This window comes from Rhipicephalus sanguineus, chromosome 11 (assembly GCF_013339695.2).
Source record: "Rhipicephalus sanguineus isolate Rsan-2018 chromosome 11, BIME_Rsan_1.4, whole genome shotgun sequence".
Taxonomy (NCBI): domain Eukaryota; kingdom Metazoa; phylum Arthropoda; class Arachnida; order Ixodida; family Ixodidae; genus Rhipicephalus; species Rhipicephalus sanguineus.
The window spans coordinates 69880866-69952954 of NC_051186.1; the positions used below are offsets into that span (position 1 = coordinate 69880866).

The window sequence follows — 72089 nt, forward strand, 5'->3', positions numbered from 1 at the left end:
GACGTCGCGCTTCCAAGACCAACCCGTTTACTAGAACAAACTCAGTTTAAAAGCTCCGCCGGAGAGGCGGTCCGCGTGGCGGTCGTGAGAACTAGTGGCGCTGCAGTCACGTCTAGCTCCCGCGGCTGGCGCTTGTTGTGATCGGCGCCGCCGATGTACGAGCGCACGTGGTTACAGCGTCGTGTGCGCTTTGTTAGCTCGCCATTTTTGCGGCTGTTCTTGACCAGGCTCAGCGTCTTGTACGAAGACACGTGCATGATGTACGAAGCGTAACGAGGGTGAACAGATTCACAGTGCGGTATGCCGACTTGCTTTGCGCCGGGCTGCAAGAGCGGCTACCGCAACGACGACTCCGCTTCATGACACTTCTTCGGACCTCCAAAAGACCCTACGCCATTCAAGCTTCGCATCGCAAAGATAGAAAGCTTACTGCGAAATGCAAGGTCTGTGACGTTCATTTTGAGAGTGACGACATTGTAAAGCACTATCGTCGTGTCGTTGCGGGACAAGAAGTTTTGATCCCACGTGGAAAGTGGGGACTCGCGCCCGGAGCCGTGCTGCGCTTGGTCCCAGCACTTCCACCCCACACTTCAAAGCCAAAATGTTCGGGGTTTAGGCGCAAATCCCCCCCCCCCCCCCCCCAAAACGCACGGCGTCCCGCGAAGGCCCAGTGCCCAGTTTGGAGGAGCCGCTAGAAAGAGAACAGGAAAACGAAAGGCAGGCGATTACCTATATACGCTACCGAGACTGAGAGTTGCATCACACTGACATTCGATCAGTTGTCAGCTGTCGCTATGCCTTCAAAGCAGTGGATTTTCGAGAGATTTTACGACGAGGTATCGAACAAGATGTGCGGAATATTTTACACTCGCCGGCTCGGGAACGGGCTGCTATACGCAAAAATTTGACACGGTACACATAGAAAAGATGATGACCAGCGCTGGTCCTCGTCTTTTCTATGTGTACCGTGTCAAATTTTTGCGCTGAGCAGTTTAATAATGGAATACCAACTAGCCCAATCCCACACTTTGCTTCGGGAAGGGAGACTTACTTGAGCAAAAGATAATTGTAGTTGACGAGCAGTTTAACTGCGTAGTGAACGGCTACAGCACGAAACGCAAACGGCTGTCGTACAGTGTAAGAAGTGCTGCGGGCATGGAACGTCTTCTCGGTGAAGTTGAAAAACTGAAGTTGAATACTGACGACTCTTCTATAGCGACAAAGTACGCGCGAGTAGCTGCTCGGTGCTCACATCACGGCCGATCTGTTCGTATTGTTTAAGGCACCGGATGCGACGTAGAAAGATGAGACACCGAAAATACAACTATCCGCTGAAAAAAATTGCTCAGAGACGACACCTATTCGATGTAATCGCACACTCAGATTTCATTTACCGAGTTCTCGTAAAATTTTCCGATTTTGGGTCAGTATCCCTTTAACCATCGCGGAAACGTGCCTTGTAAACATTGCAAAGCATTGGTGATGTTTTTCGAGAAAGTGTCTTTCAATAAATTGTAGAAACATGAGTACTGTTTTTCTACAACGTTTCTGTATCTCGAGTAAGTACGCTTCTTTGTACACTATAAAGGCTTTCACAAACGTGTTGCGTTGTTCTTGGTCTAGATAAGACGGCAGCGGCTGAAATTGTGGTGGTAGTTATAAAAATTACGCTGAAAACCCTCATTCGCTTAGAAACGCCTATGTTTTGAAGTTAAGCGCAATGTAGACAGCTCAAATATTGTCACAGGGTCGTGACGTCGACGAAGGCAGCAGTCAGCAGGTCTGAGATGAAACTCTTTATTTGGCCGAACTTGTGGCCGGGAAACTGAAAGTCAAACTACAGCAATACACTGATAGCGACGAACAGAGCGTCGACCATCGATCAACTGACAAGCGGGCAAACGCGTCGGCTTTTATACAGGCGCTATCGAACTTTCCAGCGATATCGCTGGTGGCGGCGTTATCTCTCGACAAAGCTAGAACATTCAAGAGCGGCGCGCAATCTTAAACGATCTACTACAATCGCGAAGCTTCTCGAAAACTGCTTCGCGGACAGCGTCGAGCGTTGATAACCGTCCTTGCTGGTCAAACCCGAATACATCAAAATAAAACAAGTGGGCGTGGCAATATAGACCGAACGTCGATTGTTAGCCAGTCAATGAACAACGCACGCGGGCCAATGCATACAGACGACCTTATGCATATCCACCTAAGTATCCACCTAACTAGTACAATAAGAAAGTTGCCGCGAGCAACTGCGCGGCGGACCGCAGCGTTATACCGTGGCAGCAGACGACGCGCAGATAGTGGCGCAAGACGGAACTGCAGCGCCGCTAGTTCTCGCGACCGCCGTTCGGACCACCCTCCTCCGCTGGCGGAGATACGGAGCTTTGAAACTGAGTTTGTTCTAGTAACGTTGTCTACACCATACGTTGTCCAAGACGACGTCAGAGGCGAAAACGCGTTTGGCTAGAGTGACCTAGAATAGGGGGAGTGTCCAAAGCGCCGCGCGAATACATGGGATGAGCGAGGGCCTTTTGCGGTGAATTTCCGCGCCGCGGCGCTGCCGTGCCGGACCCGTGGGCTTTCTCCGCGGCGGAAGCCGCGTCAAAGCGGCGAGCGTCTGCTACGCGCGTGATATTTTGGCCGCTATTAGCTAAAATTGTAGAAATTTGGGCAAAATTTAATACTGCGTCACTGTAACATAGTACTGCAGCGACTCATCACACAGAGAACGCGTTTGTGTGTTTTGAAACGGGGTTTTTGTATATATCCTTGCAGCTGGTTTGTCACCGCATTGGTCCACACTTCCGCGGCTGTTTGAGGAACGCATCCTGCGCACACTTCATCGTGAGAGAAGGCGCTTAGCTTAATTTCGTGTGGAATGACGAACGTAAACTTGCTGCAGGAGAGAACAAACTGGAGATAACCAGGAGAACGTAGCACATATGCACGTAGTAACTAGCTCATGCATGCTAACGCGTTTGCACCCTTCATATCCTATCTTTTATTTCGTGCATTCGATTAGTTTTACAAGGCTGCCTACGGCGCTCTGCTGTTTCAAGCCGTTTCATGCGAAGCCGAATGTGTCAGTCGGCGTGGCCGCGGTACCAAAAGTAAAAAATTACTCGCGTAACTCGCGTCTCGTTCACTTGGTATACACGAAAATTGGCACGGAGGGGCACGGATGTACGTATGCCCAACACGACCGATAGGTCATGGCATCACTAACCTGACATGCTTGCCATTTGCTTAACGACTAACAAGAATAATATGGTGTATGGCGCGCAAACCCGCTTTCAGCCAGAAATAATTCTGACGATGTGTGGTCTGACGATTTGTTTCCGTCAGGTTATAAAAAACGTGGTGGTCACCAATATCGATGTCAACATGTTAGACTTACCCATACATATTGAAGAACTTACCGCGTAGGTAAAATGTATGCGAAAAAATTACACGAAAAAAAAAAACATGGTTCCTTATGCATTCGCCGGAGATGACTCGAAAACGAAAGCCATCTTTTTCGTCAGTCGATGCATTGATCCTCCCTCGCCCCTCTCTGAAAGCTTTCTTCTGTACATAACGTGGTTTCGGACTGCCGACAGGATCGAAGGCATTGCAAGCTTTCTGCTCCTCACCTGCTTTTACATTGTCTACATCGGGGGCCGATCACGGAGGCAATGGAAAGCGACCATGTCATGTGATGGCGTTATCATATTACGTCACGTTGAATGACGCCATAGTGACGTCACAAGTTCTGTCGACGTCATTGCGTGATGAGTTTGTGCATCACTTGTGTTAGCTACGGGGGACTCCGACGGTCAATTTTCGTGTTTGATGAGGCATCTAAGGCTTCAGCGTTAAAAAAAAGACACACCAAAGAAAATGTAACGATATCACAGTGCAACATCGTGTATGCCTCACTTCATGTTACGAGCGATCGCCCGAAAACAAACGTGATTCTCAGTTCAGAGCAGCTGATTGCACGCGTCTGCGAGACAAAAGAGGCTTGCTTTACCCGTCTGGTCATCTCTTTATATTTATTCAAGAGATGAGCAGACTCGCTATTTAATTAAGTACTCTCGGAGCTTCAGCACGAAATTGTGGCGGACGCTATATTGAGGTCATCAGGAAAAAGCGGGAAATTGCGGTCGGGTGCCCTGTTGGCGCGCACTCAACTGCCGCAGAACAATTGTATTTTATGTAACTACTCGTCCACATATTTTCGTAAAGTCTCTGAACCGGGTGAACGCTAACCTCCGAGAACCGTGAAAACATCTGAAGTTGAGAATGAGCTGTTTGAAACTGTTTTCACTTCGTATGGTGAAGGCTTGAAGCAATGCACGCATCTCGCGCGAACGTTTCATGCTGACGTTCAGCGATCCAATGCAACATGCGATAATATATATATATATATATATATATATATATATATATATATATATATATATATATATATATATATATATATATATATATATATATATATATATATATATATATATATATATATATATATATTACAGTATTTTCGTTCAGGCAGCTTGTACAGCAAGAATGGGGGCATTTAATTGCAACTTTGTTTCATGATATCTGGATATTTGTAAAGCATTTTCTATATTACGCCTATTATGCAAAAACTTGTGGAATAAGGTTATTTTACCTGGCATTGCTTTTCTTTCAAACGTTTGCGCACGGTGAGCCTTGTTGTACGCTACCTCAGAAGCAAAAATAAGCCAACAGCATTGCGGTCGTGTGGCCGTCTCTACTCCTTTTTTTTTTTTGTTTCCCTTGCGTCTTCCCGGTGTGCTCCGTCCATAATAAAGAGCTAGTGGAGGCTAATGAATTGTCGAATAAAGCTGTGTGCATATGGCTAGCAAACCAGTGGCGACCGTGAGTAAAGCTCGTAGTGTGAAGCTGTCACTGCGCCCAAGTATTTCAGCTGACTGCGCGTGCAATTTACTTTTTTTATTACTCTTAATTCTTGTATGTGTGATGCTATTGCCCGATTACTCGTGCGAATAAGTTTGTTTTCGTTCTTTGCTTGTGCGTGTCCGTTTTGCGCGTTTTTACGCACGCACCAACGTTCTCGAACTCTGTGACCGGAACTAGGCCACGCTGATGCCGCTTGACAAATGATTTTTTGCATTCTGTTGTTGCCCCAGCACTAACACAACGCTTAAAGATGGATAAGCTCCATTCCGCACCGCATTATGAAAGTTAAGTAGACTTCAAGTGCCCTGTGTGGAAACGCGGCGCAAGAAACTACAGCGCGTAGCAGACGCCCCTCGCTTTCCGCGCGCTTCCCGAGCGCGGAAAGCCCACGGGTCCGGCGCAGCAGCGGCGCGGCGCGGGAGTTCACGGCAAAAGGCCCACGCGGGAGCCGGCGCTTTGGACACTCCCCCTATTCTAGGTCACTCTAGTTTGGCTGAGCGCTGAGCCGCTGCGATCGGTGGCGATTCGCAGCTTGCAATAAATTACACAGTTTTACGCACAGAGCTTAGATCGGTCTGTAACTGATCCTTAGGACTTGCTCTACCGTCCCAATGTGTTTGTACAAAATCGTCAAAACCGTTTCACGGTCACTTTAGTCTCTCTTTGATATTGTGGCGCCATCTAGCACGTATTACGCGAACGAGTGCTGTTTCCTCCGAGATTACGGCGCGCACTTTTGCCTCGCTTACCGCCTTGCACCGCATTCTGCGCGCGTCATTAAAAAAAATACCAGAAGCAGAACAACTCAAACAAGAAGATGCGAACCAGTGATCTGGCGTAAGCCGCACAAGTCGGTGCCGCAAGTGTACTTTTGTACATGCTTTTGTGGCATCGCACATCTCGGACGACGCAATCAAAAACACACAAACAGGAGCGCCACAGAAAGCCCGCGCGGCGCGTCAAGAAAACAGCAGCGGCCCTGTCGTCGGGTCCCTGCCGAGACTGCGACTGCGCGACCTTCGAGCGTAGCGAAGGGTCGCGAAAAACTCCCGCTTTTCATTCGCGCCCGTAGCACTGCGATCAGCTGTTCAGCGCCGTCGAAAAAACACCGCAGCGCTGTCCCGTCCAGCCCAAAAAAAGAAAACTCAATTGCAGCGTCCAGCAAGGAGAAGCTAGCGACAAACCCGATGTCGTGCCCTACGACCGATCATGAGCGACGAAAGCAGATCAGTGTCCGAGGCATCGCTCAGGTCGAAAACGTTGCCAACGTGAAAAAGGCATTCAACCGGCACGTCCACTACACTCTGGTCAAGGATCGCAACGTGGCTACTCCGAGGGACTACTTCTTTGCCCTGGCCTACACCGTCAAAGACCATCTGGTTGGCCGATGGATCCGCACCCAGCAACACTACTACGAGAAGGACCCCAAGGTATGTAAACACCGGCTCTTCATCTCCAGTTCTTTCGAATTTTTCCGCATTCCGAAGTCTGTTGTTTTCGTAACCCCCATTGGTAATGACCATTTCTGTCCTCTCCACCTTGCACTGTAGCGTGTTTTGCTAGACTCGGTCGGGATAAACTGAACTGCACGTAATTAATGCGTCAAGTTGTCAGCGCGGGCGCGCGCTGCGGTGCTCGGAAGAAAAGGAGTGGCGCGCTAGGAGCGGGTTTCTGTGTCCGGTATTCGGGTCGTCGTTTTGCTTTCGCGGGGCGGCGCAGTGCACGCGTACTGCGAGCGCCTCCCGTTCCGATGCCATGAATATTTTCGCAAAGTGGTCGATACGTCGGCTAGCTCGCTATGGCACACAAACCGGATAGGCTGCGCGCGTAAATAGTACATCTATGCTACGCTGCCGGGCAGGTCACTCCAAAGCCAGCGCGCGCCGCACTGCGCAACAAATTAAAGCCGCTGCACGTATACATAATGATCCATGCGTCGTCTGCATTTGATTGGCGTGCAGATCGCTCTCTCGTGCTCGCATCTTTTTTGTTGTCGCGTGGTTTTCTGAGCGGCATCGGACGAGGAAAAAGAAGCGCTACGAGGGAACGTGGTAGGGGTGTTTCGTATCGGTTCCCGAATCGAAGCAAAGCAAGCCGCTAGCGACGCAGGATGCGCACGCTTTGTTTTCCGTTCCGGAGGAAATCCGTGGTGCTCCGCAATGCGCTCGATATCCTAGCAAAGCTCGTGCGCCTTCAATGGCGTCCTCCTGCACTCTGCAGCGCTAGCCGTGTATAAATGCCGCCCGGTCGATGTTATGAGCTTCGTACTCGCAAATGTGTTAACATAATAGAAAAAAAACGCACACTCGCTTTTGAGATTTCACCTATGGCGCGGCGGGGTAACGCCCCCGCCTGTGCGTACACGAGAAATTTCGTATTTAACGCGCCAAGATAAAGACGTGTCGATAAGATTACGCGGTCTGTGTCGTTGCGTGCTTTGAGTTGTGTACTACGCGTATGCCTTACATTTCCCTTTCCACGCCTGTAGAGTAAAGCGAACGTCGCGTTATCAGTGGGCGCGGTTTTGATTTTGACAGCCGATGCGCGTGAGCTGTCTGTGTGTCCTCGGCTGCTAAGCGCGCCTTGCAATTGTATTCGAATTGTGGTTTATGCGGTAGTGTACGACTTCAATGCGCGTCGAATAGCGACGTGTCGCGTTTGACCTCTGCATGACCTAGACGATTCTGACGCGCGCGCTTTGCTCCGGAGGGCGACTCGAGAGATCTTGACGTTTCCGTGACACAAAGTGATTTGTGAACGCGATTTTCGAGTGTGGCGCACGGAACTTTTATCTGCCCGTTTCGGACGTGTGAATGTGTAGGTGCCGCGTACTTCTTTCCGCAAGTCGTGCTATGTGACGCCGAAGATGATTGCGTGACACGCGAACATAAATTTTTCTTCGCTGGCATCATCCTGTTTCGAATGAATGCTATACGTTCTATATTGTCGGCCGAGACCGACAGATTGCGCCACGGTTTGCGTAAAGTCGTCTTTGCCGCCACGCTTACACGTCTTGCACGGAAGACGACGTAACGCCAAGGTGCGTTGGCGGTGACGATCATAATAAGTTTGAATAGCGCGACTGGATGCGCACATAGAGAACACACGCACGCACACAGCGTAAAGCATTTACTGTTTGTTTCCGTGATTTAGGCGTTCTGTGACTGTGAAAGCGTAGTTTACGTTTCAACTTTCAGATCTCAAAAGCACGCGCACGTGCATACGTTTAAATAGGTGCAAACTTCACTTCACTATTAACTGGGTGGCAGCAACTGCTCATTTCTTAACCGCCAGGAGTTAAGTGATCGATATTGTGAAAATATCTTACTTTCACTCAGCTTAAGATTCACTGTTCAGTACTTTTTTATACGTAATTGAAATGCCCCATGCAACTGTGGTGGCAACCGACAAAACCAAGCAAGCAGGCGGCAGTTTGCCACCACACAGTATTTATAAACAAAACCGCAATAATTACCATCACATTTATCAATGTGTCGGTATAGTAGATGGTAGTTAACTTGCAGATATTTTTTTTTCCATACGTGCACTTGTTATACAAATTTGTGATATGATTAGCGAGTAGGAAAGCTTCCAATGTGTTTAGTTTCCATTATCTAATATTGAAGAGCGACCTGGTATGTATCTAAAGAGTGCTTTAGTTTTTCTTGCTGTCGTTTGGCCTTGTAAAGCAAACCCCCTCATCATGTTGTTTTTCCGTTGTTTACATCCATCGCTGCATGCGTCCCCCCGTCCCCCCCAGGCCAACAACAACAAAAGAATAAACTCGAACAACACAATTTATGTCCTATAGCCCAGAAAGCTTGCACCATATACGCTTCTACCATGGCTGTTTTGCTTTTCTTTTTTTATTGGCCTTGTAGCTTGCTGTCACGAAGCCAACTTCCTGCCACAGCCGAGGCATTCTTTTTGGCGGCCAGCTAGCTTTTTATCTGGCCGTATAGCTGTGGTGTGTGTTTGTCGCGCCGACATCGGACCACTCCAGTGGTGTCGTGACGCGCCCGTCTCTTTCTTTAGTGGGGGCTTTCTTTAGTATCTGGCCTCCTGCCCACTTACAGTTGCTCAGCCTTTGTAACCTCTCTCGCCTGGCTGTTCGATTCCGTCGTGGTCTGTTTGATGAAGCAGTTTATTGTTCCACTGGCACAGACAGTTTACATAACTTTTGCATGTTTATACATACACGCACGCGTACAAACACAGGCGCAACATACATAATGAGTAATTGACACCTCCTCCCACACGCTCCTGTTGATTATTGGTTCTGACATCCAATACTCAGCTTTAGGTGCCTTAGGTACTCATAAGCTGACTCCTCCTGCAGAAAAGAAAAAAAAAATCTTTATCCGTCCTAATTGCGCTGGCATTATTTGCCATGTTCAAAAGACCACATAAAAAACCAACTACTCCAGAATACAATAGTTTTTAAAAGAAAAATTTGAAATCCGTGACGTCACCCTGACATTCAGGTGCAGCAGTTTCGGCGCGAAATTCAAGACATGAATTTTTTTAATGTTTTCTTCTTATATAATGAAGGCATAGTAGCGAGATTAACAAGGACAGTGTTCTCGGATAATACATTGATCAGTCTAAAGAGACTTACGCGCTTTGAGATGGCAAGAATGAATCTTAGTAAACCTTGAGTTAGTTCGGACGAGGAACAGCGTACGCGTGTGCGGTAGACAAGTGTCTGATTCCTCTGCCACCGGTCGACGCCTCCGTGGTGTCTATTTGGGACCGACTTGGCACGAACGAGAGCACTTCGTTGAGGTCGGTCTGATGAAGAAGCCTCCGCGGGGTGAGGGCCGGCCAGGAGCGGTAGCTTCAAGAAAGAAAAAAAAAAAAAAGATGAAAGCCTGAATGGGCTTTTGTTAGGAGGGGCACAGCTCAAGGCCGTTTAGCTTGTCAGGGGAGTATAGCCAGACATTTTTCGCAGCGAAAGCTGTTATGAGAACACAACGGCCGATTTTAGCGGCGTAGTTGTCCGCCGCCACCGCCGGTGTCTGTAACCGCTATCGCGCTAAATGAGAAAATATTCAGGTTAGAGCGCGATTTGAACCCAGGCCCTCTGCGTGGCAGTGGAGTGTTCTACCACAAAGCCACGCCGGTGCTTGAAACTCATTCGCAATAAAGACCTCGTGGGGACACCGACCACGAATGTTCACATAAAAGCACGATCACGTTTCGGCTCCCGCACGGGAGCCTTGTTCACAGTGAAAAATGAACGCGCAAACAGTCCGGTTATGTATGTACATCGTACACTTTACTGAAGGTTGCCTGTCTCGCCGGCGTAACTTTTACCACAGTCTGCCCACGAAATGCTGTAGACAATTAACGCCTGGAATTTTTTTACCTTTGCCAGAAGGAATGCCTCAACTTGTCTGATGGCACGACGCACTACTTGAACATCGTAGAGGCGTAGAACACGCGCAAAGTGCTCGCTGATCCCAGGTTCATCTACGGTACAGAAAGCACGTTTCCTAGGGCGCGAGTGTCGGGACGCGCAGAGCGTGCTAGCTGACGTTCCACGGAGTGCATGAACGAGTCAGGGTAGCATCCCCTTAAAGACACCCCCCCCCCCCTTGAAACTCCTTCGCAAGAAGGAGTGTACATCAATGCCGGAAGTATTTTCGATGTCACAGGCAAGCTTACGCGGCACACAGGACACCACGACGGGGGCTTCCCCCCCCCCCCCCCCCCCTCCTAGTGATGCAGAACTATCGGTAAATTGACAATCAATAGTATATCGATGTTTTTTGTTTTTTTCAAACTATCGATAGTGCTACTGTCGACAAACTATCGATAGTCCAGTCGGTAGTACCATCAGTAATATTACTAGCGATATTCCTGGCACGCGTGCTTATTGCTTTGTTTTGATGTATTCGGGTTTCACCAACAAAGACTGTTCGGTGCGTTTGACGCAGACCACGCCGCAATGTTTGAGAAGCTTCGCGATTGATTGAGATCATTTTGCTAAGCTTACGCGCTGGACGCGAATAGTCAAGTTTATTCGAGAGCTTACGTGAGCACCAGCGATAACGCTGGAAGGTTCGATGACTGATGTATAAAAGACGAAGCGTTCCACCGATCAGATTACGCGACGAATAAGGAGCTTCGTATTTCCCAGTCTTTCTGCAGCATTCTTCACCGTCACAACCATGTGACAAGCTATCCGTAGTGGTGCGAATACTGATGCTGTTGCTGGCCGGCCATATTGCCAAAATATTTGTGTCAGCCTACTATCAGCTTCGCTTAATTTATGAGCAATTTTTGGCGAGAGAAATAAATTATATTCGCAGTGAAAATGGCGGAATATGTCCATTAATAAATTCATATTCAAAAGCAACCAGTAACACCTTACGATTAACAAACTTAGTTCTTCATATTTTTTTTTTTATTTTAGAATCATAAAATGCGATATAAATTTGAAGCCGCGCAATTCCACCACTACCTTTCCGCTACAGCTGAACGGTTTGACTTTATGATCATGTGTCAGCGAAGCAATCTGGTGAAGAACACAAGCATGTCAACTTTCTTGCCCTTCAGCCGCTGCTCCTCCGGCTCCACTGTGTACCACGCGCGCGGGGAACCAAGTTTATGCTGCACTGAGTTCGAGCTGTTGATTTTATACTATCGATAGTACTTACTATCGATAGCGTGTATTTTTTACCATCGATAGTTCGATAGTGGCCCCACTATCGATAGTATTGATAGTACCATCGATAATTCTGCATCACTGCCCCCTCCCCCTTCCCCCCTCGCTCTGTTGGAGGGATGGGTTGGTGTTACTCCTTTCCGCACGCAGAGTCCCGTTTTAAAAAGCGCGCTCTGTACGTCATCGATGTTCGAGCGCACGTGATCTTGTGACTCCCCACCGCTGCGGGGCGCTAGCGTCCTGTACTTTTTGGCGGGCATTTTGAAGTGACGCTAACAATCATCACCATAAAGAACGACGCTAGCATGAATTATGCGCTGCTTTGGAGCACTTACGATTAAACTTCGTGATTATCAAACTCAGACCTATACTCGTTAAAGTGACGAACAAAAGTAGAGAAAGGGACAGCCACCGATCCGGGGAGGCGAAGGTCGTTTGGCGGATGGTCGTCCCTTTCAAGTAAACAGTTCCGCGTGCTCCCTTTGTTGAGGACTCCACAATGGACCAGGGCACTGTATCGAAGGGGGAAGGGGGGGTGGAGGTGTTAAAGTTACAAGAGGAAAAGAGAGGCCACCGTTGGCGATGAGCACCGACACACCACCGAGAGCCAGGTCAGGACACCTCTCTCCCTCATTACAAACAAAAACTGCAATCACTTTTGTAGAGAAGGACTTTGATAGCATCAGTGTACGCAAGGATATCCATTCATTAGGAAGGGGGGGTGCGAAATTCCATTGCAGCCCCCCCCCCCCACCTCTCACTGAAACCCTATGATCGCAGTGCAGTGCAGAGTTTTTTTTGGGGGGGGGGGGGGGAGGGAAGGGGGGGAGGGAGGGCGGGGGCTTGCCTGTGCTTGAAAGGAAACCACTGGGAATTCGAAACGCATCTAGCTTTTAAAGAGCAGTTGAAGCTGTGGTGAAATGGAAGACTATCTTCCTCCAGGTGCTGGCTTCCCAACCATAGATTCTCCTTAAGGGGAGAGAGAAGACTGAAATGGAAAAAAAAAGCCATATATATTACTTGTCCTATCATCTTTCAACACGCTGTTTAAGATATCTAATTTACTTGTTCGTTTTGTCATTTCAGCTTTAGTTTCTTCATTTATAGTTTGAGGAACAGCACAAAAAACGACAGGACATACAGAAGACAAGGCAAACAGCACCGTCATTTCTATGTCCTGTCATTTTTTCTGCTGTGTCTTGAAGAATGCACAGCCAACAAGCCCAACTATCCGCACGTTTGGAATTCATTTCTCTGTTTAGTTTGTTGACTGCACTTGAAGAATTGTGAACCCAGTAGTCCAACTTCAAATAACAATCAGTTCATTTCTGCACAGATATGGCTGTTCAAAAATTGAGCAGTGTACGAGTTCTTCATTCTTTTCGTGTTTTTGACATGCCAGGAATAGCTAGCTTTTTAGGTGACATTTCGTGCCTGAAGGACGGACGAGAGAAACCCTCTTCGAGCTTTGTAAAAGGGTCGTGGTGATTTTCTTTCGAGAATTTTGTTTCAAGTTTTTTTCTTTTTTCTGTCTCGCATAAGTGCTTGGTGATGGCAGTCATGTACGTAAACTCGAACCGTTTTTGGCTGAGCCGCCCGGAGAGACAAGCGACTGTGTTAGGAACGATGCCAGGAAAATGACAGATACAAGTTTTGCGAGTCCGTTGACTTGAGCACGTACCCTTTGCTTCCTGGTCCCAGTGCGGAAAAGAGCTTGGACGAAAAACCTTCCTTTTTGCAGCAATAACTGTTGCGAGCTCACTCCTGTCGCCTACATTAGTGCTCGCTTTGACAATCCTTAAATGCTTCGCAAGAAATGGATAAAATTAAAAAAGATGCACAATGTATTTGGACTTGCTTGAGCCCCTTCATATGACATGTACACGTTCGTGTATGTTTGTATATTTATAAAATCCGTGGAGATCAAGTCCAAGCTGGGTGAGCAACTCACAGAATAAAGAATAATTCGCAAAAGGCATACAACATAAACAAGGAAACAACAACAACAAATACAACTTTGCCACAGGCACTGGGGACATGATTGTGCTAGCCACATGGCTATCATTTGAGGAGGGCGGAAGCCTAAACCGAATGCTCCTCGCAAAAATTTGCCCCAAGAGATTAGATGATGTGATGCCGTGTATGATGAGGGATGCAGGATTAGCATGTTGTTAAGTGGTCATCAAAGAAACTGCAGTCTATTTTTGCTTTAAATTTTCTACAGGTGGGATATACTAGCTTTCAATAGTCAACTGCAAGATCGATAGCAGAGTGTTTGGTGTTGGAGTAGATAAATTGTACAGCCACCTTTCTTTGGACTTGGTTTTGCCAGCTGTGACCAGGGAATGCTGAATCAAAGCACAAGGTATTGATCCTTGGCCGAATTAAACCTAGTGGCATATTTTATTAGTATTTGTTTAACTTGTCCTGTGGCTCGTATTACATGATAGCGTTAGTGGAAATTACCATGTTTGATAGTATGTTCAGCGTGCCGCTGGCGATAGCATTAGTGAAAATTTTTTAAATTTGCTGTGATGCTTGCAGCCGACTTGTAACTTGAATGCACAAACAATTTTACGTCGATGGTTCAATTTTTTCTCTGTAAAAATGCAACATTGACACATTGCGCAATGAATTATCTATGCTGCGATTGTAATGGCTTGCTAGAATGTGTAGAAAGCAACATCCTACCCCCTTAACCATCTTGCATCAAAGTGTCTAGCTCCTTGTAAATAATAATGGTAAATTTGACACATTCGTCAACTGCCCATAATTTGCATCTGAAAGGGTTAAACATTGGTGCCATGGAGTAGCAGCTAATAGTTTTGGCTTTCTAGCCATTCAACTAGTGCTACAGCAGAGAAAGATACGAGGAGCTAGCTGCTAGAATAATAATCCCTCTAATACAAGGATTTATGGAAGGCCGAAGACTAAAAGCGAGAAACACTCGACAAAATGGTCTCTCACTTTTTACAGTCAGCGACATCATGCATTTGGGACTCGTATTAACAAATAACTTGTGAGCAGCAAGTCACCAGGATAGTTTCTGAGGTGCTTCATTTGGCCTCAGATTCTACAAACCCATCAAAATTCGCTAGACTCCAGCCACAGATAAGAAAGAAATAGGTGCAAAAAAGGATCACGCTTGAATGAATAAGCTCTTACAGTGATTGGCTATGATCTGTTACAGTGATTAGCTACGCTTGATTGGCTCATGCTCTGCAGCTTACCTGCGAACACGCATCAAGGTGAACGAACTTAAATGAGGCCAGTGGCAGAATGTCAAAGAAGGGACGGGAAAGGGGAGGAAGAAATAGCAGTCTTTTTATCCAATTCACTACCAGCCAGAAAGCACCACTGCCACAGTGTGTTTATTTTTTCTTGATTGTGTATTACTGTGCACACTTACAAATTGGATTCTGCGATGCCATGGTCGTAGCCCTTCAGTTCTGGACTCCACTGGCCTCATGGCCCACTGAAATTAACTGTTGGCCATAGTATGCTCAACACGCTATTTCTTATACAAAAACTGTGCGAGACCTTCATCATTGCCTAACCTTAACGTGGAAGTGCAATATTTCTTGCTTTAATGGGCCACCTTGAGGTAATGTAAGATCAACCTAGACCACAGGCCGGTGCACTTGCTCTCAAATTTGCACTCGTTTCTCAAGTTTGAAGGGTGGAAACTTGGGCAGTGGCGTAAATCTATAAAAATCACTAGGGGGACACAGATCTTGCTATGTTGGCGATGTTGCTTTTACAAACACAAGTTTTCTTTTTAATGATATGAAACTTCAAATCCTGCTTTGAAATTTAAAAAAAATGAGTAGGAGTCACACCTCACGTAATCATATTGTGTTAATGAGCCTTCTCGGAAACCGGTTGAACGGCAGTTGCAGTTTCAGTACAATCTTGCAGAGCTTAAGGTATTGAACGTAGTTACCACTACAAAATAGAAAGACGTTAAAGAAAGTTCAGTACGAAATGTTCTGTACATTATAAGTAACGACCACCTAGGCGATTAAAAGATGCATTCTGCTAGCACAGTCATCAGGCTAATGATGTCCTAAAGAATCATAAATCTCTTCTTGCAAGGGTGTCCCCCCAGCCTGAGCACAAGGAGTGTCATGATCCCCCCCCCCCCATACACACACCTGGTTGTTTTAGGATGCAACATTCATTCGTCTGATTTGACTTTGTGGTGTAAATCTGATGTGCGGCTCACTTGCACTCCTTTCAGAGGGTGTACTACCTCTCCCTGGAATACTACATGGGCCGTTCGCTCACCAACACCATGGTGAACCTGGGCCTCCAGAACGCCTGCGATGAGGCCCTCTATCAGGTGCGTGAAAAAAAAACAAGTCTCTCTGAAGCTTTTCCTTTTTTCATGGTATAGAGCAAACCGGCTTCGGCTATTTTACGTAGAGTTGTCCATATTCTATTTATTTCATCATTGGAGATTATGTATCTTTTATGCATGTTTGCATTTGCGTATTTGCATTTGCCAAACATGCTAAGTGAATTTGCAATGTACGAACTTGTTCTGTAGAAAGTGTGGCAGATCGATTTGTGGCAAAAAGCGCAAAGCGATACTTCTGCGTGCGCAGCGTATGCGCAGCTTTTTCAACATCACCTGTGAAGTAATAAATAGTGTTCATAAAAATTGATTTCTCAAAGACTCATTTGTCAGCATAAATGGGTTTAGTGCTTGACCTTAGCATTCCTTTAAATTCAACTGTTTTCTCTGGTGAGTGAGAACATGTTTTAAAGGGGTCATGAAGCACCCCTTGGGCTTGTTGGAAAAACACAACCTGCGGAAAGCTGACACGGCTATGAACTGCTCTGCATAATATTACAGTCATGCGCGCCGCGTAAAGGCCACAAGCGGAGCGCGAAGTTGCCGTTTCCTCAGGCGCCCTCTTTTCAAACAGAGGCCGGTTCCCACTCTCGTCGGTGGGTGCGGCGCCTGCACGCTGACGTCGCGGAGGCATAGCATGCTTATTGGCCGATAGTCGGATGAGACGCGCTTCTTGCCACGGGGTGCCGCCACTTGCCCGCGCCGCACTCCTCAGTCTGCTAACTTTACACGGTAGCCGCACTCGCGCATGCGAATCACAGTGGGAGAGCGATCGCGTTTCATGACGCGCGCTGACATAACTTCTTACCCCCGTGCCATCCCTCCCTGTCTAGCTTCCAGTGCGCTCGTCGGCACGAGAAAAGAGAGAAAGCGCTGAGAGCGTGCGCCAAACCCCTGTAACTCCGCTGATTCTTGACGGATTCGAGAAATTTTTGCGGCAATCGATTCGAGAGGCAGTAAACTCCGATACTAAAGTCAGTAGATCATTACTTGGAAAAGTGGTTCATGACCCCTTTAAAGGGACACTAAAGAGAAACAATGAATTGGTTTAGATTGATAAAGTGTGCTCGGAGAACTCTTGTGTAATTTATTTCACCACCATAGGTTTATTATTAGAGCAGAAAACCAAGTTCAAAGTTTCATTTTTAACTTTCGTGCCGAACTTTGTAATTCATGACGTAAAAGGTTTCAAAGAGCATTTAACATATTTTGGCGCCCCTGGCTCCACGAAATTTCCACAAACTCGTTATGTCAAGTCTCTGGGCCCCTCAGAGGACAATGTTCTTCGATTTAACCGATTAGGAAATACGTAGGCCCAAGCAGGCACCGTCAAAAATATGTGACGTCACTGCAAATGGTGCGGGAATTCTAAGGTGGCGTCGCCACCTGTATTTTCTTATTGCGTGTTTTCTCGCTTATTAAGCGTCTTCTCGCAGCAAGCGTGGTGTTTTTGGTATCGTGGAAGACTACTTTACTAATGCGAGAAAAATCGTTTTGCTCTTTAGTGTCCCTTTAAGGTGGGGTGAGACTTTGGAAATGAGTTTCAAAATTTGGCTGTACAGCAGTGGTGATAAAAGCTATGGCTATAAAATTTGCAAGGAATTTTAAAGAAATACGCAGAAAGCATTAGGGCTCAAAAATAGTTTTCAGTTGCATTTAATGTTTATTTTTGTTTTCTTAGTTTTTCTACATACGTACTTTTTTCTTAAGTACATATGTACTTATATATGCTACGGCTACCTTTGTACTAACTGCAAAGCATTGCAATTTTGTACAGAGGTAGCAATCAACACTTTACAGAAGTGGAACTAAAATTGTAAGCGTGCAACAAAAACTACATTTGTTATATTTTTTAAGTTTGGCGATGTATGAAAATTGCCACTTATGAATGTCTTTTTTTATACTAAAAAAATACAACTGCACCGAGGCTACTGATTTTAGTTCCATTTATGTAAATGCCACTAGTTAACACTTGTGAGAATTTTTGTTTGCTTATGCTCTTTAGTTCTCAAGAAAAAAAGGTACACAAACCTCAAAAAACGTTGTTTTGAGAAAAACTCTGAGACCACTTCGAGGTACACCCACATTTCCTGTCAACGCGTCGGAAGAAAAAAGACCAAAAATTATTTTTGAAACCGGGAGTACTTCAATGTGATACATTTTCTGAAAGATAAAGACATGCTCTATCAGATGATTGCGAAATCTCAAAATCGAATTTTTTTACCAAACAATCTCACCCCACCTTAATCTCAGTGAGACAACGAAAGTCGTTCATTGTACGTGAACACATGCTGGGCGCTTTTCTTTTGTTTTTGTTTGTGCACTTCGCACCTTCAAGGTTGCTGCTCATCGGCCTTGTTGATAAGGGATGCGCAGGAGAGCCTCTCGTACAAAAAAAAATACTGATAACAGGGCGGCCCGGACCTTCGGACCTTCGTACGCTCTCGAGGCATAAACAGGCCCTTACGCCAGCTTTCTTTGGACTCGAGAGCGTGGCACACTTTGGGAACCAGGCTGATAACATTCAGGGGCTCCCAGATAAGCTTTCCGGAAAGAGAGATTTTCCACAAGGGCATGTTACGCGTCGCTCGACATGCAAAGCAGCGCCAAGATTGATGACCTCCTGTGCTGCCAGGGAGACGACGGCAGCTAACGTAATCTAGATTACCAGAACGCCCGCTGACGTGGCGGGCACCGTGGTGTCATTAAGGTGAACAGGCAGTTTGAATAGGTGAATGTTCCCGAGGTAGAAACCTGTGACACTTGCGCGAAAAATTTCGCTGTGCATGCGTTTCAAGCAGTCCTTGAGTGCGCGAGGTTGACGGGAATGAAACGCTTAAATGCCCATGTAAGAGGGTTATTCAAAAAGTAAGAGCCATTTGGTCCCCTCAAAAATAAGCATTCGTTAGTAAAAGTTTTCATTGGCTATATTAGTTTAGCACAAGACTACTTCACTTTTCTACATAATCACCGTTAAATTCTAACCACTTTTTGTACTGCTGCACCACTTTCTTTAGCCCCTCTGCATAGAAGTTCACTGTGCTGCTGGGAATTTTTGGCTGTTTGAGTTGGTCGGTAAACATTTTTAGTACCCACCTTGCATACACTGGTATCTGGGCTTTTCAGTTACAATCGGGCAAATTGTAGTGTGGCTGACAAGAGCAAATTCATCCAACAGACGACTAATTGTCAGTCGTCGATCTAATCGCAATTCCCAGAACATTTGTTGAACAGTTTCATTAGTATGGATTCTGGCCCTTCCACTCTGCTCTTAGTCGTGCACATTTGTGGGATCATTTGTAAAGTCTCGACACAATTTTATGACCTTTCCTTGACTCATCACTTCATGTCCATAAACTAGGCACAATTCTGCATAAATTTGAGAAGCTGACGATCCTTTTGCAAGCAAAAATTGAATTACAGCTTGCACTTCACAACAGGCACGAGCAGCGATTTTCACAGACATTGACGTTTGCATTCCCCAACAAGCAGACAACTACTGAGTCAGAACAGTAGCTTCAGTGCCTTTGCGAAGAATTAACAGATGGTGCTGCGCAATTAAATCTTCATTTTATAATAAGGTGTAACTATTTAAATATTAGCAAATGGCCCTTACTTTTTGAATACCTCTTGTACTTAAATTTATGTGCACATTGAAGCTCCCTAGAAGGTTGCAATTAAGAGTTCACCACAATTTATTTATTTAGTAAGACAAAAGCCTTAGATGCCTCATCAAACTCTAAAAGTGACCATCATCGTCAACATGAGTGATGCAAAAAATCGGCATCGCATGAGATGTCACAGTTTGCCAAAATTTGGGATGTCATAGTGATGTTACTGTGACATCACATAATGCCACATTACCATGTGACGTCACATAACATCGTAGGTTGTTTCAACTACTCTCGATGCCTAATTGCGTTACAGATAGGAGTGGTTTACACATGTTTTATAAAATGTTATATAAGCCAGTTCAAAGATGAATGATCAGGGTAGATAGTGATGGATCAGAGAGCTGGTTCCATTCAAATGCTGTCTTGGGCAGGAATAAAAGTACGAAAAAGTTTGCCTGGCAACCTCGTACTTGCAGCTGGTGTTGGTGTCGATTTGCGGTGGTATATAAAAAGGCGATGTTAGGCGGCAATTTTTAAATTCGGGGCAAGTAAAATAAATTTCATGACAGCTTCCTTTTTGATGACAGGTCTGGAAGATCAAGGCTAGTTTCGATGGCGGATACACTTGACATGCCTCATAATGGTATCATGGTTTTGGCACATTTAAGAACCTTGCAGGCTAATTTATTGTGCAAGGTTCATGCTTCCCCTTGTTTACACTACATTGTGATTGGTTTAGCTTGTGCCTCTAGGAGCAATATGTTACGAAGTACCCGAATACGAAGTACCCAAATTGGAGAAAAACAACAAGTTTTGTCTTTTCACCCAGTGTTTTCTGGCTTGCCAAGCACAAGAGTTGCTTTTTGTATTGTGAAAGTAAAATATTTATGCTCCTTTCTTTCATACGACACAAAAGCCATAGCTTTTCTTTCAGTTATGTATCTTGCATACAAACACATACTGCTATCTGTGTGATCTTATGGTTTAAGCTACTACCCCACCTTCCTACACGGCACTTTGTGGTCTCTTAGGTAATAAATGTAGGTAAATGGACGAATATGTACAGTCATTTGAAAACAAGCTTTGCCCGGCTGCAAATTTATTGTTGCCTGCTTAGCACACTTCACGATAGCCATAGCAGCAGAGAATGAATGCCTGGTTTCATGGAAATGCTGCAAGAATGCACGCAGATACAAGACACAGGAAAAGGCTCTTGAACATACACTGCCGTTCATCTGCCGTTTTTGTGTTTGTATGCGCTACAGCAGCATTCCAAGGTGCCATATCGACGATCACTCATTGCAACACTACTAAAAAAAATTATTTGACTTTAGGTCGACCTTTCTTTCTCAGAAATGTTGGCTATAATTGGCTATTTGCCTATATTCGTGATAAAATCTTGATAAGTGGTGAGCTAATAGTAACTGTCGTGCCTACCATTCTTCAAGCAGCGCCAACTACACTGATGCATTACATATTTATATTTGCAGTAAACTTATTCAACACAAAAGAACAAAAACTGCATTAGGAACTCTAATCAAAATGTTAGATTACCGTGAATGCTGCAGACTACAGTTGCGATGTGGCCATCGTAGCTGCACACAATGGCTGCACACTCAGCCACGATATTTGGTTGACGGATAAAACCTGGGCGGAATATGAAAACGGCATCATTAGTAGAACTGTCATGTTCTTTGTCACTAACAGTTGAAGTAGAGATTTCAAAGGTCATGCTTTTTCTAGCGAGAATTTTTCAAGTCATGGATTTCGTGCGTGCTTACTGTTCGTAAGCAGTGTTTATTGTAAATAAAGGTGTGTAATGTTTTAATTTTTCAGTTTCTCAGAAAATATGGGTCGAACTACATTAGAATAATTTCTATTTCTCTTAGAGCTCAATATATAGAGCTAAGAAAGGGAAATAGACAACCACCTGTTTGTAGCATGAAGCCACAAGGAAATCCGTACGGATTTCAGAGAAAGAACTCTTCTTATTTGCTGAAAAATTCACCCTGTTTCGGGGGTCAAACCTGGGAACGCCTTTCTGGAGCGTTCGCTCTGCAAATTGAGCTAACCAGATATAGAGCTCAACCTTTATTTGTGTTCGGCCTATTGTTCAAGTATCCCGGCCGTGGCGGCTGCATTTTCGATGGAGGCGAAAATGTTTGAGGCTCGTGTACTTAGATTTAGGGGCAGGTTAAAGAACCCCAGGAGGACGAAATTTCCGGAGCCCTCCACTACGGCGTCTCTCATAATCATATTGTAGTTTTGGGACGTTAAAGGCCAACTCCGGCGATTTTTTGGCCATGTCAAAGTAATGGTGCTTTTATGTTCCTGAGACGCTCCTGTTATGGGCCCGATAGCAGAAATACTCGGCAAATTGGAGAATAATTTTAAATAAGCAAAAAAGCGCAACACCGAAACCGAAACCCAACCGAGTGTACTGTCTACGTATGACGTAGACGTTGTTACGAATGAACCGAAAGTCGTGCAAGGCATGCCGGTCACGCCGGCGCGGAGTATGAAAACTGTGACAGCCGGGATGACCAGCGAAGCGCCGGCCAAACCAACGCCGTCTGTCGCCTTGTGCACAGCAGACGCTCGCTGTAGCGGCCGAAGCGCCGAAGTTAGCGGTGCCCTCGGCTGCGTCACTTCCGCCGCCTTACCAATACTGACGTCACAGACGCAATGTTGCCAATAATTCTGGGAAGCCAGGAGGGCGTTTGCAGACAATCTTTAAAATTCATTTGCAAACAATCTGCGCATGTCTCAAGCCTGTAATTTGGCATAAATGACGGAAACGTGCCAAGGAACGTACCCAGCGAATTTCATTGAGATCCATCGACCTCGAAAAATCGCCGGAGTTGGCCTTTAAACCCCAGATATTATTATTATTATTGTTCAAGTAAATACGGTACTTGGATTCATGACCATCTTGGAGTTAACACGTGACCACAACCTCGGGAATTCTCTGTTGACTTGTACAGCTGGGTTTGGACATTGAAGAACTGGAGGAGCTCGAGGAGGATGCCGGTCTGGGCAACGGCGGCCTCGGTCGTCTGGCGGCCTGTTTCCTCGATTCCATGGCCACCCTGGGCCTGGCGGCCTACGGATACGGCATTCGCTACGAGTACGGCATCTTCACGCAGAAGATCACCAACGGAGAGCAGGTGGGTGCCTCGGTGACCTCAGTGAGCCGGGCTCAGTAATGTGACGCTGGTGTTAGAATGGCTGACTGGGTGTGTTAATCAGTGGCGCAAACTCATGAAAATCACAAGGGGGGACACACATCCTACCATGGCGGTCATTTTGTTTTTATAAAGACACGTTTTATTTTAGTGTTATAAAAATTATTATAATACCTTGAAACACAAAATTTAAACGAGCACGCTTACAAAGCTGGAGCCTACAGAGCTGGAGCATTTCGTATATGCTTGTGCTCATGTCACTTATTTAGTTCGAAGTGACGTCGAAGCAAATGGTAATTAGTATCGAATATTTTTTAACAAATTTGAATTATAGCCGGTTTTCGATAGCAGTGAGGTGCGAGGTATTAGTAGTAAAATATGCTGCATTTTAAACTTTTGCCATATTTAGCCCATATAAGCCCTTATGACATGCATTTCAACTTTAGAAAAAAAATTAATTGGGTTGCAGTTAATATGCGTACTTAGCCTTAAAGTGCAGCTTCACTGCAGTGTGGATTTTTCCCGAATTAGGTATTTTCACGGCATAATGGTCGCAAGCAGTAGGGAAGCCATCATGTTAGGCGGATCACAAGTGTCAAAATACGACTTAGTTTATTTTGAACGCTTTTGGAAATTTTTATTTTGTCGAAATGGATTTCAATATTACAATATTCATTTTAATATTCACGCAGGCCTACTTTTCATGGTATGTGTGCCACTAATGGATGTAGAATGTACGAATGAAAGAGTAGCATGAAAAACATGGACAAAAAAATTCAGGACACTGACTGGCAACTTCACTTTGTTTTCTCACATGTGCATATTGTCACGTGGTCGTGACGTTGACAAAGGCAGCAGTCGGCGTGTTCAAGACTAAACATATAATTTGGGCAAACTTGTGCCACATGGGGCACAAGATCACCCAAATAAGAAGTAGGGCACAAGTTGCCCAAGCGGGCACAATATGTCACTTGGGCAGCAACTGCGAACTTTGATCAAAAGGATGCAGTTGCATGCGCTATCTCTGCAGAGATCAGTAGACTGTCATATCTTTGTACGGCTCATAGCTTTGTTCGGGTTGCTCTCACTGCTTGCTTCACATTGAGGCGACAGACAGCATGACAGCCGCTTCGCTCACTGGAGCGGCCGTATTCCCTTACACTGGTGTTTTGCAGTGTTATACCAGATTGGACCTTAAAGGAGTGAGCTGCTAGCCTTATTTCGTATAACATTTCAATTTGTTGCTTAGAATAACAGAGAGCTGAGCTAGTTGGTAAGTATTCATTCAAACACCATGGCATTTGTGGTGTTCTGACTTTTTTCTTGTGTCCGTGTTTGCACGCTCCGTCTTTTTAGAATGAAGCATTAATTGCTTTGCTCTCACGACGACACCGATATTTTTTTGGTTGTGTGGTAGCTGATGTGCGTGTGTATGTGCATTGCAGACCGAAGTGCCAGACGACTGGCTTCGCTTCGGCAACCCATGGGAAAAGGCTCGGCCAGAGTACATGATTCCCGTCAACTTCTATGGTCGCGTTGAGAAGACTGACAAGGGCTTCAAGTGGGTTGATTCGCAGGTCAGTGGCAGCACATGGTAGACTGGAGGAAGTGGTAAAACTGATGACATTACTCTGAACTAGCTGCTCTAACATATCCCACGATAACTTATGTCTGGGACCTCTGCAAAACCCTTGATAACACTTTAACAATTTATACGTGCCAAAAGTTTGTACAACGTTTGACCGATTTAATTGTTCGTGGCAGAAACTGCAGCGTGTACAAATTTGTAAACTTGGGGCATAGACATGTCGGAAACTCGCCAATTTTTTCTTCATGAAATTGTCTTGGGTAATAAATAGCAGATTTATGTTGCCCACAACATAAATCTGCTAACTAATCACTATAATTGGGTCACTAGAGTCACTACTAGTTACTGGTCGCTACTAGAATCACTTCAGCTGCACTTCAACTATAGCAGCGCCTCCTCTATTTTTCTGTGCCTGTGGGAAGGAGCGGAGCGCAATGGGAACCGACCGTCAGCGTTAGTGCGGCTTTTAGCCGCCGAGCGCCGCCACCGTAGTAGACCAGCCGTCGCGTCGTCGCTCGCGGAAATGAATGCCGTGGCTGCATTCGAAGCTGCTATATCGTTCAGTTTTCGGCTGTATTCGCGTTGTTTAAAGTATAATGAAAACTTATAAACTGAAATCATGAAGCACTTGTCGTTCTGGGCAACCAGCCCATTTCGAAGGCATGTGTCTTTCGCGGCTATTTGATCGAGACGCTCGTGCGTCGTCTGCTAGCCCGATTCCAGAGAGCGTATGCCAGTGATGCGCGGAAAATTGTTTTGTCACCGTTACGTTCGCTTGACTGAGAGTCGGTTATTGACTGTCTGAAAGTCGATTTTCGAAAGCAGCATCTGCCAAGAGCTAATACTGAAAGCTTGGGCGCTTAAAGTTCCCCGATGCGTGCTACCGTCTACTGGTGTAGCACACTATACGCAAGCCATGAGTTCATGCGCTAAATAGCATGAAATGTCACTAAGCTGCTTCCAGTGACAATGTACATAATAATTGTTGGTTGTTTCGCCGGTAGCGCATGTTAGTGTCCACGGGCTCCGATTCTTCAACTTCGGGACCTAATGTCAGCACTGCATGCGCATGGCAGCGATCGCGAGGCAGCGTTGCTACTGGTACTACAAGCATTCGTTGGCTGTTCGGACACAACACGGTCACGTTTAGGGATACTTGCCATGCTTGATTCAGTTGTTACCTTGGGCTGCAAACGTGAAGGGTAGTCTGCAAAGAATGACGCTACTGAATCCTTCGTAAGCCACCGCTTCTTATATTCTATGAAATCTTCACGTTGTAAACGACGGCTGCATATTCTAGTGTAGTTTGAAGATGTATTAGGAGACCAATTATCCCGCCTAATTACTGCAAGCCACCTCTACCAAACACCAGCGGCAGCTGGAATTTCATGGAACAACAGCCGACCAGTGTATTAAGGCGAAAGCCTTAGATGCATCATTAAACGCGAAAATTGACCGTCGGCGGCGTCAGCACGAGTGATGCAAAAAATAATTACGTGATGACGTCATCATATGAAGTCACAGATCATGACGTCGTCATATTACATCTTCGTTTGGTCAAAATGGGCCGATCACGGAGGCAGTGCATGCCTCCGCTGATGTGCAGAAAGCTTGCACTGCCTCCGATCCTTGAGGCTGTAAGAAAACCACGTTAGGCACAGAAATATCTTGGAGGGAGGCAGGAAATGTTCAATACTTTGACTAGAAGAAAAAGAAGAAGATGGCTTTCGCCTTTCAGTCGTCTTAGATGAATGCGTAAAGGACCCTAACTGTGAGATTTTTTTTCTTTATCAATAAAGGGAAACAAAAAAAAGACAATCGTGATTTCTTTCAGTTCCATTTGCAGAGTGGAACACAACAGTATGACATACTAAGGCATTGGGGTGGTTGCAATAGACTGAAATAGAAAATAAAACGTGAATACTATCAAACTCGACTGCAAGTATCGAACCGGCAGCACGGTCTAACAGTCTGCCTGCGGAATACTTACAGCGGGGATGGAAAGACACGCGAACATGCGGCATCTGCATTCTTTGTTGTTTTGCATCTATTTTCAAGTGGTTATAGCATCGATGATTGATGAGAACACGACGTTATCCATAACACAATAAAAGACCATCTAGCATCTTTTTATTGCCACCACGTGATGAAAACAGCGCGCAGCTATGTTCGCGTTTCTTTCCATCCCCCTGTACCTGTGAAAGCCTGCAAGAAGCACAAATGCTATTAAACTCGGAAGCATACACGAATTCGTGAGCTTTGTGATACGCGCGGCCGTTCAGCGCCAGCTTCCCGTAGTCTACTTGCACAGCGCCACCACGTGGCAGCGGCGAGTGGACGCGGAGCGCGCGCTCGACGGCCCGAGGAGAGCGTTCGCCCAGGCACTGAAAAATAGAGGAGGCGCTCACTATAGTCAAACTTTCTCTCTCAAATGCAACAGTTTTCTTTTAAATTGGCCCAGTGCTTGTCACAAAAGGATTTTTTGCATTTTTTGCATATTACTATGTGTACTTGATTTTGGAAACATTTGTTTGGCCTTGATTAAACCTTCCTCTTAATGCTGTTGTGTCACAAAGCTACAGTGAATTGACAGAAATGTGTGGGCAATATTTTCAAAAAAATTGGCAGTCATACGGTGCATAAGATATGACTTCAATATATAGGGAAATACCATTGTGTTGACTCCGAGCGTATAATCCTGTACATTAAACATAACAGGTTTTGCTGTTATAAGGCTTTTACTGGCTGAAATCCTGCACACGTACCTGCCATCCATTGCTGTGCTTTTGTTATGCATTGCACACATTTTGCATGCTAAAGTAGTGCATCGAAACCGTAAGCGCTGATGACTGTATTTAAGATATCTCAAACTTCTTAAAATACCTCTGATCTAACGCAGGCTACAAACTTGAATATGCTTAATGCATTTTATTAAAATGGAGTTATTTGATCTTGGTACTGGTATTTCATCATGTGGCAGGTTCACCTCAGTCACTGTTTTTTGTAATTTTTTTAACATTCTTAATACTTTGGTCGACTACTAGGTAGGCACTTTCAAGTGTAGTTAGATGCGATTTTCATTGTTCCCATGCTAGCACTCGTACAAAAGTATTTTGCACACCTTGTTTGCGCTTGGGAAGCTTGACAAAGCTTACTGAAAATATACAAATGTTTATGTTTTGTAGTTGCATATCATTTTTTAAATTCTTGCAACACCCAAAACCTTCAGTTCTTCTCCTACTGCGAAGATTGAAGCCGGAAAAGCCGTGTTATGGGGGGGGGGGCTTTCTTTTGTGCATGACGTGCATTGTCTCATCAATGGCAGCCAACAGCTGTCTCAAAATGAAATCCTGTAGAACATAACAGGCCCCGTTGTCTTGAGAGTACAAAAACGGCATGAAGCTCATTTCTTATGTAGTAAGTGTTCTTGTCTCTGAGACAAAATTGTTCACGTCATTCTGCCATGTTGGCAAAATCGTACACCTTTATGTTTACTTTACGTCATGTCCATTTTTCTCGATGCAAGAACGCTGGATTAGTAGAGTTAATCGGTTCACCAAAAATTGTCGTTCTACGCGTCTTTTGTTCATGGATGCGATCTGCCAGAACCTAGCCATACTGTAAAAAGAACAAGCTAAGGTAAGTTTTCAGTGGCCGTAATTTCTACCTGAATGGGATATGGCGTTTTGTGCACTCTGGTCTTGTTCAGAGACGTCTGGAATGTAACGATGAAATGCACCTAGGTCTTTTTTTTCTTACAATTACAAGTATGCCCGACTTTTTTCAGGTCGTGTTTGCCATGCCCTACGACAACCCCATTCCTGGATTCCGCAACAACGTCGTCAACACCATGAGGCTCTGGTCTTGCAAGTCTCCTATAAACTTCAACCTTCGCTTCTGTAAGCGTGGCCTGCAGGATAAAATTATTGTTTCGTGGTTAGTGATACAGTTAAGCCTCTATATAACAAGCTTTAACATTACGAAATTCTCAAAATTCACTTTTTCCAACTTGATTGCCATAGAACACCATGCATTTTGAACCTCAGTATAAGGAATCGCGTTATCCTTGATTCAAGGGAGACCGAGACAATAAATTTAAACTTCTGCTGGGGCCTGTTTCATATGGTTGTGTTGAACATGGTGTTTACGAACGCTTGTCCTATATTACCACAGTGCAATGGACCTGCTTTTTTTTTTTTTTTTTCGGGTGCGCGCCTGATGTTTGGCCGCTGCGAAGAGGTCCTCACTGGCGCAGCATCAAACTGCGCTCACCAAATCTCTGGGTCAAGAAAATAGAACTTTTTTGCATTATTGTAATTATTTTTTTGCACTGCCATGTTAATCAACCATTTTTCTGGCACTACGTGTCTGAAAAAAAAAAAGGGCTTTGGCAACTATTCTTTGAATTTCAATTTAACGTAGGTCGAATTTAAATTTAACAAAGCTTCTACATAACCATGTAAATTGCCGATTTTACTGACTTCGTTATATCGAGGTTTAACTGTAATGAGAGTGACCATGGTTACTTTCATTGATATGAACTCAGTATGCATTCTACATGAATTCAATAGCTTGCATCCACAAGATACCTTAGCCTGAAAAACTTGAACCACTGGAGTTATTGGTGTTACGATCAGTCGATAATCTCTAACGTAGTTTTTTTTTATTGAATGAGTTCCGTTATTCTGCCAATAACTTGAAGCAATTCATGCGCTAATGCTTAATTATAAATACATATGCCTTCTTAACTACTCTGTAAAGCACAGAGTACTCGAGTGGGCACCAGCATGCAAGGTACTATGTCCTCAAAATTACATTCGTGCATGTAAGTTCAGTTTAGGGTTTAGTGTGCCAACGTTATAGGTCAGTGCAAACATACTACTTGGCAAGATCTAATGATATGTAGCCATAGTTGTAGTTGCTATGATTTACAGTTTCTGCCTTTTTTTTTTGGTTTGAGAGAAAAGGGAGATGTTGTCAGTCTTCTGAATAATATACAGTTTTTGTCGCTGAACGTAACACTGTTATTCTGAAAGGTTTGTGAAGGGGGGATCGCATTGGTTTTTGATTGCTTGATGTTTTATGTTGTCTGTTTTTTTATGTACAACTGGTGTTGCACCTAAATCTGTGCAGTCAACAACGGAGACTACATTCAGGCCGTCCTAGACCGGAACCTGGCAGAGAACATTTCCAGGGTGCTCTACCCGAACGACAACGTGAGTCTATCAAAGCTTGTTGGCTGATACGGTGCATCAATTAAACAAAACGAAATTGAAAGGAGGCGAGCACTAAAACACAGCGGGGCTCTCCCTGTCATCGTTTATTACTTTGAGGGTAGACACTGGTCTTCTGCACACCAAAGTATCACCAAGAAATAGACATTCTGAAACATTTCCTTTTTTAGAGTACTAAACATCCAAGAGAATAGATTGCTGCAATAACACATTCTGATGATTCTAGTTATTTTTCAGGTTAAGCGTGTTGTTCAGGTTAAGCAGGACTGAATCCAGGCCGCGGCAGCCTTGTTTCGTTGGAGGAGAAATGCTAGTGGCTTGTGTTCTTAGATTTAGGTGCACGTTAAGAACACCTGATGGTCAAAATTTCCGGAGTACTCCACTACGGTGTCCCTCATAATCATATCTTGGTTTTGGGACATAAAACTTCAACAATTACTGCACTTTTAGCTATTAAAAAAAAACAGCGCTCTTTCAATCATTATTACACTGTATCACAAAACAATAAATCTCGTATTTTTTTTTTATAGAAAAGCCAAGGTGGTTACATTTCTTGTGCTGTTTTAATCTTATTGAAGTTACAGTAGACTCTCCGTAAACGGAAATCTCTTAAATGGAATCGTTGCTTAATTGGAACAGCTACCTTAAATGTGATTGGTTTCATACTTGAATTCTGGATCCCCGTTCGTTTCTCAGTAAACAGAACTCCCGTTAAACGGGACGTGTTCTTCCTGCTTTATTCTGGTTCCACTTAACGAGCGTCTACTGTGTATGGTAACGCATAAGTGTTTGAAATATATAATTTGCACGTGGGTGTGGACCGTGTTAGCCTCCATGGCATGTGTTTTCTTTCTTTTCTTTTCTTTGTTCTTTTTTTTTTGTGATACTGTCAATCTCATCAGGGATTTTTACAGGAGTGGGGTTGAAGGGTCTGCAGACATTGTGGTATATGCATTCACACAAGTATATAATACAGTAGACTCTCATTAAACGGAACCTGAAGGGACCAGGGAAATATGTTCCGTTTAACAGGAGCTCTGTTTACTGGGAGAGGAACAGGGGTCCGGAATACAGGCACAAAGCCAATCAATCACATCAGAGGCAGTTGTTCCATTTAGGCAGCAGTTCACTTTGAAAGGTTTCCTATTACTGAGAGTTTACTGTAGTTCGAATGGGTTGCATAAAATAATGTAGGGCAGTTCGTGGAATTTTCACGCAAGTTTGCATCCTAACCTATGTGTCGTGTCCTCCCTGCCGCAGATGTTCGAGGGCAAGGAGCTTCGGCTGAAGCAGGAGTATTTCATGGTGGCAGCGACACTGCAGGACATCCTTCGCCGCTACAAGTCATCCAAGTTTGGCAAGACCAGCGTGGTGCGCACCCAAATGGACGAGTTCCCTCAAAAGGTGGCCATCCAGCTCAACGACACGCATCCGTCGCTGGCCATCCCCGAGCTCATCCGCATCTTCGTCGACATTGAGGGCCTCGACTTCGACAAGGTATAACCTTCATTTTTTGTTTTTTAGTGGCAGGAGTACCGAGTGACGCTCTGTTTCCAGACCACACTGCCTAGTGTCGGTGCAAATTGTCTGAAAACCCCGATAAAATTTCAGAAATATAGAAGGGATGGAACGGGTTAAGCTAAGGGTTGTATATGATAGTGGACGTTAAGGTATGTCATAAATTAAAATTGGAGTCTTATAATTAGTAGAAATTAGTATGACGATTCGACAAACTGGTACGAAATTGATGGTTGTGGTTCAAGTGAAGAGTTATATTTTGAGGCAAAAGCCTTCGGTGCCTCATCAAACAAAAGTGACCCTCGACGTCAACACGAACGCTAAAGTCACGTGATCAGGTATTACAGCTTGATGACGTCATGACGTCACAGATTGGCAAAATTTGTTATGTGATTATGATGTCGTCATCATGACGTCACATAAGATGATGTCCAACAAAAGGCAGAAGTTCAGCGTGGGGAGCAACGGTCAATACATTGACTGAGTGGAAAAAGATAATTTACAGTTAATCACACGTTTACCAACACAGTCAGTGTGAGTGCCACTTTCAGTCCCCTAAGTCTTGTATTAGGGTGACTTTCTTTTTTCACTTTTAACTTTTGTGGCATTGCAGTGTTGTAGAGGGAAGCAGGCACGGTAAAGTACAATATGAAAAGCACAGTAGCAAATAAAGTAAACGATATATATACCAGGCAGAACAAAAAATGAACTGAGCCAATACACTCAAACCTCTCAAACCTCATTATAACAAAGTCACATCTGCCACGAAAATAACTTCGCTATATCCGAAAATTCGTTATAAACGTTTATTTGTAACACTGTATCTATTACAAGACTATTCTTCATTTACTTCGTTATAACCGATAATTCGTTATATCCATGTTCGTTATATCGAGGTTTGAGTGTAAATACGAGCGCCATATGGTGTGAAACAAGAACTTCATTCACTGGTTGCTGAGGTAATCTAGCAGAGTAATGTGAAAACGGGAGGGTCAGCTATTTGAACAACATTTAACGGACACTAAAGTGACAAACTGTTTTGCTCGTTTTAGTAAGGGTGTGCGAATACTCGTCAAATATTTTTTCTAATAGTGTTTGCTATTTGATTCGATTTGCAATGGAATTTCACTATTCAAAGTATTTGAACTTCCTAAAAATATAATGGTTTCATTCTCTTAAAATCAAATCGCAGTGCTTCTAAATTATGTGCGTAAACCCATTGTGTCTGTATGTAATGTTACAAGATATTTTAAAGACTATGGCATGCCACTATGTTGATGATCAGAAGAAAAAAAAAGGCAAGTGCAATGCACCCTCATAGAAAGTCATATTTATTCAGCTGGCAATTCTTTTTCTTCAGTGATTAACTTTTTCTGGCTTTAAGGTCATTTCTGGATATGCCTCGATTGCATGCCATTTCAAGGGCCATTACCTTGACAAGCTCTGTCTACACGGAGCTTCGTGAGAACGCCTGCAAGCTTTGAGATAGATATTTTCTCATTTTTGGACCATAGAAACTTTTTCTGGTCGACATACAGCTGAAGGTTTCCTTCCTTTGTTCGCACCACTCACGGACACAGGTTTGCAGCACGCAGAATAGACTCCACGTAGCTGTCCTCAGTGTGCGAAATAACTTTCCTTTGATATGAGCTTTTATAATAACAAAAAACACGGTTGATCCCTCCATCATAGGAATCGGAATAACACGAAAGTAAAGCGTGCCCTTACAGAAGCAACTGAATGCTTACTGTACATTGATATAAGAGAGTTTGCACAATGTATATTGATGTCTGGCAGCTAATGGCGCCGTTTAACGTGTATGCACCCACTTTGATGATTGGTGGTACATCTCCATTCCGACGACTAACGTCCATGTTAAATGATTAAACAAACCCTCGTGGTAGCTGTAGTAGTTAACGGTGAAAGCGTAATCAGTGAACAAGGTGTGATAGCCAGAAGAGCGTCGCATATTGGACGCAGAGCTTGTTCGCCATCCCGCGGCATGTTAAAATGTGATTGAACACCCACGGCCACACTAGAGGGAAACGCAAAGAGCGTCGTGTCGCCACGGTAGCCTGGCCGCGATTTTTCTCGGGGCGAGCGCGACAACGGGGAACGCGGGGTTACAGCCAGGTGAGGCAGGCGCGCGTCGCAGAGCTATTTTTGGTTTGTATTAGCGTGATGCTGAGCGAGGCCGACGATTTTACGACGCTTGGGCAAAGGTCGCCACCTCGCGGTGTGTTAAGGCATTGACAAAATTCAACTTCTATTGAAAACGCGCAGAATGGGACGGACGCGTAACGCGTTGCAGGTACTAGTTGCGGAGGCCACAGCAATGACGAATTACTTTACCTTGCCACTCCCAGAGGTCAACACCACCCGGCCGACCGGGAGAGTGGTAGATATAAAAGGCGCGTTCGTGAAGACTCCAGAGTCTGTGACCGTGGCGCAGTGGATAGCGTGCCCGGCATCTGTTGTTGCGGACCGAGCAGTGGTGGGTTCGATGCCCGTTGACGGTACCTTTTTTTCTTTGCCATCTGATTGTGTATATTTTTTCGACGTCATTTCCGTGACGGAAATATGTCACTGAAGTCTTGGTGGACCCCGGGATAAAACACGTTCGTGTTAAAAGCATGTCACGATTTCCACTTCACTGGGAACAAATATAAAGCGGATAGACCATGAATTGAACACGAAATGAGCCTGTGCCAATTAACTTCAAAATGCATTCCGTTGCCGTTTTGTGATCTCGATGTCACTACATCTGCCACTGGCGGTTGGCTCTTGCTAATGCCGCGAACGTGGTTTTGGTTTCGTACCTGATAGACATGTTTTGCTAAACACCCTTTCCGAATAATATCTTGGCACTGTGAACTCGGCCTGCAATATAAAATTCGTTAGTATCACCAGAAAAACAGTGAAATATCGATTTATCCAGGCTTGTGGCAATACTGTACGTTACGCCACCCGTGTCAAAACGCGACAGCCAGCAGCGCAGTCTCGTTTTCACACGGCGGACAGCGTGCTGCCGTCAGGACTACGAGTTACCGCGCAGAAGGAATTGTTTTCCTTTCGGCCATATTTTGCGCTACATTTTAACGCGAAAATGTTATTTGGCCAGGTTTGCGAAAGCGCACACACATCTGGAGTCCGTGAAAGCTGTGTGCGAAAAAGCCATGAGCTCTCCTACCGGAACTGATGCCGGCGCGCCACAGGAACCACACGCAGATGTGGAGTAGGAGAGGGAAACCCGCGCAGCAGATGAGGAACTCTGGACTCGAACGGAGTGCCCTTGTCCGTCACATCAGTTGTGCCTCCACAGAAGTTGAAGGAGGAGGAGAGGTTGAGGAAATAGCGTCTTTTCCTTTCGCATGTAAAGTGTTGTCGACACCACATTGTTTGCACCAAATCATGTAAATAAATACAATTCGGCCTCTGCATTGCCTCGTTCTTTACAAGACATCTAGGGAGCACCGCTTAGCAGCAGCCTCCAGTGCCTCACCAACCTAGCTAAAAGAAACTCTTTCATGTCCCTATCTCATCAGAATATGCTTAAGGATCCTCTGCAACTTTAAAAAAAAATTTCACTTTGACGTATGCGAAAAATAATCCAGATATATTCTTAAAATATTCGATTCGATTCACACTCAAACTTTAATATTTGAATTCACTTAACACCCAAAATTTTGCTATTCGCACAGCTGTACATATTAGTAAATTATTCTTTCACAATTCTAAAATCGTCATGCTTGCCACGAGAAGACGCTTGGTATGCGAGAAAACGTGCAAAAGGAAAATGCGTGCGGTGGCACCACTTTGAAACTCCTGCACCAAACGTGGTCACATTGTAGATTTTGATTCGCGAGCGCTCCATTATAGGCCGCACTAGTGCATTGAACGGAGGTGACCCGAGGTGACCCCCCTACTTCCCTACGTAACCGTGCAGCCGGTACATGACGTGTAGCTGATTTCTGTTTTGACGCGCTTGATGGCATATACATCGAAAATTCTAATCGGTACACTGTTCTGTGTGCTCACGTGACCGAGCGTTTCACTCGCTAGGTGGTGATAGTTGCACCCGGCGGCTTGTCGTTTTCGGAGCTCTGTCAAACCGAAACTGAGGCTGTGTCGGTAATGAGGAGCTGTAATTAATTATCTGTCGCGCGCTGCAGCAAACGATGCGCCGTGTTATGACTAACAGGCCCCCAGCAACACATTGCAGCGAAAAACGCAGGGCAAAAATTTTTGTGTCAGGACTCCTTTAACATACCAAGTTTGAAGAAATGTCGTTCAGCCACTGTCGCCAAATACGAAAACTAGTTTGAAATCCATGACGTCACGTGCGGCAGTGTCAGTGTGAAATTTAAAAATGAAGCTTTCACCTTGATTTTCTCCTCTGTTAATAAGCATGTGATGATCAAATTAATGACATTACAGTTCTCAGAGTAAAATTTATGAATCTAAACAGATTCATTAGTGCATTTTAGTGTCCCTTTAAAGTGTATATGGTTCCAATCAGTAAATGTTTTTTGGCAGAAAAGACTCTGAATGTAGTTGATGCTGTGGGCCTTACTTCATTTCATTTCTTTATCTGTTAGGCTGTCGACCTGACGACCAAGACGTGTGCCTACACAAACCACACAGTGTTGCCGGAGGCCCTGGAGCGTTGGCCTTGCTCCATGCTGCAGAACATGCTTCCGCGTCACCTGCAGATCATCTACGAGGTCAACGCCCGTTTCCTCGCCGTAAGTGTCTTGCTGCCCAACCTCAATGTGACAGAGTTGTGTACTTGTAACACGAAACCTTGTTGAGTTGCTAAATATCATTCATGCTCAGAAGACAGTTGCATTTCTTGGGAGCGTAGTATTCCCGTCAAGCAACGGTAATCCTGCTTGTAATCTCTATGCTGTGACATAATAGTTGCAGTAAGCAGACACCTCAACTGAGTGCTCTCAGTGGGTGCGGCCGCTAAACGTACAAACTTCTACTGCGCAACAGCCGCTCGCCAGAGGGCTCTGCCCCAAACTATATAGCGTTCGCTGTTGTAAAGTTCGTGAATTTACTGCTCTAAACGTCGTTACAAACTGGGTGCAAGGTACGGCGACCAACTTGCAAGCATGGCTGTTTCCAGGAAGTGTCCAAGAAGTTCCCAGGGGACAACGACCGGCTGCGGCGGATGTCGATGGTCGAGGAAGAAGGCGAGAAGCGAATCAACATGGCCCACCTGTCCATCGTGTGCTCTCATAAGATCAACGGCGTGGCGCAGATCCACTCGGATATTCTCAAGAAGCACTTGTGAGTAGATGCGCCAATATATACTCAGTTAAAATGTGAGAAGTGTCAGCTCCTCACACAGCCGTCACTCTCCCTCCCACAGAGAATTTGCACAAGTGCTCCCTCCAATAGCGCTTACTAACTTTCGGGACGTCAAGTGCCTCTCCAGTGTGTCACATAGTCAACTTTCCCGTACAGACACACATTTCTATTCCTGGTTTTAGGTCAGAAACTGAACGTCCTGGTAAATTTCATCTGAGATTCTGGCATCTCTTCTCAGCCAGACGTAATGCTTTAGGTAGTGAAGACGAACCTTTAACTCTTCTTATGCATACCGTATAATGCCGAGCAAGCGCCCCCACCTGAGCAAGAGTCCCCCTCCTCCCCTGTGGCCACTTTTTTTTTTCAAGACGAGCATTGCTTGTGTAAAAAAGAACCACAAGAATGAGTACACTGAATGCGTATCTCATGTTGTTTATGAAATTCCGTTGTCATGTGGCGGGTCGCATATTGGTCAAACCGATCACCGCTTCAATGGTTTGACAGTGACGAGGGGTAATAAGAACAGTAAATAAATAAAGCATTTCATTAGAAACATGGATGGGCATTTTCTTATTTTTAGCGGCTCTCCCGCTGCCATCTTGAATTTCGGTCCGGGACCGAGCAAGCGCCCCCCCCTCCAAATCCGGTCGGATTGTCCTTTACCGTAGCGGGGGCACTTGCTCAGCATTTTACGGTAGTATTTACATTAGCCAAAAAGTGTACTTACAGTTTGAATGGAAACCAGCTAGCACGACTGTCTGTCACAAGTAAAGGGCAGGCGTGCCACGGTTATGTGGGCGGAGCTTGATTTTGTTTTTGTATCGAGTACAACGGCCTGCACCGCCGAGCGGCCGCACCTTAGCACAGGGATCTTGTGTCCTTTCTCTTATTGTATCATGTGCTACTGTTCTTCAATTTATGACACTGATTCAGTGTTATACTTTCTTTAGCTGAGGATCCCGTTTTCAGTTTTAATGCTGTGAGACCTTCATCTGTAAAGCGGCAATATGCAATTTGTGTGTGCTTGAAGAAACTGAAAGCAGTCTGCTTCTGTGCACGTGGCCTTCACTCGGGGATGGGTAATTACAGCCTTCCTTTAACGACTGCCCCCTCCCCAGAGCTTTGTGCACGTAGTTTTTTGTCAGATTGACACACCCTCCACCAAGTGACAATGTCGTGTGGTGACGTTCTAGCGACGTCGCGAGTTTTGGCGATCTCTGACGTCATGTTGACGTGCTGTGACCACATGTCTTTGGGACGTCGACGGTCTCTTTTCATAATTTACGAGACAGCTCCGCCTTAACAACCAAGAAATAGAAGCGTTTTGAAGAATGTAGTGTCATGCACGTCGGAGACGCCCAGGGTGCCGTGACTCATGCTTGTGTAGTTTGTGATGAAATGCTCTTGGTTGAGTCTTTCTGTGAGGCTTACCATCTTTCCAGTGAGGGTGGTATCGTGTGATTGTGAAGTATGGGGCTTGGGATGCAGCAGGTAGAAAGAATAACCCCTGTGGCATAAGGGAGTCATTCTTGCAGTGCTTGCATTCAATGAAACACATCTTGGAGACTTGTGATCACTTTTTTTTTTTAACCCATTCACTTCTTGCAATCTTGCATTGATTGGCCGATAGCAGCAACATTGAAAGTGCAGTGTTTGTGTAGCCGTTGAAGAAGAGTGAAAGGGATGGAACAAAAATATTGACAGGTTAGTAATGAAAAGTAGTGCTTGTGATTAGCTTGTGCACTGCCGCTTGAACGTGCAGGTTCAAGGACTTCTATGAGATGTTCCTGAGCGCTTCTTGAACAAGACCAATGGCATTACTCCGCGTCGATGGCTGCTGCTCTGCAACCCGAGCCTGGCCGATCTCATCGCCGATGTGAGCCTCGTCCTTGTCATCTATTTCGCGGCAGTCCTTTTCAGTGCGTTAGCATTAGAAGTGGGAAAGCGGAAAAAAAGCTGGGTGATTGCACCGTGAACGGTCCGAGCTAGGTCCACAGGTAGTGTATGAGTGGGGCTATGTGGAAGTAGGTTAAAATATAGACCTGAACTGGGATGTGATTAAGACTGGAAGCAAAGTTAAGATAGAAAGTAAGAAGGAGAAGTGAAATTAAGACCGGAATCGGGCACCCAGAAGTTGTAAAATTGATGATCAGTATTATGACAGTCGCTAGGAACGACGCGAAAGTCATGTGACAGAAGGTGGAAGTGAAGTCCAGAAGAATAGGGAAGTTTGAAGAATGGAAAGTAAGAGCAGATGTGAAAGGTAAAGAGAAGGGCCGCCAACTGCCCAGTTGTAGACCGGCTCAGCCAGTCTTTTAGACAGTCGGCCGGTCGCCGGTCTGTACCGGCCATCATTGGCCAGCTTTTTGTCCATCGAGTCGCAATTATTAGTGTTTTTTTGCATTTTATAAGTGTAAATGCAGCGACTTTGAAGATACTAAATATTTTTCGTCAGTCATCAAAACTCTCACTGAAATTTTCAACCCATTTCTATCTTGTGCCCATAACAACACGAAGTAATTGTTCGTGCCAGATACACTGATCATTTAACTAGAGCGAAATATCAACATCACTGGTTATGTGCTTGCATCATGAACGTAAATTCTCCACCTTTGAAGCTGTGAAAATAACATCAGTGTCTGTTCCAAAAGACTAGAGATCTCAACCTGAAAACTAGAGCTGGCTCCTGGCCGTGGACGACATGTATTAATTAATAATCACTGCTGAGCCTTTACGTCCCAAATGGACAGCACATATGTAGACAGCATTTATTTTTATGCCAACAGAATAGTTGGTTAGTTGTGTTTTGTTGTTTTGTACATGTACATTATGTTGACTTCCGACTAGGCAAACAATGTTACAATCCATGAAGGTGCGTTTCAAAGATGTACTTCTTTTTTCAGCATAAATATAACCACCTGTATAAACAGGGCCCCCCCCCCCTAAAGAGCCTTGTCTTTTTTTAGTGGTAAGGTGGCAACCCTACTAAAGAAAGTGCAACGTGACGTTCATGCATTTCTCACATTTACCGCTAAATTAAGGCAGAAACTTTTGTGTTGATTGTCTGTCGAGTGGCATGCTTCGTATGGCATAACTTAGCAAAAACTGTGTGTAGGGTTTCTGAAGTTTGACAATCTTGGTATAGTGAAGGTAGGAATTCCCCCAAGTTGTCGTTTGACAATGCACCTATGATTGCGAAACAGTCCAAACATCTGGGACCTGCAGTTGATGTGTGTCGATCGGCTCTGGGTTAGAATTAGTTGTCTTCGATTATTTCCAGAAAATCGGCGAGGACTGGATCGTCCATCTGGAACAGCTGCAGAAGCTGAAGCCACTGGTCAACGACAAGGCATTCCTGCGCGACCTGCAGAAAGTGAAGCAGGTCAGTGCTACTTGAAAGCAAAAAAAAAAAAGTGCTTTAGAAAAAAACTGCGCACGTGACTTTTAGCACATGTTTGCAAAGATGCAACAAAAGCTTGGTTTCATGAATACGTGAAGGCGTGCGTGTCATGGTTGCCATGACATTAATGGCCACCTTTGAATGAATTCTGGATTCCGCGAAAATCCTTGTTTCGTATATTGTATGCTGGCAAACTTTATTATAGTGAAGTTGCAAGTGACCTGAAAATAGTTTTGCTATATATGTAAACTTCACTAAAAGCTTACTTTTGCAACACTATTATCAATGAGATACTAATATCATGTGCTTTGGCAATTCGTTGTCACAATGTTTGTTATATCGAGTAGCACTGTACCTGGAGTGGCCTGGGTGCAAAGATTGATCTTTTATTTAAATACATAGGTGTTAGTGCACTACGAAAAGCTCATAAAGGCGTATTCCTAGCGAAGCTGTTGAAAAAAGGAGCCATTATCAATGCCGAAGCGTCATTCGGAATCCGGTGGGCCAGCTACAGGAAAATGAACCGATATGATCCTATCCAATCAAGTCAACTTTTATTTACGACATGCACAAATTACAATGTTGGAGGTCACCCTGGCAGTAAAGCTGTAAATACACAGCCTGACAAGGCCAGGGCGCCACAACCAGGCAACAGCAGCGCACACATGCGCAATACCATCAAAGCTTTTCGTCATGACAGTTTCATTTATACAACACGAGGTTCTCTGAGCATAAGTACATCTAAATACATGTGTGCATATAACAAGCACATTAAAATACATGTGAATAACATAACCACCAGGAAAATATATACTGTTACTCTGTCAAAATGAATAGTAATAAAAGCAGTACCTGTTTTAAAATAACTTGTCATGAGCAAAGAAGAGATCATACTCCATCCTACACCCTAGCGACGTGCCTTGCGTTTAGATGCGCCGAGTGTCGAAGCACTGGTGCAAAAATAATGAGAACTTTCATTAGCAGAGAAAGAATGGTACCTTCCGTGCAGGCCCGTAGCCAGGAATTTTTTTCGGGGAAATTTTTTTTGAGAAAAACACCTATTTCTATTATTTATTTTTGGTAAAACCAATACTTCACCAAAATCAGCCTTGGCAAGTGAACTTTCTGTGAAAACATTTTCTGGGCATCTTTCCTCATGGTACCAGCCCAACTTGTATTGGCCAAAAATTTTTCATTTGGTTGCGATGACACCAACGGCAAATTAAACAAATCGCACCTCTGCAGCCCTGTGCACTGTTTGTCGAATCGTTGTGGCACCTGGATGCCCCAATGTGATTTTTCGAAAATGCCATAACTATGCCCGTTCACAATAGGGTTGTATGTTGACGAACCTCTTCTCGTTTACGCGGTTGCAGGAAAACAAGATGCGGCTGTGCGAATACCTGCACAAGTTGACGGGTATCAAGCTCAACCCGGCTTCCATGTTCGACATGCAAGTGAAGCGGATTCACGAGTACAAGCGGCAGCTGCTCAACTGCCTGCACATCATCTGCCTGTACAACCGCATCAAGGCTGACCCGTCAGCACCCTTCGTTCCTCGCACCATCATGATTGGTGGAAAGGTGCGTAGCCGAAAAGAAAAAAAAAATTTAGGGGACCTTAATGTTCCATTTAAATGTCTCGTGGTGCTTGCCCTGAGCATTTGATTCGGTTCACTTGATCACATGCGATTTTTTTCATTCTCTTTCCTTCAACGTGTAGCTCATACCCACATATCCAATGCGAGTATTATCATGGTGACGTAACTGATGAGCATGTCACATTATTGATATCATGTCATTCATACATTCATACCTTCTGTGCCAATTTTGATATTTTTGGTGTCTTTCTTTCTATGTGTGGCTCATACCTGCATATCCATGGCCCATACCCACATATCCGATCCACATATCCATTGTGGATATTATCGTTAATTGTGACGTGACGGATGAGCATGTCATGTTATTGATGTCAAGACCTATCAGTCGTGTTAGTCATACATTCGTACCCTTCCATGCTAATTTCGGTATTTTTTTCATCTTTCTATGTGTGGCTCATACCTGCATATCCCTGGCTTGCACCGCATATCCAATGTGGATGTTTTGTTTACCGTGACATAATTAACGAGCATGTCATGCTATTGACATTACGAACACACACATTCGTATGTTCCCATACCATGTGCCTGGCGCAGCATAGCCTCAGCTGCTTTTGCGCCATCAAACTTTAACTAACCAACCTTCCATGCCAGTTTTCGATATTTTTTGCATTTTTCATTTTCGCTTTTTTTTTTTTTTTTTTGCACTGCCAGGGATGAGGTAGCTTCATCTTGTTGCTGTGCCATGCTCTAGTAGATAGCAGCACGCACCCCACTGAGCAACGAAAGCTGGAGCGAGTTAGTTCATGCAGAGCAATCGATACATGTTCCTAGAGTGGTCCACAATAAAAAAAAGGATATTGTCCATTTTTAGTGAGTATTCAGGATGACTGTGTGGTAGAAAAGGTGTTCCACACTCTAATAACAAATAAGTGTCACTCTTTCTGGTAAGTCCTGACGTGCTAACTCTTGTTGGAGAGTCATGGGGTGCAGTTCTTAAAGTCATATACATGGCAAGTCAGAACTCTCAACAAAGAGTCAAGGACTCTTTTAGAGTGCAGGTAGTAAAAAGTAATGTAGTCTTTTCAAGATGTGGCAGCACACAGTTTAGTGTGACTTTTTCACAAGGCCTTTTGGTATTACGAAAGAAAATGAGAACTGCGTAAGCACTGCCTCTGTCGTGCTGTCGCAAAAAAGAAGCTGATCATCTTTGTCAAAACTTACGTATGTGAATTGCTGCTAAGCGGCAACACGAATGCGTCACATTCCTTATTGTGGTATCTTTCTGCGCACATTGACGGAATAAAAGCCAGTTTCTTCTACACAATAAATTTACTTGAAGATCAGCGCTCTCACTGTCCCGGTTTCTGTCGGTGCTTACATGTTTTTTTTTTCCTATTTTGCCTAAGCGCTGGAAATGCATCAAAGTTCAGTATTCCATCTAGCCCAGCAAGCTGTTGTAAGTTAGTTTGACTTGGTAACTGCAGGCAGCTCCAGGCTACCACATAGCGAAGCAGATCATCAAGCTGATCATTGCGGTGGGCAATGTGGTGAATCACGACCCCGTGGTCGGGGATAAGCTGAAGGTCATCTTCCTGGAGAACTACCGCGTCACCCTGGCCGAGAAGATCATCCCGGCCGCCGACCTCAGTGAACAGATCTCCACAGCCGGCACGGAGGCCTCGGGAACCGGAAACATGAAGTTCATGGTTGGTCTCTCTCTCTCTCTCTCACCTATTGCTTCTAATGCGGTAGCGTTGTTAAATGTCGCTGCACGTTAAAGAACCTCAGGTGGTTGAAACTGTCCGGAGCATTCGGGTACGGCATCTCTGATAGCCTGAGTTGCTTTCGGATGCTAAACTAACAAGTTATTCAGTTCCATAATGAACTCCACTGCTTGCGTTTATGCATTCAAGCCTATCAGAAGATTCTAAAATAACCTGGAAGGTTCCCAGACATTCAGGCGCAGTTTGCATTAGGCAGTGGTTATACATGTAGTGGACGGGGTACATAAAAAAAGCAAAAGAAGTGCACGTGGCAATATAGTTGAGTTAGTGCTTGTCCTATGCCGCATGTGCTCTTCTATGTCCCGTACCAAATTTGCGTTCTGCAGTTTAGCCAAAAACATGAGGCAGGTTGATGGTCGCTTTCTGTTCTTGCCTCCTCCATCAACAAGCATCGATTGAAGTGACGATTGCAGTGTTTAAAGTTTGTTCTTTTCCTTGCAAACAGATGTTTCATGTACTCGAAAATTGTTTCCGCAGCTGAATGGCGCACTGACCATCGGCACCCTCGACGGAGCCAATGTTGAGATGCGAGAGGAGATGGGACCCGAGAATATCTTCATCTTTGGAATGAACGTGGAGGAAGTCGAAGAGCTCCAGAGGAAGGGGTGAGTACCGTGCGAATCTCAATTCTCAGGAGCCACTCGCGTGCTGGTTGCCAAACTGGTTACCAATGAAAAATCGTCTGCTTACTGCATTCATATCAGTGATAATGCGAAACTGTATCGAGATGCAAGTCTCGAGAAAACATTTCACATTGCACTACATAAATGTGAGCTCAGAATTCCATATGTCAAAATAAGGATTAGTTTTGACAGACCATACGTCTAAGCTACTGCAGTGCTTGCGGTTGCACTCTGTGGACGGCAGCATAAGTAAGGAAATGCAGATCTACCAGAGCGTGCATGAATGTGAAAGGGTGTGAAGCAGCATGATTTGCTGCTATAAATGTGCGTCTGAGGGTGGTCTTGCATGAGCTTTATGTGCTCAGCTGCTGACCCATAAGGTTGCAGGTCCAAACCCTGCCTCGGCGGTTGCATTTCGATGGAGGCAAAAAAGAGGCTCGTGTACTTAGATTTGGGTACACGTTAAAGAACCCCAGGGGTTCCTTAACATGCCTCCACTATGACATGCCTCGTAATGATATTGGGGCTTTGGGACGTAAGAACTCGGATATTATTATTATTATTATTATTATTATTATTGTTGTTGTTGTTGTTGTTGTTGTTGTTGTTGTTGTTGTTGTTGTTGTCGCATGCACTTTATGTACTGCGATGACTTGTCGAAGAAATGACACCGGAGTGGATGTTTCAAAAGGATTATGTCCGCTTGTCAGGACATTGGCTTCAGCGATGTTCCATGTACTACTACCATTGTTCATCTAGTCAAGCCTCTTTCTTCACATATACTTCTTTATAAATAGCATGTCACACTGTGCTTAAACTTCCAAGTCACTACTACAGTTAAACATAGAGTCGACAGTTTTCTGCCTCTAGGGGATGAGGGAGACTGTTTTCTACCTTAAGAACTTCATTTTTTTAATGGTTGTGCAGTTCATCACAGTTTAAGTGGAGTTTTGCCTTGACCCACCCTCCAACACGCTCTTTTGCAGTCCTTTTAACGTTGTCATCTTCAGTTTAGCTATAGTGAGCCTACTCTCTTCACTGTAACATTGCCCTCATAAACGGGAGCGACACCACTAGAAAGTATGGTATAGTTCGATAGTTCAAAGCTATGCCTTTTTTGTGACTCGCTCATGCGTGCAAGAGCAGATCGTACTCTGGAGTCCACCTATTCCATCGCACATTGCGAGTTTGTGTTGTCGTATATTTGCATGATACAATTTTTTAAAAATTTGCATGTGGCAGAGCGACCTTTCACATTATGTGCACATCATCGTGATGCTTGTGCAAATGTGGCACATACATTTTCTCGACAGCGCATGTCTCAGAATTTCAGTCATTCGTAAGTACGGGCTTTGGGAAGCCACTTAGCATTTGAGAACATTACATTTTAAGCGTTTGTAGTCTTGTACTAACACTGTCCATGCTCTATTTTTGCCTGTCCCGATACCTGCATTTCATTACATGATTGCCCTCTTGCAGATACAATGCCTGGGACTACTACAACAGGCTGCCGGAAGCGAAGAAGGCCATTGACCAGATCAACAGTGGTTTCTTTAGCCCATCCAACCCTAACCTCTTCCATGACCTCACCAATGTGCTGCTCAACCACGACAGGTAACCACATGGCTCGCACCTGCACGCTGATGTAGTATTGTGTGTGCACGTGGCAGGAATGTGGTAGGTAAAGCAATGCTATAATTCGCAATTCAAGGGTTACCAACATCATGTTACACCTCATGTTACACCATGTTACAACATCGCATTATGTTACACCTTCGCCTTGCACGAATGTGATCTAACAAGCAATCCTTGCAGAATCACGCATACAAACAGTGCGTAAAGCTTTCAGAATGTAGCATACAAGTCCTACCAATTGAAACAAGCGAAACTGCGTCATCACGGACATTTTGAAATTGAAAGCAGCGTAGCATGTTAAGTTAAAAGGACACTAAACGGAAACAATAAATTGGTTTAGATTGATAAAATGTAAATGTAATTTAACCATCATGCAGGAGAAAATCAATGTCAACGTTTCATTTTTAAATTTCACGCTGAAATCTTCATGCTTAACGTCACGGATTTCAGAGTGTACTTGTATTTTGGCAGCTTTGGCTCAACGAAATTTCCTAAAACGTGACAATGTTAAGTCTATGGACCGCTCAGAGGTCGATGTACTTCATTTTACCAGCCCCACCATGGTGGTCTAGTTATGGCACTCGACTGCTGACCCGAAGGTCGCGGGATCGAATCCTGGCAGCAGCGACTGCATTTTTGATGGAGGCGAAAATGTTTGAGACCCGTGTACTTAGTTTTAGGTGCACGTTAAAGAACCCCAGGTGTTCGAAATTACCAGAGCCCTCCACTATGGCGTCTCTCATAATCATATCGTGGTTTTGGGATGTTAAACCCCAGATATTATTATTATTACTTCATTTTACCGATTAGAAACTAGGTAGCACTTAGTAGACGTCATTAAAATCTATGACGTCGCTGCTTTTGGGAAAACGTGGGTGGTGTTGCCACTCGCATTGTCATTTTGCAAGTTTTCTCTCTTATGTAGCATATTCTTGTGGCAAGCGTGGTGATTTTGGAATTGTGAACGAGTAATTTACTAATGAGAAAAATCATTTTCTCTTTAGTGTCTCTGTAAGGCAGTCCCGAGATATTGGGCCTCAAACCCGTACGTGGCATGGCCATCCAGCGTAGTTGACTGCGCGTATCCCTTTCTGGCGTGAATTATGATGGACTGTCTGCAAATGTGTAAAATTCACACATTTTTCCAAGGCACTCAATGTTTCATTCGAGCAACAAAAAATGAAGTATAACATGTTGTTTTGTGCGAGTTTGTTTTTTATTGTAATTAGCATGTAATTAGATATCTAATTATTCTGCAGTCAGTCATGTTCCACCTTTGCATTAAAAAAAAATTAAATCTTATGGTCGAAATGCATGTGCAATTTGTTTTTGGTTGCATTCGTTTTCAGTAAAGAAAAATAATTTTGAAGTTTGTCCTGGAACAAAGCACGTCTAACGACGCGACGGACATTGTACACTCAAACCTCGATGTAATGATTGTGGATGTAAAGAATTATCGGTTACAAGGAAGTTAATGAAGAATAGTCTTGCCATAGATGCAGTGTTACAAATACACGTTTGTAACGAATTTTTGGGTATAACGAAGTTACTTTGGTACCAGATCTGACTACGTCATGAGGTTTGAGTGTAGTGCCTTCACCAAAGCGATCGGCTGAAGTCGCACGCAGTGCATTGAGGTTAAGTCAAGGCACATTGACTGTACAGAACGTTCAATTCGTCCTATGTGCAATGTATTTTGTTCTTTTTTTGCCCACTAGTCCAGAGAACTGGCTAAGACAAGTTATGTCCACATATGTGGACACTGTCTCCGGGGGTTATTGAAAGGGTCATGCATCCGCCAGCAGACATGAAATAGGCTGTGGCTGATAACTACCATGTTCAAAATGCACAGATATTGTAGATAGTCGTTCACGTTAAGACTTTGTCTTTCTATGTTTTTCTTTGTGCCTCATCTCCGTCAGGTTCTTCCTGCTGGCCGACTTCGAGTCGTACATGAAGTGCCAGGAGCGGGTGTCAGCCATGTACACGAACCAGGAGGAGTGGACCAAGATGGCGCTGCTCAACATTGCCTCGTCGGGCAAGTTCTCAAGCGACCGAACCATCTGCGAGTACGCCCGCGAGATCTGGGGCGTCGAGCCGACCTGGGAGAAGCTGCCCGCCCCGCACGAGACCCGAGGGGACGAGGACGAGAAGAAGTAGAGAAAGAAAAAAAAAGATGGCGGCCAGACGTGGGACATTGGCGACGAAGAAGAGAGACAACTGCCCGCCGACCACAAGCACACACCGCTGCTGCTTCTCGAAGCCAACCGACAGACCCAACCCCACCGACATTTGCACTAGCTGTCCTATCAAACCACCGCTGTTTTCGAAGTCCGTGGGCTTGAGGATTCCATTCCTTAGAACTAAGAAAAAAAATTAATTTAATGCAACCCTCGTAATGCAGCAGGCTCCACCAAAAGATTTTTTAATAGTGAAGCTATTAAGCCAGCCGTTAAATGTCAACCCTGCCACAATACTATCATGATCGTGAACGGGTATGTGCCACAGAATTTGGGCAAATCCCACCGCTACAGCGTGGCCTGTAATAACCCGGACGGGTGACAGAACGAGTACAGAGAGAGATAAAGAAAGAAAGAGATAAACAGAGAGACTGAAATAAAGATATAAAGAAAGAGAAAGAAAAAGTCTTGCCAAAAAGTTCTTCACGAGGCGGGATAGCCTGGCTGTGCCCGATCGTGTCCAGAGAGTCATGGGGCGTCCTAAGAAAGTGCATACTCCCGAGGAGGAAGCCGCACATCTCGAAGCTAGAAGTGTCGGTCGACGGGGAGTACGAGCGGCGACGGACCCGTGCTTCGCTTGCACGACTTAGTGCAAACTTTAAAATTTTTGTCGTTCACTCTTTAAGCGAAAGTTTGCGCCCTTTGGTGTGTGTCTTCTCGAAGTAATAAGTGTGTTTACTTTCTTAAAAGCTCTGCAACTGCTACATTCCCATTGAGAATATGCTGATAACGTGCACGACATTTGCAATCTGGAATTACAGCGGTCATGCAGTGTTAAAGGAAAGTAGTACTGTTTGGTGAAGAGGTATGCGTCAAAGGGCATGTATTCCTAGCATGATTTGAATGAGATGGTTTCACTGAAAGGTGGAGACTCTTATCAATGGAGCATGAAACAATCAAGGTTTTTCAGAGCCGTTCCTTCGTTGGGGCTTTATCAGTGTTGAATACACAAGACCTCGCTATGAAATGTTGACTACGGAGATGCCCCTTGTCCAAACTCCATTGATAACTTTTGTGTTGAAGAGATTGCGAAACTGCCTCTTGAGAGAGTGGCAAGCGATGTGCAATTCTTGCGGGAACGCAATAGGCGTGGGATTTTCAAGTGTAGTCAATCGGTGCGAGTGAGGATTTGCTGGTGCAAGTTGAGAAAGTTATTGATTTGGTGCGTGTAATGAACCTGCGCATATGAAAAGAGCATTGTCTCGTCTGTAACAGTTCGTTTGCATTATAAGTTCCTTTTACGAGGATTTTGGGAAAGAAAGAGGGAGCGCGAAAGGTGGCTCTGACCGCTTTCTGTGGGTGACAAACGTTCCAGCTGTAGATTGTCCTAGTTGGTTGCTTAAAGCATTTTTCGGTGCCGGTGAAACGTTCAGAAACGATGATCTCTAGTCTTAGCGTACCACAAACATTTGATAGCTCGGCATTATGGCGCAGAGCTCAAGAACGGCTTCAGGCTGAGAAGTCAAGTGCAGTCCGCTAACTACTATCGCAAGATAGAACGGTCCAGTTTTCTAGACTATAAAACAAGGCCCTGCTTAAGCATGCAACGGAACTATAGTGTCAAGTGGCAGACTAGAAATGCAGTGGCTATAATCTTTTATCGTATTTAGTACGTAGTGTAGGTAAGCTTGTTTGTGCAAGCTCTTGTTCAGTGCTTGACCGTAACATCAAGACTGCAGTAGTCAAGACAATCCGTTAAATTAATAGTTACCGGTGAAAGGAATACAGGGAATGTTCCATTTGCAGAATGCACAATAAACACGTGAGAATGACTTCCAAGTTGAGTGCTAGTCTCCTCACTGTATGAAGTGGGCTGTGATGCACCGAAAGTTTGGTTGAGTCGTCGAGAGGCACATGACGTACGGTGCCAAGCCAAATGTGCGTGTGAGATTATGAAAAGCTTGCTCAGTGCTGCCTGCAATATCCCAAGTCATCCTTCACGGTGACTGAAACCCACGATTCACATGCCAGAAAAGAATTTTCAATTGCTAAGAATATCTTGCTTCTTGACTGTTGAGCTAAATTGGCCATAACCAGTAATGGAGCTATGTAGTGAACGTTGATCGCAAACATCTTGTGCCTGCTTTTAGATGTCTCGCACAAGTATTGGATGTTTCAAACCCCTCAACTGTTCGGAAACTGCGTTTGCCGTAGCTTTGAACAAGTGACCAGTAACATAGTGGCCAGTCCTTGCGGGTGCGAGTCACTGGTTTCGCTTCCGTTCGACTGTACTCGTAGCTTCACGAGAGGCACCCAAAAGAAAAAGCGATACGAACAAGCATTTTGAGAAGTGGGCAATCCCACAGATGGGACAACTTGGGATATTGGTAGGCTTTAATGTTTACTCTTTTTTTTTTTTCTTGCGCAGTGTGCCTACACTGCTACAATGTGGCTGCCACATTCTGCTTGTGATAGTGATCGTTGCACCTTAAGCGCAAGTCTTGTTATCACATTGATAAAATTGAAGTTCCTTTTGGCAGTTTGAGGACTGGGAAAGGCTGGAGTGGTTGGTATGGGAACCTGCAGGATCTATTATAGACCACTCCTGTTATGTTAAACCTGATTATATGCTATAATCTTCTTTTTTTTTGTTTGTATATAATAGGCAAAGCGCAGCATGAAATATTGATGCCGAAAGTTCATCGGAGATAGTCTGCAAAACTAAACCCTCACAATTAGACACAGATTGCATAACTACGCTTTTCTTTCTGCATTTCGAAAAAGTGATTAGGAAAAGGGACAGCTCATGAAACTTGCGTTGAAAGTGTTTGGACTACTGGCTCAAAACTGCAGAACTACTTCAGTAGATCGCACTGTGGCATTTCATTTGTGTTCCCCGTGATGGAAGCCGACAGTTCTGACGTCTTAAGACGCGAGCAGCAGTGAATGTTTTCGATTTGCGGGCAGCTGCCTATAGCCACGGGACGCCAGTCGCACAGAGCCTCATCCAAAGAGACCCGCTCGGATTGCGGTTATCTTTCAACAGTTTGCATCCTCGACGGATAACTGGTGCCGAGTCATCGTCTCTCGTGTCGAAAGCGTGTTTCAAACTGCCCACATGTGATCCTACTCGTGTCTGCCACATTGTTTTTCTAGAGACCGCTTTTTATCCCTCCCTGCAAGGCCGCGACATCATACTCTGTTTTTAACGCAACTTCCCTTGTTTTGTTTGTTCCTTATTTTTTCTTTGCTTCTGCTGTTGTATTTAAGCTCTTGTTACAGTCTTTCAAACTCGCTTATCCTTTTTTTCCATTGTTGATTTGCCATTTGTGTGGAGTGTTGTGTTGCGCGTCGTTCATATCCTTTAGGTAGCAATAAATTTTTCGAGGCCTTTCACAATAGCCTGCATATTGCGCCGAAACCGCCGAAGTCCTGTCCACCAAGAGGTCTGGCCGCGGTTTCCCAAATGGTTTTCCTCCCAGTTTCTCGCCATGGCTCGGAACATCTAAATATATATGCACCAGGTGCTTTGTTCTAAAGCAGCCATGGTTACGGATACACTTCAGGTAAAAAAAATGAAGACTGAAAAATTTATTGGTGTTGTTTCGTGCAAACATTGCAAACTGTTCCTGTTAGAGTATGTGTTGTAGATGTTTGCAACGTGCCACAGTTATGTTGAAATGTGGCAGTCGCACGAATGTTCACACTAACGAATGAATAAAGACATGTTGAAACCTTGAATGTACGGAATTGTCTTCCATTCACTTCTGCATAAGATGCAAGATCCTGGCAAGCTACTCTGGTAATAATTCACGGGTGAAGATACAATAAATGAGGAATTTTCCTAGTTTCCAACCACGATTACGTTGCCAGGCTACACACTACGGTAAGCTCCTTTTTACAGCGAAAGCTGTTACGAGATCGCAACAGCCGTTTTTTGCCGCCATAGTTGTCCGCCACCACCGGTGACCGTAACCGCTATCGCGTGAAATAATAAACGAAATAATAAAAAATATCCAGGATGGAACAGTGTTTGAACTTAGGCCCTCTGCATGGAAGCACAGTATTCTACTACAGAGCCATGTCTGTGCTTGAAACTCCTTTGCAAAAAGACCCTATACAGGCTTCATGTCGGGAAGGGACCATATTAACCTATGTAATAATTGGTAGAAGAGTAAAATAACAGCCAGGTGTCTCGCAACACGAATTGTGTAACCAGGCGTCGCACAACTCTAACTGTGCAACGAATGGGTCATTGAATGCTTCCAACCCATTACAAATTAAAGGGCTCGGCCATAATTCTTCATCAGGAACAGCATCAACCAAGTGCACAAAAAGCCTTACTGGTGTTTAGCAGATACCATGGTTCTCCGCGGAATGATGAAAAATGATTAATGGCTGCTGGCACACGAATCTTTTCTGGAAAAGCTAGGGCTAGGAATATGGCCCACTCCTAGCCTTCTTCAGGTTGTGCGCAAATAACCCACACTGTGGACTGCTACCAGCCTGCCCAATCCAGTACCCTTATTGGTAGTACGAGAACTGTTGGCTGTCCAGATACTATTGACAAAACTTTATCGTCACGTGTGTGAGGAGAAGGTACAAAGTCGGATGCAACAAGTGCAGTAGATTCTTGGTGCAAAATGGAATCACTGCTTAACTGGAACAAGTGCCTCTGGTACGAGTGGTTTTGTATTTGAATTCTTCAACCCTGTTCATGGAATTCCTGTTAAATAGAAATGTAGAGAAGCATTGGAATGCTGTAATGGGCCGTCCTCTCAAGCGCCTTCTAGTGGGTCGCCCTCTTCGCCTCTTCTCGGAGAGCACGCCCCTCGTGCTCGTGCTTGTGAAAGTCTGCGAGTCTGCGCTCCGTTGTAACTGTCGTCATTGTGCATCGTTGCCGTCAATCCCGCCGTCAAAAAACTCCTTTACAGAACATATTTTCCTGGTCCCTTCAGGTTCCATTTAACAAGTCTACTGTGCGTCCCAGTTCACATAGGTGTAAGGCTTGGACGGGCTGAATGCTGGTGCATGATATAATGCCAAGCGAAGTAACAGTGCGAGTACACAACTGGTATAAGTGAGTCATGCCGAGTTGTCACTCCAGAACCTCGAAAGTAGGGTGACATGATCTGTGTACTAAACATGACAATGGCAAAATTAAGGAGTTTGCTGAATGAGCAGTGCATTTGTGAGTGGAAAGAGGTATGAGAGAAAGCACAGAACTCCATTCAATGAAAAGGGAAGTTATAATGGCCGGTTCATCCTTATATCAAGCTGTGAGGACTGCCTTGATAAAAATTTTAAAAAAATGGCCTGATGATTTAGTACACAGCACAAGAAATTGTTAGTCGCTGGTTCACTCGGCTAGTGACGACTGAACACTCGCTGTAGGATGCTATTAAAAAATGTCATACATATAGGAAATGAGAGTGTCAATGACGCATTGGGCGTTCAGGGCTAGAGGAGTCATTTTAAATTAGCTGATTTTTTACAAGTTCAGCGGATGAAAATTTTAAAGCAACATACTAAAGCCGTGAAGTTATGAGAAGTCACTGACTTCTCACCACTTTCAACCTCCATCTTTCTCTGAACTTTTGTCTTGTTTGGATATAGGCCACAAGGGATACAATAGCATATGCATGTGTTCCAGATAACTTTCGATCACCTTGAGTTTGTTGAACTTGCATTTGAATCTAACTACACAAGAGCTTTTGTTTTCACCTCTGCTGTAACATGGCCACCGCGACCTGGGATCAAAGCTATGACTTCGTGATCAACAGTGGAATGCCGCAGTCGGCAGACTGCGACTGCCCACACACACACATGCGCGCATGTTAAAGAAACCTATGACTTTTTTTTTTTTGAAACCTATGACATTTATTTAAACAATGCGACGCCATTGATGAAATCTTAGGAGTTGTTGTCCTCCTTGCGATTGGGCTTATCGAACCCTTCCGAATTGACAAAGCTGAAGAGGTTGCTGTAACGGTGAATCAGCTGGAGGCGTGTGTTTAGGCGTTCCGGTACGAGTCGATCTTCTTCAAGTGGTTTTCCCATGCCCTCGGTTCAAACCTGACGTACCTCTTTCTGCTCCTGGAAAATAGGAATAGCCCCATTGCGTTTGAACAGTGAGTCCTTGTAGCAAATCGGTCTTCACCAGAAATCAGGGACAACATTTACAATACTTTTCATTCCCCTTAAGTCCCAAGTTCAATCAAATGCGTTAAAGTCTCACATAAAGTCTCACAGTAGTACACTAGAGGGAAATCTGATGCTAGTGTCTATGGGAGCTCCAACATAGCTATGACACTTCAGCCAGCATGGGAATGATGGGCAGAACATGGATTTGCCTAAGCTTCGTTCTTTTGGCTCTGTGTGGTCTGCAGCAGCTTCAAGTAGCTCAGCAAAAGTTCAGCAGTCCCATTTCACCATCTCGAACCCCTAAGGCTCGCAAAGTTCGCAACGAGCTGTTCTTTTATCCGAAACAAAAGAGTAATGGACAATGTATTTAGTTACTTTGTTTTAGTAACGGGTACAACACTGACCCCAATACCACAAATGCCTTTTGTAAAATTACTGTATGGGGCGGTCACACCTGATTTTTGCCCATCAGCCTGTGCATTGTTAACGAGGAACCTGTCATTCAGGGGACGCACTGGAACTGGGAGTGGCTAAAGCACAACGAGTGAGAAAGGAGGGGCGGCACAATCCGTAACTTGCTAAAAGACTCTATTATGCAAATCACACGTAAGCGCACGTTTCGTGGCTTGCTTACGTCGTTACAAGTTGTTGGTTGGTTGATTGCTCCTCAGTAACCTGGCGCAACTCATCGTGGGGAATTGGCCATGAAATGGGCGGCAGCTTGCTTTAGGAAATAAATTGTCTTATAGTCTAAATATGCTTAGAAATAGATAGTTTACAAAACGACACACTGATATACTTAAGGGAAAAAAAGAAATAATAATGATAAACCAATATGGTTGAAAAAAAATCTGGAATTAGATAGCCTTAACATTCAATTTGTTTTACCTCACCTAGAAAATCACGTACGGCATTGCAAACCAGGGGCGGATCCAGGTGCGAACTTTGGGGGGGGGGGGCGGTTCCTTCATCTGACCGGGGGATAGGGTAGGGATGAGGAGAGAGACAGGCACTGCAAGACGGGGGAGGGGGGTAGGGCTGACACAGGCTTTGGGGGGGGGCGATCGCCCCTACCGCCCCCCCTCTGGATCCGCCACTGTTGCAAACGTTCCTGTGGTGTTCCTGTGGTTGTCAGATGTTCACGTGGCAGCTTGATATATGCTTGTGCGAGAAAGAAACACAAATGAGTAAAAGCAAACTTTGAGTCGAAGTGTCGGACCGAAGGAAATTTACAGCATTTCTTGTTCCTGTACGGCCCCAAAACGTTGTGGGACCCCCTAAACAGAAAACCGATCGGCGAACAGAAGAACGCAAGGAGAGTACAAAACTTGGCAAAAAATAACGGGAAAGGTTAGGGCCGCTATAGCTGGAACGCTCTCTATTTTAAGAGTGGAACTCCTTAGGCCTTTCGTTGCGTCGGGTAGTGCGAGCAGTAATTATCATCATCATGAACCGGTCCGCGCTTGCTTCGTCCTTTTCAACTTCTGCCTCGCTCCCAAAACACATGCTCCTATTTCTCCAGCATGGCCTGTAATAACCCTGAGGGAACAGAGAGACAGAAAGAGAAAATCATATTTCTGATGGGGCCCAGCGGGATTCGAACCCGTGTACCCACAATCCGAAGGTGAGCGTCCTAACCACTCGGCTATCCCGGTGCGCTAGCAGAGCACAGCATAGACTTGTATAGTATAGCCATAGCAATGTGGCGGTAAAGGGAAGCGAGGATGAGGAAGAGAGTAAAGCATAGCATAGAGAGAAAGAAAAAAGACAGAAAGAGAAAGTAAGATAGAGACAGATATAAATAGATGGAAAGAAAAAGGAAGCGATAAATATATAGAGAGAAAGAAAGGGCAAGAAGGAGAAAGATAGAAAGAGCAAGAAAGGCAAAGAAATAGAGAAAGAAAAAATAGAAATAAACAGACAAAAAAGATAATAAACAGAGAGATGAAAGAAAATGAGACAGGAAAAATAAATAAAAAGATAAAGAGAAACAAAGAAGGCTACCCAGCTATGCACTCCCTTCAGGCTTGGCACCACTAGTGCAAAGCATCACGTAATAACTAGTCACGTAACTAAAATCACGTAACATGACGTAACTAGCCACGTGACAACAATCATGTAACGTCATGTCCCTACTCGCGTGACAAAAAAAAATCACGTAACATCACGCAACATCTAGCCATGTGATTAAAGATCACGGAAATTTAGTCACGCGACATGTCCCCGCCATAAACCACGTAACAGCTGCCACGTGAAATGCTCCCACCAAAGACCACGTAACAGCTGGTCACGTGACTAAACGCACATTACGTAACAGGTAGTCGCGTGACAGGCAAAAACTTGGCCTCTCAGCAAAGCGAGCTTGGCAATACTAGCAAGACTTAGCTAGGTCGAACACTAGCTCCGCTGTACGCAGTAGGTAACTCTATTGTTCTCCGAACCGCAGCGACATACGGAGCCGAAACTGGTTCGACATCCTGCCTTGAACTGTTCGTTCTAAACCCTAGACCAATACTATTTCTTTCGGTTCAGTCTCAGGCACATTTCGAGAATATCAGTTCACTTGATACCCCCCCTTTGAGCAGCCTTTTCCCGTGTGCAGCCTGGTTTCGATTTCTTACCTTTTGCAGACGACAAAACGACCCAGTTTCCCAGAGGAACTTCCGGTACAAGAAAACTGCTTCCGGTTTCCGGTGCATCGCAAACATGCCGGTTCTGCGCACGCCGCGGTGATGCCGCGGTGTTCAGACCACGGTTTTTTCATCGTTTCGCGATTTCACTGTTTAAACGTGAGACCCGCGTAACCGCTGCAAGGAACCCAACTATAATCTATTGTTACGGTGCAAATCGCAATGACGTTGAGGCTGTTGTGGAGGTTCACGCAAGTTTGCAACATCGCGAGGTAAGTGGGCACGCACTTTCCAAAAACAAGGCATGTAGCTAAGAAAGCGCCGTGTTTTTTGCCGGCACACCGACACCTGCCAATTGTTATCTGCAATAAACATGCAGGTTTGCCAGGCGGCACCCGCAAATCACAAAAATCAGTCGGGAAAACGGCCTTTTCGACAACTGCGGCATGGAGTCTTCCGATCATCGCAAGATGCGCGGAAGACGACAGCGACGGCACGGTACGGTATATCGAAAGACGTTGGTATTGAAGGCAAAGATACGGAAAGTGACAGTACGCTCGACTGCGACCGTAAAGATAGTACTTACGCGTGTTGGTGAAGCTTGGGTGAAGCCGTAGCGGCAGTCCCGTTGCCGTGGCTCTGGCGCTCACTTTCACGTACTTTCACTGCTTTCACGTGTTTGCAGAGACGTGATACTGTGGCGCCATCTAGCACGCACTATGTGAATTGGTGCCGTTTCCTTCGAGATCATGGTGTGCACATTTGCCTCGATTACCGCCTTTCACTACATTTTACGTGCGTCATAAAAAAATATCAGAAACACGAAAGCTCAAACAAGATGCGAACCAGTGATCTAGCGTAAGCCGTACAAGTTGGTGTCGTAAATGGACTTTTGTGGCATCACACATCTCGGAGGCACGTACGACAGGAAAAAATGGAGCCAACTAAAAATGTAATCAGTGAAATCGACATTTTACTTCATTATATTGGAACTTCGTCAAATTGCAATTCGACCTTTTAAGCTAATTACAGTCGTCAAATCATTCTTTGCTTGCACGGGAAACGGCGGAAAAATGTTTGAATAATATGGCAGCACAGAACGCTTACTTCAATAGCACGAAAAAAAAAAAAAATTCTTGAACTTGAGTTTCAGTGATTGCGGCTTGATGGTTCGCCAGCGAAGAAGTCCTCTTCACAGCGGCTGCACATCCCCCGTGAACCTGACAAAAAATGCAGGTCCAACGCACTGCGGCAATCTAGAATTAGTCTTTGCAAAAACCGCGTGCAACTCAACCATGTGACCACTCGTCCCAGCAGAATTTTTAATTTATTGCCTCGATCCTCCTCCGAGGCAGCACTGAAACTTCGTTCTATTGAAGTCACGGATAACACACTTCGTTGTACTGAGATTCAAAATACATGGCGTTCTATGGACATTAAGTTGTAAAAAGTGAAATTATTTTGTTATGTTGAGGTTTAACTTACTCATACAATGTTGCAAAACGGGGATATTCGAGTCACTTCACATTTATCGGAACTGTGGCCATCCACGCTATCCAGTATGTTTGCATTCACTCCAAAACTTCCAACAAACTTCTGCACCATGTGAACGCAGCAGCTTGAAGTAGTATATTTCCAAGCAGTTGTTGAGGGCCACTAGAATGAAGTGTTGAAATATGCATAAATTGCTATGATTAACATGTTTCCATATTTTGGGCCTTGGACTGAAAAAAAATCTGTAAGCTGTTCTTTCTAGACACAGGCATTGACCTGGCAGACAATGGCAATGTTGACCTGATTAACAATGAACAGTTTATCATAATGTATGCGAAGAAACAACTGCATGTAACAGAAACAGACTGACAGTAATTGCACAGTGGAGCCCACAAAAGGTAACTTCATCACTGACGTCTGTCATATGTGCTTTATACAGTAAATAGTGCCCGGCACTCATACCAGTGTCACATGGGCACTTTTGATCGCGATCAGGGCCAATCCGGATCATACTTCTTCATCACAATAACAAGTTGGTTGTCGCTACACGGTACAGCCTAATCTGTATCAAGTTTGGTGCATACATAAGCCAAATCGTGACCGTGCTTGATCACGATTAAATGTGACCGTGTAAGCACTTGATCCGGATCGGGCCTGATCACGATCAGAAGTGCCCGTGTGACACCGGTATAACTTTCGAGCACAGGTGAATGCGGATTTAATAATGCTGCAGCATTGGTCTGAAGAGCAGTATCCGCAACTACGCTTTGTTTTTTGTCTTTTACAGCTTGCAGCGATCGACCCGGAAACGCTGTCGCACGAGTTCCTGATCAAACAGGCTAGCATTGTTGCTGTCGAAGCAGCTAGCAGGGTACTCATTCAGCTCACAGCAGCCATCCTAGATGCCCATGAAGCATACTGGGAAGTATGACAACCTTGTTCCCATCTTTGCTTTCTTTTTGTACAACTTAACAGCGAAAGCTTGACCCTTCCTTGTCCAGTGATTTGTGTATAACAGTTACCTATTGTAATCACAAAACTTGTTAATTTAAGATTGCCGATAAATATGGTTCCCCCCCAATACTGGGCAACTGCGTGTCACACATCCAGCCAAGGTTCGGACTCTGCGCAGAATCTCTGGATAACAGTTACCTTTGGTGGCATGACTATGGTCTTCAAACAGTTCGTTTCTGCTGTAATTGATGTTGCCATGATTGTCAGTCAAAAAGCTGAAAGGTTCACATCTTGTTTCCAATGTCTTAATTTGTTGGCATTCAATGAGAAAAGCCTTTGATATATTGCACTTCATATTGGATAACAACAAAACATCAACTATTATTATTATTAAAGGAGCGCAACCACATCTATTCGGAGCTGCAGAACTTTTCCGCGTGCTTCTCGCACATAAAATGACCATGCTTACTCAATATGAAAATTGAAAAACAAGGTGCTGTAATTTCATGTAGCTGGTTTAGAAATGCTGGGCTTTGTGCCATTGACAAGGCACTACTAAAACATACGTCTGGGCTTTTTTTTTTTTCTCCATTGTTCGTCTTGCACTAACTGTTGTGTTCAAAGCCGTGAATTCAATGAACTTGGCCCAACCTGCAGTCTTGAAACGTGTGTTTGCTTCGCGTTTTCTGCATCCGTGCTTTCCTCGTGTGTGGGAAAGCTTGGCGATGAGATAACATCTAGCCCATTTTTAGACACCTCTGTGTTTCTGCTCACGATTTGAAGGTTCTGTACAGTTGCGCTGCCGAGATGGCACAAGTATAGTGCTCACAGAATGAAACGCGACATAAAAACTTTAAAAGGGACCCTGCAACACTTTTTGAACATCGTAAAAAAATGCTGCCGATTGGTAGTTGAAACTCCTGCGAACATGTGAGCCAAATGTTATAGCCCGGCACATGGCAGGGAGCTGACAATTATGTTACAAGGACAGAAACTGCTTACTTTTCTCTCTGCAAATTACACTGACGGACCAATTACGTCAGAGGAGGGGAGGACGGCCATTGGTTGATGTGAGCATTCTTGTGCTGCATAGCGACAGTGACAACTGACCACCTATGCTGTCTTCCGCGTTGCAGAGCCTGAACAAGCTGAGCAGTCTGCTGAAGCGGTTCGAGACAGAGGTGGGCCTCTGCTCGGGAGACGATGCCATGTGGCTCGAAATGATCGCCATCCGAGAGGAGACCAACCGGCTGAAGGCAGACGTTCTGGTAAGCAACATGGAGGCATGGGAAAGGGTAGATGAGAGGCAGTGGTTGAATAGTTTATGGTGTTTTAATGTCCCAAAGCTACTCACACTATGAGATGCCATAGTGGAGGGCTTCAGATGATTTCGACCTCACGAGATTCTGTACCGCGCAGTGACAACGTACAGTACTATATGGGGCCGTAACATTTCACCTACGTCGAAATGCGACTTCTGCAGCTGTAATTTGAATTCAAGTCTTTTTGGGTCAGCAGCTGAGCAATATAACCACTGGGTTACCATAACAGCTTGAACAACAGAAGGCAGCACGAACATTCAGGCGTGACACGCAAGCAGCAGCAAACTTAATAGAAAACGTGAGATGACTGGCAAACATGATTTTAGATCACAGAGACTTAGGCTGTTACTTATTTTGCCTGATAATTTGGTTTTGCCTACCGATTATGAGGCCTGCCTCATAGTTACATTGTGGTTTTGGCACGTAAAAGCCAGGAATTATTACTACTTTGCCTGCTTTAGTAACTTTTCCAAAAAAAAACTTGACAGATACATGTGGCTGTGTGGTTTACAAGTTGGTGACGCATGCACCATCACAGCTTTTTTTTGTATTTTTAAAAGCATTTTCAGAAATAGAATTCATATTGCATAAAACTTTTTATAATGTCTGTACAAAGTCGTACAGTTGAAAAATTGAAAATTGCATCGTAACATGCTCTAGGAATGAAATGCAATCACTTAGGGCCAAGTAATGCGCATATTATGAAGTTTCTCTCATCTTCGGCTCGTGTGACATAGGCATAATATCAGCTCATACATTTTCATCAAAGCTAACACCACCATTAGCGGCCAGGCCTGTAGCAACGTGGCATGGTTGTCTCTAGCAATTGCATGTACCTCTTGTTATGTCTGATGTTTCGACGTCACATTTAATTTCTTGAGTGCTGTATTTCAAGTCCCTTGTTGAAGACCAACAAAGGTTTCACAGCGGCGTGCTGTGATCCCTTGAAGTCTTATGGAGTCTAACGGAGCGTACAATTGTCTATGTTCCAGGATGTCTATGTTCGATATTCCAGTTCCAGGCTCTTAATGCAGATAATTATGCATTGTTGTTTTTACACAAGGATTTAAAAGTAATGCCGATTGGGCAATATGTATGTAATTAAAAAAAGTACAGTTCTTATACGCAATTATTTGCCATGTCTTCATTGCCGTTTTTCACTCATCGAGAATATTTTTTTATTGCAAGAGCGACATTTCCCTCAGAAGCTATTTTAAATATACATGGGGATAGAGTGATCATTTTATTTTGTATGCACTGTACCAATCTTGCTGACGCTTGTCACATAAAAATAAATTTAGATGCTGCAAACTGAAAGATTTTTTTTGTCCAGGGCATATATAGTCGAGCACAACTTTAGAATTTAGAAGGCAGCAGCATTTCCATCTCAAATGCATAACGCACACAAGAGCATTGACTGCTGTCACAAGCACGCAGTCAGTTCACCTGCCGTTGAAGCAACTTGGTAAGCAAACGAGCAGGATTAGTTCTAGTTGCAGAGGCAATCAGTTGCTGTGTTTCAGTCATCTGTGCGGGGCCTCCCGTGCCTTCTTTAAGTTGTATCCAACTATGGATCACTATGAAATCACCAAAAGTTGCGTAATTGGGCTGGAGTACATTTAAACCTTATTATCATCTGCAATGAAATCTTTGAATTTATCTCCATTGTGCACAAGGTGTGATATCGACTCTTTGAAACTTTTGCACTCTTATGTTCACTCATCATGCCGGCTATCTAATGATAATTACATCGTGTATGCTAATGCTCTGCCAACTAGACGTGGTCACAATCTTAACATAAGGCCATTCTTCGCACATACTGATATGTTCAAATACAGTTTTTTTCCCTAAAATTATTGTCTGCTGGAAAGATCTACCAGGTTCGGTTCGTGAAATGAATATGTCCGATTTTTTGGAGGCACTTGAATGACATTGTTGTCCTATTTTTTCTCATTTATGTACCCGTTTGTGCTTAGGAGGTGGCGATATTTGTTCTGATGAAGAACTTGTTGTGATGTTACTGTTATTCTTCGCTATTGTATGTACCCCACTCCTGCAATAACCCTGCATTGAGCTGCAGTATTTGAAAATAAATAAATAATAATAAACAAAGCCACATCTGACATGAAAACAACTTCATTATATCGAAAAATTTCTTATAAGCATATATTCGTACCACTGTATTGTTAATTTACTTTTCCGAGCTTGTTATCTGTGTTCGTTATATTGAGGTTTGAAATGCACACTGCAACCTCGATATAACGAAAACGGATATAATGAGATATCGGTTATAACGAAGTAAATGAAGAATAGTCTTGCAATACATACAGTGTTAGGAATATACGTTTATAACAAATTTTTGGATATAACGAAGTTATTTTCATGTAAGATGTAACTTCGTTATAATGAGGTTTGAGTTTTAGTGTATACACATGAGGATCCATTGAAGTTTCCGGGTGACACGAATATGTCGTGCGTCTAGCTTCCTTTCGCACTTAAGCACGTTGAGTTTATTCTGTACTTATTCCAAATACAGTAGACACAAACACTCGCCAAAGTATTGACGACGTGCCTTGCCCATTCCAGTCCCTCGAGTCGCGCATGCAAAGCGTCTCTGGCCTCATGGATGCCATGGCGCAGACTGCCTTCGCCAACGGCGCCGAATACGCCGGCATCTGCGCCAACGAACGTCTGCTCTCCGCAGAGCGCCAGATAAGGTCGGCCGCCCGGAAGACTGCGATCCTCGAAGACGTCCTCAACAGGGCCCACAGGGATGCCGTCATTTCCGGTGCCGACAACGCGGACACGCCGAAGAAAGAAGGCCTCAAAGAGACGTAGCAGCGGTAGACCTAGGTATGCCACTTGGTCGTCTCGTCCCAATCGCATACCTGCCAACCTGGGGACCTCGAAATTTGGTAGATTCATGAAGTGGGGAGGGAGGGAGGGAGGGAGGGAGGGAGGGAGGGGAGGCACGGCAAAAGAAAACTGGCATACATCTTTATTTGTTTTTTCTCAGGGCTGCAGCAACATCATAGATGGCTCTGAATTATTGCCAGCCAAGTTCTTGGATGTCAGCGATCCTACTGGAAGTCATAATTATATGGCGCGCGCACGCGTGCATAGTTACTGGACAAAATGCGCCCTGTCCCGTTACAGCCCCTTCCCAAGCTTATTAAGCTTTTCCGCATGACACCAATGCACTGCTGCGAAAGTGGCTTAAGAAGTGCTCTGCACGTAATGGACCAAGGCCAGAAAATCTTACATTCATTATTTCTTTTTCATGGTGTGATTAGGGCTATTTTTTGCGAGATTCGCGGGCAGTTTTGTGACACAAACACTTTCTCATGAGATTGTTTGCATTGCCGTGATGCTTGCCTCTGGGCCCTCCACAAATTGCACACGACGCAGCAGCTGGCTTTGCAGAGCGAAAATTGTAGTGTATGTAAAATTTTTTTTCAATAGTATTTCGTACATGTACCAGTGTTATTTCATATTTGCGTGCCTTCAATTTTCACTTCTTTCTCATTGCAGGTGCACAAAAGGATGATGTACAGAAGATGTCAGGACTACTAGGTTAGAAAAAAACAAACAAAACAAAAACAGATGTACATTTATGCTGATCTATGGCCTGACCAGATAAAAGTATTTTGTTGTGTTGCCAAGACTGTTGCCTATTTTCTCCAATAGCTGTTCACACTGTCGTCAAAGGACGGCTAAAAAAAAGAAAGGTAGAAGGGTGAATTAGATGTGAATTTCGGGCTGCTACCCTACACCAGAAAAAGGAAGTAAACGGTTTTAAAAAGAATGAGGGAGAGAAAGGCAAGCGCTGAAAGTGCAAAGACGCAGAGCTGCACATCGCACTTTACAACCTTTCACCGATGCCAGTTTATTTCAGAAACTGTAGTAGCGATTGCTGCATTACTTTTGTAAGCCTGCAATGCCCAAAGCCATGCTTCAAGGTCAACAGTCCATCTGATTTAGCACAACCCACGAAAGGTTAGGTTCTATAGACCCTCTTCATAGTTCGCAAGTGCGCTTCCCTTCGCTGCATATTTGCCCAACTAATGGCGGCACCTGTCGTCCTTCAAATGGACACAAAGTCCCAGTTGCACATGCTGGGGCTCGTCTGTTATGTGTGTTTATGTCAAGAAAGCTGAATGTACGTTTTCCGCGTCACAGCGCAAGCAAACTGCACTCAGACACGCTGTTTGCACTAAGTGACTAAGCGCCATTGGTTGGGCGAACTGCATTGCAGGAAAGCTAGCTTTACAATTACGAAAAGGGTCTATTGACACATTACGCATTGAATTTCTTCTTTGTAGCTAAGCAAGCTGTGCACGAGTGCGCCTGCCATCTCAATAGGGAACGGGTAAGCTTTATTAATAGTGCCACCCCTAACCAAACGTACCACGGTAAAGTTGCATCAAAGCATTAGCAGTAAAATGGCCGTTTGCAGTTTTGAGGAAGGGTCAAACCGACAGACACACTTTGCAAGTTCCGAAAAGCTCGTGTCCTGGTGGGAGCAACGAAACAAATATTCCTCGTCGCAATAGTTTCGTTCAACGGTATGGGAATGGTCTTGGTTCTTTTATAGAATGACCCATAACACGTGTTCAAAAGTTGAGAGCCTGTAAAATTTCTCTTAAAAAAAAAAAGAAATTGAAGCGCCTACCAACAGACAGATGCACAATTGTGGAGACCTGCTGGGAAAACTTATCGGCCAAAGATGCTTAACAAAATTTGTTGGTGGGCTGGTTGGTTTATAATCTTAAATACTGGAGAACACGAATTCAACACAGGACAGAAAAAGAGCATTGATGCACCGGCATCCTGTCTTTGAGCATCCTGTCTCAAAGAGCTACACATAGAAAATTAAGTATATTTTATATCTCACGCAAAAAATAGAGGCGCAACTGTGCAACTACATTCATTAGCGGTAGGATACACGCCATCCGGCTCTCTAGCCTTCCCCTCATTGCCAAGGAAAGTTGTCCGTGAGTATAGTTCCACTACGCAGGAAAGGGAGATATTTACTTACAAACCATTAAGCAGAACTTCTTTTTGCGAGTTTTTGCAAAGACGTTCTCTTTTACGGTTCATTTCAAGCCTATCTTTACAGAACCACCACTTCTTGCCTTCGAGGCTTCTAGAGGCGTAGTACGTACAGATCCACGTTCGAACGGCACCAAAGTCATTGTCCTCGGCGTCCGGAAACTCTCCCGCACGCAAAAGTTTCTGCGGAATGTCAACGGACACTTCTGAAGACGCTCGCTGCTTGATGGAGTGTACCAGTGGGTACGAGAGTGGTGTCACATTCAGACACTGTCTGCAACCTTGATGCCCGTGAGCACATAGCCGCCTCCGCCACTCATGTTGATGGAAGGGTGCGTCCGGTTGGGCAACACCTGTGATACGTTGAAAAATCGTGCAGACACTGCATTTTCAGGGTCTCGTTGAAAGGCGCCAGTTTTTTCTTTGTTTTTTTAAAGCCAAATAAAGCATTAGCCTAGAGCACAGATGAATGTGTGCTGTGACTCAACACAACAGCAGACATTGGCGTAGTAAAATGATTTGAGATTTCAATTTTACATGTGTATATATACATGCACAAACGTACCTAAAGGGTGCTTGAACCTCCGCGAAAAATGTTTCTGGCTATGCCCCGGACGGCAGACTCGATAATTCAAACTCGAGGGGACCCCAGATTTTCGTTTGAATTATCCGATGCATGCGTCAGCATGGCCTGCTGCAACATTATCAGGAAAACCAGATAGGGCCGATTATCACGTCTATTGCTGCTATCCTCATGTTTTCTATTTTCTGCTAATGGTTTTGACCAGTTTGAAAAGTTTCAGGCAGGCAATTGGCTTTATTTTTTTAGTGTTTCAAAGAATAATACATGTGGGTGGAGATGTTCACCCCAAAGGGACAAAGGTATAGGTAATATTTCCTGTAAGGATAAGCAAAAAGTATGATTGAACAGAATTGGCTGAATTCTGCAATTTGAATGAAGCAGCTTCTAAACAGTTGAAAACATAGCAGGCAAACAAAAAATTCGGAATTTGTTTGAATGAACCGAGAGTGCTGAAATATCAGAGTTAGAATCAGTGACGTGAGTCTACACTGTATTATCTATACTGAGAGTCTCAAAACACTCAATAAGAAGAATAAAATAAAGTTTAGTTGGCAGTCAGTACTCATCCTGTCATGGTTATCTTCTTGTTCTTGTCCTCGTCTCTTGATGCTGTTTCGAGTTGCATTCAAGACAAACCAACTCACCAAAATTAAGTTGTCACTGCGGCAGTGGCATAAATCCATAAAAATCACAAGAGGGGACGCAGATTTTGCTATGGTGGCCATGTTGCTTTTATGTAAGTTTTATTTTTAATGATACAAAATTTCAAATCATGCTCTGAAAAAAAAAAAAAAAAAAACTAGCATGGGTCCACACCTCACGTAATTGTATCTTGCTACTGAGTCTTTTGGAAACCGGTCGAACGACAGTTGCAGTTTCAATACAGTCTTACAAAGTGCAGGTCATTGAAGACAGTTACCACTTCAAAATTAACATGTTTTATAAAAGGTTGAATATGAAATGTTCCGTACCATATGACTAACGACCACCTAGGAGATCAAAATATGCATTTGACTAGCATAGTTGTCGGGCTATATGACGTTTGAAAGATAAATTTCACCGGAGGACACTTGCAAGGTCGTCCCCTTCAGCCTGAACACAAGGGAAGTCAGGACCCCCCCCCCCCCCCGACCCTCCCATGATTTACGCCACTGCACTGTGGTATACTGCTCACCTGGTGGCTTCGAAGCCAACTCTCGGTCAATCTGAGGAAGACAGCACTGCCGGCATTCTTCAGCTGAGTGTAGCAGTCGACCAGAGGCTCCTGGAAGCTACAGAAGATGGCGAACGGCCTGGAAGGCGCGACGAACTCTAGAAGCGACTGGACGATGGCCGTCGGGTGGTGTTTGCTGGCAACGAGGAGCCTGCGGGTTCGATTAGTGGCGTTGATTGGGAATGGTGTCAAACAGGGAGGCACAAGCCACTCAGGAATAATGAGCAAAGGTTCGAGGCAAAATATGCGTGGCTCACACAGTAGGCATGTTACTAAAACTCGATAACGATGAAACTGTTTTATAGGGCTTCACCACAGTACAGCAGTGTGGTGCGGTGAAGAACTAGAGCAAAGAGAATTAATTATCACGCAGGGAAGCATGCTAACTACGGCCGAAAAAGAGAACTGCCATGCTGCCTCAAAAGAGCAAAAGGCCAAGAAGTTTGGTATGCGCATTCAAAAGGAAGGAACAACGCTCGACTGTGAACAAGGTTTCCGTGTGGGAGCCGAAATGTCAGTAAATATTTTTCGCCTTGGTTGGTGTCCTTCAATGTTTTCACCAAAAGGATGAATGAACAATAAATAAGTGAAACTAACATATTTCACATTCTCAAGAGACTGTCCGAGATGTACGAATAAGCTTTAGATGGGTGTACCTTTTACTTTGAATTACACTCAAACCTCATTATAGCAAAGTTACGTCTTACACGAAAATAACTTCGTTATATCCGAAAATTCGTTATAAACATATATTCCTAACACTGTATGTATAGCAAGACTATTATTCATTTACTTCGTTATAACTAGGGGTGTGCGAATATTCGAAATTTCGAATATTTTTCGAATAGTGTTTGCTATTCGATTCGATTCGCACTGGAATTCTACTATTCGAACTTCCCAAAAACAAATACAGTCAACGTCCCATTGAAAGTCACCCCTTCAGATTTTCAATATGCTTCACCTCATTACACCCTCGTATCGCGGCAAAGCTGCCTTTCAAGCTCCGTTACGGTCGAACTTGGCCAAGAGACAGTCAACGTCCGATTGGAAATGGTCCCTAGATTTTCAATGTGCTTCACCTCATAACACCCCCGCATTGCGGCAAAGCTGTCTTTCAAACTCCGCTACGGTCGAACTTGGCCAAGAGACAATGTCCGATTGGAAGTGGTTCCTAGATTTTTCAATATGCTTCACCTCATCACACCCCCGTATTGCGGCAAAGCTGCCTTTCAAACTCCGCTACGGTCACAAATGTACTAACTCAAGAAAACGCTGGTTCCAACATGGAGATGAAAGATGTGGCAGAGGTGAGGGCTCAATTAATGCTGTTTGGGACCTTAAATTTGGGCAGGAAGTCCGAAAAATCGGACGCCGAAGCTTGTTAGCATCCAAAATTTCAGATGTTCTTATATATCGACATCTACGAGGCAGATTTGGAACTCCGGACTTGATGGGAGCACACCCTTGTCCGCCACATCAGTTGGGCTTCCACAGAAGTTGAAAGAGGAGGAGAGGCTGAGGAAATGGCATCTCTGCCTATCACGTGTAAAGTGTTGTTGGCAACACTTTGGTTGCACCAAATCATGTACATAAATATAATTCAGCCTCTACATTGCCTCAATCTTGATAAGACAACTATGAAACCCCACCCCACCAGTGCTTCATCAAACTAACGAAAAGAAACACTTTCATGTTGCTGTCTCATAAGAATATGCTTAGGAATCCTCTCTAACTTTTTTTTCTGCAATTTAGCTTCGAAGTCTTAGAAAAATATTCTAGAAATATTCGAGAAATATTCGAAAAATATTCGATTCGATTCGCACTCACACTTCAATATTCGAATCCGCTTTGCACCCAAAATTTTGCTATTCGCACAGCTCTAGTTATAACAGATATTTCGTTATATTCGTGTTCGTTATATGGAGGTTTCAGTGTATCAGTATACTGCCAAGCTACTTTATGATCCCCTTCAAGCTAGAAATGTCTGCGTTTGACTGCGCTATGCGTAAAACGTGGAGATGCTCTGGTCACCCAACCACTGAGCTGATTTGAATGTAATGTGCAGCAATTAGGAGAGAGTGATAATTTTATAATACAATGGTCTGGCGCCTCGGAGACAAAATTCCCAGGTCGTGCTTCATACATGACGTGCTTAGATGTCTGTTTGCAATGCTCCGAACTGGTGGGAGGCCCTTTAAGCCTGATCGACCAATGTTCCCACTGATGGGCTCTTCCGGCACCACGTGAAAGTACAACAAAGTACTACCAGTAAGTGAATTCTCACCCATCTAAGGACTTTGTCTTGAGCAAATCCATCGCCTTTTGCTGTTCCAGCAACCTCCGCTGTTTCCTCGCGGCACGCTCTGCGTCCTAGATAAAACAGGAACAGAAAAAAAAAAATTGCCGGCAAAACAGGGCAATAAGGTGCCGGCACTACAGTGGCAAACATTTCACGTCTACCTAGGCCGATCTAGTGAGGGACATGACGGTGTGTTGCCAACTGGCGCAAAAAAAAAGACAAGATGGTGCTACGCATGGAGGAAAACACTAGGAGGGAGTGTCACGTGATTCTGCTAGCCTCGGCAAGCTAACCTCCTCCAATGCCGCCCCTCCCGAACAATGGGTGCTGCCTCCTGGGTAGGATTAGGCCACGCAGTGCCCACAGTACATGCAACTAAAGTGGGCCTACCAATAGCAGCGCTTGCCTATCACTCCACCCCTTATTTCTCCCTTGAATTGTTCATGACAAGGCTTCAAAGACTGTCACGTGACGGTACCTCCTAGATTTTTCTTTCCTCTGTGGTGCTACAAGAATGCAAATTAAGCATCAGCGTATTGTGAAGGTTAGATTGAGTTAGACAATGTCCCTTGACACAGGCTCGGCTGTCAGATGAGGACAATGCAGTGCCTTTCCGCACTCGTAGACGGAAGACAAGTAATGAAATAAGGTCATCCTGTCCTTACCCTAACCACTAGACACTAAACTAGAGTCGGTTAGAACCCGAGAAAATGTTGCAAGCTCCACCCACAGCCATTGCTCTCCCACTCCAAAATAATTTGCATTGATGCTCCATCCAATTACATTCGCTAATTTTGTCAACCATTCCTCCATGCTTTAGATAGTCGAATTTAGCCGTACAGGCATACGTTTGTGCCGCTGGTTTTCGACAGAAAACCTGAATGTCCAGCCAAATTTTACCAGAGATCCTGACATTATCACTTAGGCAAAAGTAATATTTTAATCGGAAAAGACAAAATCTAGTTTTACAATATGTCTATAGTTTACATTAGCAAAGGGAAAGTACTCGTCTTTCCAAAGAAAACCACCTGGTACAACCCTCATGTAGGGGTGAATCACAGCCGCACTGCAGTTTTCTGGGTGGAGCTTGTATTTATTTTTAGGTTCTAACTGTTCTGAGTGACTACAAGCAACTGTAAGTGATCGACAGCAGGTGAATGGGGGAAACAACTGTCTGAAACTGAACCCAAAAATCACTAACCTTTGAATCCGTTGTGGACGCTGGTTCCTTGCTCGGTTCAGAATTGCCAATCGTTGCGTCGCTGTTTGAAAGGGAATTCTTCTCCGACACATCCTCCATCTCGGCCTCGGCACTCGCGTTCTCACCCTCCGGCTTGTCTTCCGGTGTTCCACTGTTTTGGTCGGCGAGCAGTGAGCTCGCCTTCGCGTAAGGCAATTCCAGCACAGTGGATCGGAGGAACTCTTCTCCCAAGTTCAGCGCGTACACGGCCTGTCTGTACGAGCTGTAACGAGCGGCAGAACAAAGTGGGTTACACGAATGGCTACACATAGACATCTTCTTCATTTGTACTCAGTGTATTTTCGCGTGTATAACCGGCACGAAAGATACAGAAAATTCAGAGCTATAGTTGGAGTGCGGTTTACACATGAATTTCGGTGTGTAAAGCAGGTTCACAGCAATGCAAGGAAGGTGACAGTGACAGTGACGGTTGACACTGACAGTTTGTGAGGACGAGGGAGTGACACTGGCAACTCAAAAGTAGTGAAAATGAAGTGTCTGTAATATTCGAGCATAGTTAGTGGGGTCATTTTTATCGGGATGTAAAGTTAATATGCTCGGTAGCTCAGATACCCTACTGATGTCGAATTTTGGAAGAATTAGCTTCGTTACTACGACAAAAACATTCCGCAGAATCTATGCGCTGTAGCAATCGATGTGAGTGAAGCATCGGTGAACCAGCAAGACAACATATGGCACATCTCGATAAGAGACGCGCAGTGAATTTCGATGACAAATGCACCTTGCAATCGCACAAATGCAACTGTGGAGTGCAGGGAAACACAAACGCAAAGGTCACGCACGCACCTGTCCGGTCCTTGTCCCGCATAGACTTGCACCACACTGCCGTCCTGCCCAAGCCTCTCCAGCACGGCAGCGGTCAGGAGACCCAGATAGGCGTCAAACACTATGAAGCGGCCGCCTGACCGCACGTTGCAACAGGTCAGCATTTGAGCCAATGAGTCAATGCGCATGTTCCTGCACAGCGCAATGGCAAGTCAACATGAATTCATCCGTAGTCACATTGAGCTGATTCAAGCTTCTAGAATAGCTTAGTAGTACCTGCTGTTGGACTAGCTGGTGCATCCTCAGTATCGACACAACAGTAGGCTTAGAGCAAAAACCATGACCACAAAAAAACATACACAGGCAGACTACACACATATGCGCTCATACACAGATTTTTTATGGCATGTGCTAGGGTGTATATACTAATTCTAGATTGGCAGAAAAGCATTACATTGTGTTCAGAAGGAGCCAAGGACATTTCATGGCAAAACTGGATAAAAACCAGCAGAATGCACGAAGGAGTGGGAGAACAAAACGAGACTAGCTGGCTTGCTTGATTGCCAGAAGGTTGAACACAAAGGAAGTTTCCCACGGTAGAAGAAATCTGTAGTAACAAGGCATTGAACTGGGCTGGTTCGCACATTGTAAAATGAATAAAAATGAGTCAAATTCAGGAAAGACTAGTAGAAGGAAATGGCACTAGCTGGCTTTTTAAAGGATCTTCCCTATA

The 72089-nt window shown here is 44.5% G+C and overlaps 3 protein-coding genes across 3 annotated transcripts in view; 2 read left to right on the forward strand and 1 right to left on the reverse strand.

The window, feature by feature from the left end:
• Positions 1-5930: 5930 nt before the first annotated feature.
• On the forward strand, positions 5931-51380 carry LOC119374552 (glycogen phosphorylase-like). The gene is given in 17 exon segments (XM_037644699.2): positions 5931-6365; positions 15846-15947; positions 22561-22743; positions 24207-24338; positions 28137-28248; positions 29483-29565; positions 30844-31080; positions 35700-35846; positions 36233-36396; positions 38180-38199; positions 38202-38293; positions 39698-39799; positions 41194-41400; positions 42902-43123; positions 43679-43806; positions 45304-45438; positions 47382-51380. Coding segments are annotated over 17 exon segments (2547 nt in total). The 5' UTR covers positions 5931-6122; the 3' UTR covers positions 47620-51380.
• Positions 51381-55306: 3926 nt separating this feature from the next.
• Positions 55307-63845, forward strand: LOC119375119 (uncharacterized). Its single transcript, XM_049411169.1, has 6 exons — positions 55307-55313; positions 56793-56911; positions 58695-58832; positions 59998-60129; positions 62770-63036; positions 63715-63845. The coding sequence occupies exons 1-5, from the start codon at positions 55307-55309 to the stop codon at positions 63019-63021; spliced, it is 648 nt and encodes a 215-aa protein (XP_049267126.1). The 3' UTR covers positions 63022-63036; positions 63715-63845.
• Positions 63846-65212: 1367 nt separating this feature from the next.
• The window catches only part of LOC119373928 (tRNA (adenine(58)-N(1))-methyltransferase non-catalytic subunit TRM6), a 9558-nt gene continuing 2681 nt past the window's right edge, over positions 65213-72089 (reverse strand). Inside the window, exons 5-9 of the mRNA XM_037643991.2 lie at positions 71378-71548; positions 70532-70793; positions 69316-69401; positions 66993-67182; positions 65213-65588 (exon numbers count right to left, since the gene is read on the reverse strand). Coding sequence (XP_037499919.1) covers positions 65499-65588; positions 66993-67182; positions 69316-69401; positions 70532-70793; positions 71378-71548 — 799 coding nt within the window. The 3' untranslated portion in view covers positions 65213-65498. The remainder of the gene's footprint in view (positions 65589-66992; positions 67183-69315; positions 69402-70531; positions 70794-71377; positions 71549-72089) is intronic.

Bases quoted from the DNA above. Each gene is read 5' to 3' on its own strand.
- LOC119375119 (XM_049411169.1), top strand. The intron at 56,912-58,694 runs GTACGGTATATC...TGTCTTTTACAG, and splicing joins AAGACGACAGCGACGGCACG to CTTGCAGCGATCGACCCGGA. The intron at 58,833-59,997 runs GTATGACAACCT...TCCGCGTTGCAG, and splicing joins CCCATGAAGCATACTGGGAA to AGCCTGAACAAGCTGAGCAG.